At 37.2% G+C, this 72,089-nt stretch overlaps 1 protein-coding gene across 1 annotated transcript; it reads left to right on the forward strand.

Annotated features, from left to right (window-relative positions):
* Positions 1-13,458: 13,458 nt before the first annotated feature.
* APOB (apolipoprotein B) lies at positions 13,459-49,000 on the forward strand. The gene is given in 30 exon segments (XM_036380478.2): positions 13,459-13,516; positions 14,860-14,898; positions 17,485-17,600; positions 18,453-18,598; positions 19,611-19,764; positions 19,950-20,105; positions 21,070-21,194; positions 21,382-21,467; positions 22,215-22,434; positions 23,224-23,451; positions 23,622-23,739; positions 23,966-24,112; positions 25,573-25,784; positions 26,116-26,353; positions 26,892-27,068; positions 27,362-27,553; positions 28,314-28,481; positions 29,695-29,906; positions 30,430-30,612; positions 30,821-30,942; positions 31,511-31,721; positions 32,967-33,142; positions 33,272-33,459; positions 33,722-33,867; positions 35,545-35,921; positions 36,811-44,391; positions 44,842-44,956; positions 45,788-45,971; positions 47,036-48,646; positions 48,648-49,000. Coding segments are annotated over 30 exon segments (13,896 nt in total). The 3' UTR covers positions 48,858-49,000.
* The last annotated feature ends 23,089 nt before the right edge of the window (positions 49,001-72,089 follow it).

Raw genomic sequence — 72,089 nt, forward strand, 5'->3', positions numbered from 1 at the left:
GTAAGAACTCTGTAGTTTTAGTCTAAGAAGCAGAGAATGTGTATTTTCATCATTCTCTTAATTATTTCTGCTTAGCTAAGTTCTGCAGCATTTCTGAAGAAAAAAAATAAAATTGGAAATGACTATCAAAATCCTTAGGATCATAGTACTGCTTCCTGTCACAAGCAACTGTGTTTTCTTCTGCTGGTCATAAATGTATTAAGCTAGGCTCTAAAAATGTTTAGGTTTGGTTCCCTAAATGCCACTTTCTGCAAAGGCTCATAAACTAATGCATAATTTCCAGTCTTCGGCCTTGATGTACCATTGTCTGCTTTATTTTGTGCCTGTAACGCCATCCTTAAGCTTATATGGCTCCTCTCTCTTTCTGTCAATTTACAGGGGATCAGTAGTCACCCTCTTAGACTTTTCTAGGATAGACGTGTCAGGCTGCTTTCTCTCTTCTTAGAGAAAGACTTTTTGCTTCCATATTGATTTGCATGGTCCTTCCATCCCCATCTAGTTTGAATTCATGTTTGCTGAATATAAAGAACAAGAAGTACTTACAGTGTTCTGCATGAAATCCCAGAAGTGTCAGGGAAAATATACAGTAATTATGATTATATTGTAGTGCATAATAATACCACCAGTACAATACTTTCAGTTCCTCCTATCTGCTCCTAAATGAATGACCTTTCCCTTTTTACTACAGAAACTGATTCCTAATATTTGAATTCTTAAGTTAATTTAGTTCCTTCCTAGGCCACTTTCTGATCTCTTCCATGTTGTCTATAGCCTACATCCACAGAGAGATGTGATAGGATTCAGTCTTAGTTTTAGGTTTGCTCTTTGTGCTGGGTTGCTCTCCATCTCTGATGGCAATGTCATTGTGAAGTATCTCTCTTTATCACGAGAAAGCATCACAGCAGTTCTGGCACTCTATGTGCCCCAAGCTTTGATAGAGAGTTGAGTCTAATGCCAATTTAATTTTCAGACCAAGCTTAACAGTAGCTTTCTGTCAACTACTTTCTTCCTATCCTTCCTATCCTTCCTTTGATGGTTTTTTTTTCTTGCAGCATTTATACATTCCCTCTGGAGTTTTGACACAACTCCCTCAACCTTCCAAGACAGAAATTTTTGCCTCTCCTTTTCTTAGTCATTTTTAACTTTCTATTATATATTTCTATATTTAAATATTTATATTCTGTTGAAATATTTTAACAGTATTTTCTGACATTTCTGATATGATTTATTCAGTTAGGCTGGGAGTTCTTCATTTCAAGTTTTATCCTGTTTGATATGGAAATTCTGGAGTAGTATTGCTCTAAAGAAATTACATTCTACTTCCATGTGCTGCAGATCAGCCTCTTGATTTTTTTTCCCTAACAATAGTCTCTTTTCATAAATGCTCGTTGTTGGCTGACATTGTTGGCTCTGATTCCTAGAAATTCATAATCTACCTGTTTTCCTTCCCTTTTCAAGTCTTTATTCTCATTTGAAATTAAAATTCTCTGCAATTGCACTAGAAGAATCACTGGAAATAACACTTTCTTGACTGTTTTCCCTAAACTAAACTAAATAGACCTGCTTTAGTATGAAACCAGCAGAATCATTGCTTTCCACTTACCTAAAAATTAATAGAAAGTTTTCCAGATTTCCTCAATTTGTATCTCATATCCTTACTTTTGTCTAGCATTGCATATTTTTGTTCACTGCCTATACTTTGATAACAAAATATGATGATTTGATGCCTTATTGACTAATTGTAGGTAAGCTGCTTCCCAGGTTTTTAGATCCAGCCTCTCCCAGATTTGAGAGGAATTCCAGCATTTCTTCTCCCTGCTTTACTTTGGTCCTTGGGTCATGGCATTCCATTGCAATTCTCTGTATATTATCTTCATGTCTCCTTGGACTCTCCCACGCTACACCTACACTGGGAAAATAAACAAAACAATGGCAATTGACCCTTACTTTTTCTCACAGCTAAATACAGAATCAATAGCAGGGTTTAGTGCCCAGGCACTATTTCAGACTCCTCTCCTGTCAGGAATCATTCCCAGTACACATTTTGCATGTGAGCATCTCATGTCAATGAGAGGATTTAAATTGATGGACATGGATTGTGCTATGACTCTTTGACCCAGAAAATTATCCTTGGCCCATTTTATGTGTGAGCTCATTTTTTAAGTACAAACAAACCCAGCTGTCCTCATCACCCTTTTCCCCTGTTACTAGTTTAATTTCTTGGTTTTGCCAGACACTTTCTGTTTATGTCTTTCATATTCTCCACTACAGCAAATCTGTTTGTCAAAGCAGTCTTTCTGTAGCAAGGGGTGTCTGAATTTCTCTTCATGCAAGTTACTATCTGCATTTCTGGGCATCTTTAGGTGTGTGAATATTTGAGCATCATATTCAGTCTCCTAAATTCTGTGTTCCATCCCCACTTGAACACCATCTTTCTACTCCTCAGACATTTTTCCTCTTATATTCTCCTTTTTCAAATATGTAGCTTCATCCAAGTAGTCATCCAGAGATAATACACCTCCTAGCTTTCTGGACCCACTCTCTCCTAACCATCATATACTTCTCTCTATGGACCCAAACTTTAAAGAAATAGGAGGAAAATCCCATCTAAAGTAACCTGTTTGTAGACTATTTGACTGCTGACCATTTGGTGTTTCAATCTAATCCTACTTCTGTGCTTTGGCTGAGTTGGATGTCCATCAGCAGTGATTAAAGGCTGAAAATTTCCAGCATCAGTTGACCTAAGAGCTGGTAAGCCCATGTGTAAATTCACCTCAGAATATTTTCCCAAAGTGTAAAGTCATGGGAAAATTTAAAGCACTTTCCCAACATAAATCTCAGGTAACTGAAATTCAACATTAGGCTTGATATTAATCCCATGAAACTGAATAATAAAAATGCTAACTAGAAATTTTAAGCACAACTTCCCTTTCAAAGACTTGGAGGTGTCTTACATTCTCATATTTACCTCCTTTAAACTCTACTATCCATCAACAAGTAACTTCATTCTACCCTCCACGTTCTCCCTCAATTCTACACTTTTGAGTGCATCAGGAATTATTCCACTTAAGTACAGAAAAGCAAATGTCTACCTATGTAAGCCTGTTAAGTGAAAACTCTATGTGAGGATGCAGCTGAATCTTTTAAATTTATTTTCCAGCCCCATTAGAATCAGGTCTTATGAATTACTATTTAGACTGAAAGATGGATTTTTATAGACTATAAAGTAGACTTACAGAAACAGCTACACTCTTTCCTCAGCAATGTAAGGTGATTCTGAGAGGTATGCTGGAAACTATAAGAAGGAGCTATAGAATTACCTTGCTCTGAAGGGAAATTCCTAGTTCATGTGCTTAAGCCTGACAGTTTGGACCATTTCAAAACTGTTATCTGTGATGTAGGTGTGTGCAGGTAATAGAAATATTTACATTTGTGTTATACTCTGAGGAGATCTAAATGTTTAATCAGATGAGTAACTAATGCTATCTGAGCTTCCTTGTGGTTCCTCAACAATGGCAGCTATTTTATAAACAAGTGGTTCTTAAACTTCTGATGTGGCAGCTAGAAACCAGACAAGATCCTCTAGGATATGAATTTATTCAAGGTGTTCAAGTTTGAAAATACATAAATTACATCCTTTCTGTATTCTTGCATTGTTGTATCCACCTGCTTCAGTATCTTTAGGTCGTATTCAGATCACCAGCTCAGTCAAGAGAAGTCTTCTTTTATGTCTTTGTAAAACACTACTTCACAGTCCAACCAGAAAAGGACTTCCAGGAGGTAAGCAAAACCAGGAGGTACATTGATAAATATATTTCAACCTGAGATCTCAAAAGCTACCTGTGGGTGATACTTATTCTTTGGTTTTGCTTAGTTAGATTAGGTTTTACATTCAGATATATTGCCAACTTTCTAGTTCACTGAATGCAAGATTGAAGGATTGTGTACCTGGTATACTTTCATCCATGCTGGATTGTCTTGTTTGAGCTTCAGCTGCTAGCTGAGATGGCTGCAAATCTTCTCTAAAATCAATATATTGTTTCCAGCCATCATACAAGTGTCCTTGATAGTCAAGGAGCTAAAAATACATTTGGCTGGCCCTGTGTCAGGAATGGATTTCACACACAGGCACCTTCCAAATGTCTTCAGTACTGCAAGAAGAGTAGACCCTCAGTGCTTCTAATTGATTTGTGTACCTTTATCTTAGTTCTTCTTATCTTCTCTTCAAAGCACACAATTAGAGCCTCTTCAGTCTCCCTAAGATAAGAGATGGTGTGGCTCTGACCTGTGTTTCTCTGATCCTTCTTAGCTTCCACTACATGATCATTGAACTGGAACCACTGGAATTGAATAATAGCTCTGTTTGCTTTCTATTATTTTTATTGTTGCTGCTGAGAACATATCATTGCTTGCATTACTACAGTACTGATATAATATTTTAACACTGTTCCCCATTCTCTTGCTTCATTATGTAACTTTTCTTTTTGTACACCTCTACACATTGACCACAATCCTGAAGTCCTCACAACTGTATGCATGTTCTCTGCCCATCAAATCCTTACTGTCATGGTGGAATTCATCTTACCTGAATTTAACATCTGAATATTGGGGGCCTGAAGTCCACTCTACACTAGGAAACAAGGCACAAATGTTGCATCACGAGCTTTGGAAATGGGCAGAGGGATGTTTCAGGAAGCCCCACAGTAAAGCACTCTGAGGTTATACATGGTTTAATGCCACAAATGTGAGCACTTTAAGGAGCTGAAGTGGTGTATGATAAGAATCTGCTAGGTTGTCCTAGGAGAGGAATTCTGGAGAGGATAATGGATTACAAGGGCTTAGTGAACAAGGAAATGAGGAGATTTCAGCAGTGTAGCACTAAAGCAAGACTTAGCAAAATTCTGGCTATTAGGAAGAAGTAAAGATAACAATGAGATAGTGTGTGGTATGGGTAATGTGCTGAAACAGAAAATAGGAAGAAATGAAAGAGCAACATTAGAAAATAAAATTCTTTAGGTGCAATTGTGGCAAAGAAAAATTAAACAGAGGTACTGGATACAAGGGGAAAAAAGGTAAAAGGTCAAGAAATAGAGCAAAATGTGGGGCAGTCAACAGAGAAATAGCTGCTGAGAACATCAGATGACAACAAAGAGGCAACTTCAGAATAGAGCCCAGTCCTCCTGTCAGATAAACAAAACTCCATCATGGTCAACCAATTCATTCATACAGATAAAGTGACCCTTAGTGTTACATGTCTCTTCCTTTTTCATTAAAATGTGCCATAATTGACATGCCGATATGTTGGAAGTATATGCCAAAAAGTCTAAATAAGAAATCCTCACTCTTGCTGACCAAATAAATAGTTAGATATTTTATTTACCTTGACTAAGCATGTTTGCAAAGAACTTAAAAAAAAATTAACTTCTGAAAGTTTTCTTTCTGTTACTAAATAACATCTGAACTGAATACTATTTGAACAACAGGATGTTCCCAATTTTTTTTTTTTTCTGAGCTCCAGCTGCTATTGAAAGATAAACCTTAACCTATCTTCACAGTTTATACCTTATCTTAGTGTTAAATGAGGTTTGGTTTCAATTGAGTGATCAGCATAATGAATCACTACACTGTTGATAGCAGAGGTAATTGGACAGTCATGCACTAACATGAGACAAAATGCTCCATCTTCACTGAAATCTTTGAATAAAGAAATTTTCGCTTAAGTGGCAACTGTCTGCAACTCACTATTATCCTGAGAGGAATGTTTTCCACAGATGTCAAGGACTGATTTTTAAACCTGCAGACCCCAAGACAGAAGCTCTGTACAGAATCCTGTTACGATGTCAGTCTAGCCCCTGGGACATCATCCAATGGGTAGGCAGGGCCAGCAAAGGGTAGCATGCTTATTTCCAGAACCATTCTTTCTGACTGTGTGGTGGAGTTAAAAAAAAACAGATTTTACTGAGAAAAATGTAGTGATATTGGAAATAATTTTTATCCAAATCTTTAGATTTGGAACCCCCTTGTTTTAGTCAGAAGTCTGTATTAATCAATGTATGGAAGTGTGTATCTGTAGACAAGTAAGGAAATAACCATTCCACATGTAAGATATTTACAGTAGAACTCCTATTCGCTGTGTGAAATAATAGAGACAAGTTACTATACTGAATAAATACATCTCTCTCATGATGATTTATTCCATCAAGGTTATAATTCATCAAAACTGAACTTCCTTTGCAAACGTATAACTCTTACTATTATGACTTTTAGGAGACACATTTCCTTCTTCAGGAATACAATAACAACAAAAAAAGTCTTATCCTAGTTAGAAGACTGATAATTTTTTTTGAAGTCCAAACTGATAATAATAGAATCATAAAAACACAGAATCAAGGAAAATAAATAAAATAAAATAAAGCAAAATAAAATAAAATAAAAAGAATAAAAAATTCACGAAGTACAGCAAATGCTTTACTTACAAAAATACATTAAAATACATTGTAAAAGTTTAGATTTTACAGCATATTTTAGATGTCTTGTTCCTGTGATAGGGAAATACATAGTATTTTTATGCACCAAAATATTGTCCATATATTGTCCCATACAAGTAAGGATACAATTATTTCATGCAATAATATTATCTTAGTATTAAAATATATTAAAATCTATTTAAAATATTGTTTTCATTTCTGTCAGTTTTATGTTAATCTAGGGTGGTATATTGAGTTTAGAAAGGAACTCAGAGGGTAAAAAATCCTTTCTTTTCAGATGCCTTCTGAAAATGAAGAATTTTGGATAACATCAGTAGTTTGTGCTGTTTAACCTGTAAAATACTCAGGTGTATGGGTAAGCTGAAGATATTTCAATGATGCAATCCATGTTTAGAAATAAAAGGCAGGGATTTTTTTCAAATATCTGTGACTTTTTGGCCTGTCCTAGAATTTAAAATCACAACCACTACAATAATGTATCTAATTTTGAAAGGATTTTTACCCAGGGAAGGGAGCTGAACCCACTGTTTATTAAGGCTACATTTTCAAAGGTGACCAGAGAGTAAAAAACCTTTGATGTCAGCACCAATCAGATGTAGAACATGTCCCCCTTCTTTCTAACTTTTCAGAGCCTCCAGCCCAACAGGTGCAGTTCATCATCCAGGAATGAGAATTAAAACCTGGTCAATACAGAGATTAAAGTTCAGTCCCCACCTGACAGCCATATCTGCCGTCGTCACCCTTGTGGCTTCACGTGTTTTGTTTTCATTTCTGGTATCATGCAAAAGCACTGACTCATTTTTTTTCTTCCTTGTATTTCTTCTGCACCTTAGTAAAGGAAAAAATTATGTATAGATACCTCTTTCTCCTCCTCAGATGAGACACTGGGTGTCACACCTATTTCCTTAGCTGTCATATGTGAGTTCAGTCCACAGAGACTTCCTTGTGGCCTTTGAGCACCTGGTGTGTCACAGGGGCATCTTCTGCATTAATTATCTAACATTAGGGACAGCTGATATTGAGGGCTTCCTATGCTCTGTAAGGCAAGTTATAGTCTGTGGTTTTATTCCCTATCACTAATATGAAGATGGATTTTTTTTTTGTCCTCTCCAAGGAGAACAATGTCCTAAAAAGACTCAGGAATGATCTAGTAAAATTCGGTATAATGTTGTGTAGAAAGCTGTGTTGCACAATATCAATCAGCTGAAACTGATGGATCAAATTGATGGATCAGCTCAGAGAGACTGAAAGTGACCTGTCAGAGTCTTTGGCTTTGAATGATTACTGAACAGCACTCAAAAGGAGAAAGAAAAATGAACTGCTCAGAGTGGTGGAAAAAATGAGCTCCCAAAACAACTGGAAAATATTTAAACATTACTCCTCAGTGTATTTGTGAGCAGTAGAAGCCAGCAAAAAGAAAAACAGCAAGGCACAATTACCATGAATGATAATTCTCACATTCAAAGCTTCCATTTAATTGAAGTGCAGAAGGCTATTTTGCTATAGTGTGATTCTTTGAGGAACATGGTATTCTGTAGAAAATTGACATGTGACAGATAAATATTTGAAAAGAAATAACAATAATAATTTTGTAAAAAACCCCAAACTTAAATAAACTGTTTCTGTTTTGATGAATTCAGCTTGCAAGTCTGGAAAAAAAATTGAGACTCTGAGAAGTGCCTAGATGCAGAGATGAGGAAAAGCATCATAGAAAGCACAGTGGTGGTGTGAATTAATTTTGGGAAAGCAGTTGGAGTTTTGCAGGCAGGGATGGCATCCTGTGTACATGAAAGCCTGTGGACACAGCATGAGCTCCAGCAGTATGAAAATGATGGAGACCTGAAACCATGGGAGAGATGAAGCAAAAAGGTGCACAGAGTTGCAAGTTGGAGCTCTCAAGAACCATGGCTCACTGAACCACTTATGTCATGAGTACAATGTTTTGGCAGGGCAGGCATTACTGAAACATTGCAACCTGAACAGAAAGGATGACAAAATGCCACTGGTTCAATTGAAGTTACTAGAACAGCAGCATGTAATTTTACTACAGGAAATCCCCAGATTGTCATTCTGAGAGTAAATGGGTTATTTCTTAGCCTTACCTTTTTTGCAGATGCACTGAACATCTGTACCAGAAACAGTATTATTAATACTAAAAGGACAATACATGATCAGTCTTCCAGTGGTGAGCTAAAAAGCAAGCATTTGAATACAAAGTATGGACAAATAAGAAAGAAACAGGGAAAAAATACTGGTTTAGAAATACATCAAGCACTTCATAATGTCACCTTGTTGATGAGAGAGACTAAAGATGTTTGCTACATCTTTGTAGGAATGTCTTGGGAAAATGAAAAACTGAATTTAGAGATCCAACCTACCACAGTTTTGAAAAGCAAATTCCTTTGCCTAATGACAAAACAAAATGAAGGAACTGAGGTTTAATACTTTGAAAGGAGAGTAGGAATAAAAGGTTCAAAGGATTCAGTACATTTTCTTGTTAGTGCTAAAAGAAGTCAGACCCTTTGCCCAAGAATATACTCAAAAGAACTAAATAAATATGTAAAAAGGAAACATTTTCCACTACCTACAAGGAGAGAAATTCTGGAGGAGATGACTTATGCCAAATATTTTTCAACTCTTGATGCCTCAGCAGGCTTCTGGCAGCATTTCTTAGACAAACAGAGGGTATGTTTGTGCACCTCCAACACCTCCTTTGGGACACACAGTTTCCCCCAATTGCCACTGGGTTATAGTTAGCACCAGAGGTGTTTCACCAGAAAATACAACCATTTTTCTCTGATGAGGGACATGCCAAGACCTGAACAGATGACACTGTGAACTGGGAAACACAGTAGAAGGCTAAGACCAATGTTTCCCAAATAACAGAAGTGCTGGGCCTTGACCTAAATGAGATAAAAATAAATGTGAATACCACATAGTGGGTATATTTCTTAGAAGAGAAAAGAAGAAAGAAGGAAGAAAATGGACAGACAAGAAGGAAGGAGAGAAAAAGAAAAAGAGAAAAGAGAGGGATAGAAGGAAAGACAAAATGATTCTTTGGAATATAAATAGGAAGGAATATAAGGAATATAAGTAGCTTAGTACTAACCATAACTGCTCCTATAAACTGTCTGTTTTGTTTTCTTGCAAAAGCCATTGAATGAAAATGAGATACAAAACTTAATAAAGTATTTCAATGAGTTAATTAAAGAAGTCTTATCCTAAGACTATGCAAAAATCTCTCATAAAAGTATTGTCAAAACATCTGAGCAGTCTCCGAGAGACAAAGAAACTCTCAGTATCACCAAGCAGACAAAAAGACTACATTCTATAATATATCATGCCAAATATAATATATGCACATACATAATAGATACAATTGTTTTATATATATATATATATACACACACACACTATAGAATATATAATTAAAGGTTAATAGAATTTCTCTAATTATATCAGCATTAAGAAAATATTGTTACATTGCCAAAATAGGCATGAGTAAAGTAGCTCGTCTCTAGAAGACAGAAGTGTAGGATGGAGTGAATTCAGATGAGTGATTTGATGCAGATTTCTCCATGCAGTTGTGGAAAAACTTGAGTCTGAAGACAGGTTTCATAAAATAAATTGTTCTTTTAAGAAACAAATCTAGATTCTGAATGTCAGAAGAACTACAACTAAGAGTTTTCAAAAAATAAAGTGTAATGCACAACATGGTTTAGAAACAAAATTTAAACCCAAATCAGTTTAATCAGCTTGTTTAAAGTTTGAATGTTGAAATTTTTTTTGTTCAATTCTATACATTTAACAATTCCATAATTGCCAAGGCTTTCACAGCATGTAAGAGATTTTGTATATCCATAATATACACCCACAAATTATCTCTCTGTATAAAATTATTTCAGAAGTATTTCAGCAGTATCAGAAGTATTGTCCTACTTCCTACATTTCCTATGACCAATTGTTTCAGTCCATAGGCAGAATGTCTGAAGAATGCACAAACAATGGGCTTTGTGACCCAGAAGTATTGTAAAGTATAGGAGAGAAATAAAACCCATGGGAAACAACTAGTGATGCCCAGTACAATTTCTCCCCACACACTGACCAATGCCCAGCCCATCCCTGAGCAGTGATTGGCAGGTCCCAGCCAACTCCCCCCAGTTTATGCACCAGACATGACATTCCTTGGTATGGAATATCCCTTTGGCCAGTTTGGGACAGCTGTCCTGGCCACACTCCCTCACAGGCTCCTGTGCATCTCCTCACTGGCAGAGCATGGGAAACTGAAAAGATCTTGACTTTGGGTAAACACTACTTGTGAACAAGCAAAACTTCAGTGAGTTGTTAACATTACTCTCATGCTAAATCCAAATTACAGCACTGCACCAGCTACTAAAAATAAGAAAATTAATTCTATCCCAGCCAAAACCAGGACACTAGGTAATACAGCAGAATAAAACTGTCACAGCAGATGGGTATATGTTACCTACATGCTTATGGGCTGAGTCATAACGTTTGTAACCTTTTTATAGCCATGCAACATGATACTAATACAGTCAGGTTCAACTTCAGCGTGAATAACCACTTGAAGGCAGTAAGGAGACACAGACACAGGCAAAATAGGGAAATATCTAACTCTGAATGGTGGGCACTCCAGAGCTCTGTTTATTTCCAGTGCTACAGTGAACAAGTAAATACATTTTAGGAAATAGTCAAAGCTGTTATGTTTGCATGCAAAAATTAATCAAATGCTATGAACAAAATGCTATCTTTGTGCAGTCTCTTTGGTACAACCTTACTATAAGAAAAAGTAATTTTTATAGATCACAGCACATATTGGGGCAGCTGTGGACACAAAAGTAAACAAAACACATAACTTTTTTAAGTAAAAAAATAAAAATCTGTATTGATTTTTATTGAAATCTGTGTCTGTGATTAGTATAAGCCAAGGACAGAAACCAGAATGGTAAAATCAAAGAAATGCTTTCTTTCTGGTATCTCCAATACCAATGAATCCACAAAAGGAACTTTTGCAGGAAATGTCTATGAAATGGCATACTTTTGTTAATGTCATCAGACAAAATCCTGATTACAAGAAAGATGCCTCCCTTGTTGGAAAATACAGGCCATCATACATCAATAGTTACCATTTGGCTGAGCTGATGTTAGGAGTTACATGATCTCAGTGCACCCTGGGAAATGTAATCCTTAAGTCCAAGAGAGAAAGGGTATGAAGAAATATGAGACTTTAAAGATAACTGCCATGATGTATGGTAAAATTGTAACATTGCAGGGTTATAGAAATTACTGCTTAGCTAAGCCAAAATTTGATTTTTGATTCAACAAGCTAAGGAAAAATATTTAAGTATGTGAATGTCAAAACATTTCCATTTGATCAGATATATGAAAAATTAAATTTACTGAACAAAATGTTCTTAAATATTTCCATAGTCAATTTTTTACTGCAGTTAGCTTTGATAAATATGAATAGAAAAAGAATTCAAACTACTAGAATTTCTCATGACATAAACCTTGCCTTTTTTGCCAAATACACATAACCCTAAAAAGGGGGATTTGTTTGCATTTAATCAAGTTTATTTTCTTCATCGGTTTATCTTCTTCATTAAGAAGAAAAAATTTAGAAGATAAAATTTATCATTTAGTTTTCATATTTTTGCTGTTATTAGCAAAAAAAATTGAACCTAAAAATAAGGAAACAAAAGAATTATGCAGAGATTACTTTCAAAATAGGCATGACCTGTTTTACCTGAATATTGTAAGTCAAAGTAAAATATTTTTAAAGGCATATGACAAATTCTGTTCCAATGGAAAAAAAAAAAACACTTTCAATCTCCTGCCAGTAATTGCACAATATTCTGATTTTGTCAAATACTTATATTCTTGTCCTTATCAACATCTGTACTAAAGCACGATGCAATGATAATTTCTTCCATCTCCAATTTATGCATTGTAATCACTTATGTAGATGTGGTACCTTTATTTGAATACATTGTTAGAGTCTCTAGCTGGGGGATTTGGCTCTTAAAACTCTGCTTAAGGGAAAGACCAGTGAACTGGAAGTGACTTATCTCCAGCTCAGTCTTGTTCCTTCAGATACGCCTGGGGGCAGCGTGCCAGTGTTTGAGGGACCGTGTCCTACTGTGGTCCCTCCATTTGCCATCTCAGCAGAGGTAGGGCATGGGGACCCCCTTTTGTGGCAGCAAAGACACAGGAGTTCTTGATGTGTTACAAACAGCGCATGCACCTGAGAACCATCACATAGGAATTAGAACATCTCCCCTCAAAAGGTGTCAGGACCAGAAGCACAACTCTAGTGCACCTACACCAATGCACACAGCGTGGGTACGGAACAGGAGGAGCTGGAAGCCATTGCGCAGCAGGGATTCTGTGAGGTAGTGGCCATCATGGGAACATGGTGGGATGACTTGAATTATTGGACTGCCATAGTGGAGGGCTCTAAACTCTTCAGAAGGTGCAGGCAAGGAAGAGGATAACCCTGTATTTTAGGAGTGTTGGGATTCATCATGAAATCAGAGTTCACAAAATGAGGGTTTTTGATTCTCAGAGGAGGAAGGATGGGGAGCTAGCAGGAGTGCTCACTGAGCCATTGTCAATCATTTATGAACAGTCCTGGCTAACTGGAGAATCCCGAGTTTACTGGAGGTTAGCTCAATATCTTAGAGGTTTTTTCCAACCTAAATGTTTCTGTGACTATCAGCAACCAAAGCAGGGCATGGTGTGGAGCGCAGTGAGGATCTGGGACTCTCACCTTTGGACCTTTGGCAATTTGCTCTGAGCTTTCTAAACTGTTTGACTCAGCTGCTTGCTACAGACTATATAAATGAAGGTCCAAGTCAGAAGGATCACTCTCCCTGAGGCAGCAGGGAAGACTTGAAGAGGGAAGAAAAAAGAGATAAAGAAAGAGCAGCAAGAGGGACCAGGGCTCACCATGGGCCCTGTGCAGCTCTTGCTGCTCTCCCTGCTGCTCAGCAGTGGTGTTCTCACACGTAAGTATTCTCTTTTATGTCAGTGCTCTCTACTGCTTTATTTATGAGCCCAATAAAACAACAATATTGAAAAAAAAATTCAAAAGGACCAAGGCTTTTAGAATTAGAAAGGTTCAGTGTGGCAGGTATAATTTCTTCCCTTCATGGGAATGGGCAGTCATAGGAGGATCCCATTGTAGGAAAGTCATTCATGTTGCCTGATGGCTTTTGATTTAATGTATTTTGCAACTTGTGAGGCATTGACTGTTTTTCTGTAGCATTGTCTTTTGAAACTCTCATGGAGCTACTATAGCTTGGAGATACCATGCAGACTTGGCCCACCTGTTGCTAACCTATTTTGCAGCAAATGTGAAGAGAGAGAGCAGTAAAGCAAATTGTATTTGGCAGGCAATTTAAATGCAATTTTGTATTGAAGGGACACAGTCATCAGAGAAAGAAGTAGGCCAGTAGAGGGGTTTTTTCCTAAGATCATAAAAGATAACTGAGATGAATATGATGCAATGGATTGGGAGCTATCCTTGCTTCCCAAGAAGTGGCTTTTTAGAATACAGCTCTGTAGTGTTGCCTAGGGCTTCAAGGAGCTTAAGGAGAAAAGTGAGTCTAGAAGTAATTATGCAGGTCTGGTTTTATACAAAGATCTAATTCATCATATGGACATCTTTATTGTTTATCTAATGTTCTGTTCCTGACTGATGTTACACAAATGTATTGCTATACAATAAGCCTTGTTTCAAATTGCTGTTAATGATATCATTAATTTTATTTAAATAGCAATAGTAGTGTTTCTGATGCTATTGTTACTGTGACTAATGTTACAGTCTATTTCTATAGAGTGGTCTACTTAGAATTTCCAGAATGAAAACGTGGAAAGTGTGCAGAGAACATTGTGAAAAGTGCTGGCCTTCATGCGTGATATCCCAAAGAATGACATAGCATCCAATAAATGCAAAAAATTTAGTAGATTATGTTTAATTTAATTTAATTTTATTTTATTTTTTTAATAGAGTCATATGGAACATATCTAAGACTGATTGGAACAAATAATTCTTAACTTGAATAAGCTTCCAACCAGCATTCTTTTCCTTCAAGGAATAAACTCTCAATATCCAGAAAAGATTTCTTGGCAGAGAATTTTTGTATTAACCTTCAAAGTTGTCCTATTTTAAACATACAAAAACCAGAGTACAGCCATTCATCCATTTTGCAGTATTTTTGTGTGGTCAAATAGAGCAAAATTTAAAAGTAAAATGTGTTACATGGTACATTTCATCTGTCTTGATTTACAAACTTTTTTGGAAACAGCTTTTCCAGTTTTTAATACTGTTTTTTTGGGTTTTTTACAGAAGAAGAATCACCTGAAAGTGCAAATCCAGGATGTTCAAGTGAGTGATTTTTTGTATTTCCTTTTGTTATCTTATTTCACTGTTTTAACTGAAAACATCTTTCAAAGCCTGAGTTTTCCTAATCTTTTCTTCTGAAATAACTTAAATGAAAGAGATGGTAATGTATTCTTAAGTCCTTCTTGCCATTCATTTTAAGTGTTCAATTATCCATTAGGCTTGGTTCAAATAATTTTAAAACTTTCCTAAGATTGGACAAGCTGAGTTTAAGTTTCTGAACTTTCTTAAAGAACCTATTTTTTGATGGGTTTGTGGGTTTGTTGTTTGGTTGGGGTTTTTTTATTTATTTCTTAATTGTCGGATGCAAATTCCTTAATCTAGAAATCCCTGGTTACCAAATGTGAAGCTTTAACAGTGAGGTTAAGTACACTACACCTCTGTGTGGACCAAATCTCACATTTTATTTACCCTTCACAGCTGCTGCTAAGCCCACATAATTGCACTTAGATTTCTAACTAAATACCTGTAGAATAAATCATCAACTCTGTCAGCAAGGACAGCAATTTCTTTAAACAAGCCAAGAGTCAGGAAATGCTGACTTCATGCACTATCTTTGTCATGAACTCTGACTGGTGCTGACTGCTCTGTTAGATACATAATGTTCCACCACAGGGTCAAAGTACTGAATGAGTTAGTTTGTTCTTAGTCTTCAGGGCTTTTTTTTCCCCCTTTGTTGCGTGCTTTAGCACCACCTCCAGGCGATTTGGTTTACTTCAGTAGGCTGAACCACCTCAAAGACTGCTGGGCTTCATTGCCAATTTCTTGTTTATTTTTTGATACAATTAGTTATTTGTTATGTGTATGTCTAAGCTTATAATTTCTCTATTCCTTTTTCATTGGTTTCTGTTTAAAATCAGGATATGAACCAATAATTTTCACTCTAGCAATATAGATACTGGCATTGCAAATTTTTCTGAATGCAGTTAGAGACTAGGATAGCCAAAAGTGACAGGATTAGTGATGAATCTTTTAATAGCAGCTAATTATAGGGTTAAATAGATAATTTAATTTAGTTCTCAAATGTTTTTAAGATGCTGATTACTGTATGACAGTTAGTTATTATTGCAATAATTCTGTTTAGCAATTACATGAAAATAATCACAGCTAAAGTATGTAAAGCTTATAAAAGTGATAGTGCAGTGAGGAAATGAGATTTATAGTACTAATTTGCTCCCTGTGTATGAAATTGTGTGACATAAAGGGCAATGTTAACATTGCCATTGGCTTCTGATGTGACAAAGATTTGATAAAAGAAGATTAAGCTACATTCCTGCTGGGAGAGGCAGGCAGAGTCATACAGACTTGATGGTGGGTGATTGGGTTTACACCAGCATTGCCTATTTGCTTTTTCTATAAAGGTAAATCAGGACTGCATATAGTCAGGCAGTCACAAATAACGACAGAGGAGCGATTTAGGAAATTACCTTTCATTCAGGATCACAACAGAATCAGTTCCAGTGAGTTGCTCAGTCTAAACGAAGGGAACAGTAATTTTTGCTTCAGATTGATCTAGACTGCTCCAACACAGACAGTTCAAGTGCCTGATCATCATCTTTAGTTTGAAACAATGCCTGCAGTTTAGTGGGAGTGATTTGTGATCGAGGATATTGTTTGGGTTATGTTACTCATTTCAGACACCAAAGTAATATCTTATATTTCTGTATTTGACATAGAGAGTATTTTTTTTTTTATTTCTATTAGGACTTTCATTCGTGCTTGCAGGGTTTGAAATTACAGAGGGTTGGGTTTGAGGGCAACAGGGAGAGGTTAAATACAGGTGAAATTCATTCTTTTTAGGAAGCCTATTAGGTTTTTGATAGAAAGAGAATTGTCTCTGGAAATACTCCCTCCTGCAATAGTTCTGGTCATAATTTAGTGCTTTTCCCTTGTTCTGGATGTTCTCCAATTAAGTAAAGCTTATGTCCATTAAAAATAATCTACCCTAGTAAAATTTTCTGATCTAATAAGTGAATTAGAGTAAATCATATGTCAGAGAGTCTGAAGCAGAAAGATTGTCCATAAATTCAGGTGAAATTATATTGAAGAATGGTAGTTTTGGTGTGTTATCTATTTCTATGGTTTTTGCTTTCAGTCTGTCATGTGACTGGTAAAGCAAAGTATTTGCATTATGATGGAAAAATCTGAGCTGAAGATCTTTTTATTACCAATTTGAAAATTACAATTTGATTGGCTCAATTTAGAAACTATAGGGTAGTTTTAAAACAGTTTCACACTTCAAGTTTTCTCCTGTTTTTCTCATTTGCTTTTTGGGCATGATTTGAAGGACAGGTGGGGTCACAGTGTCAGATCCCATCCGAACAGTGGACCCCAAAACTTATGCTGCTCCCTGAAGTTTTGTCCTATACTTCATAAACTATCCAACTGACATGAAGGCATCACTTCTCTGTCTGAAAGATATTCTGTATAAGGAAATAGTGGGAGCATGGCTCTTCAGGCTTCCTTTTTCTGGCATTTATTGCAGTTACACAACGCTAAGCATGCACTGTAACGAGTTCATATGCATATCCTACTTAGGTCATAAAACCACTCTCATTTTCCCAATTGCAGAGGATGCAACCAGATTTAAACCCCTCAGAAAATATGTTTACTCATATGAAGCAGAGACATCAAGTGGGATCACAGGAACAGCAGATTCTCGAAGTGGTTCAAAGATCACTTGCAAGGTAGGCAAAGAGGAGTAAATACACACAGTTGGGGACTGTGTCCTTAACAGCATGGGAGCTGGCTGCTGGGGAGCATCCTTCAATGATTTTACAAACAAGATCATGTTTTTGGAGGGCACATATTGAGAATCATGAAGACTAACCCCCCCCCTGTTCTATACAGAGGCACTGAGGATGGCAGAAGTCCTTCACACCTCTGTGCCCATGCATTTCAATCCCTGGCTGTACTTTTACATGAGAAAGGGGAAAGACCTGGTACTTCATTTTTCCTTAGCTCCCAGGCTTGGTCTACCAATGTCCATCAAACATTCTAGAAGTTGAATTAAAATAACTCATTGATGCCATGAAGATCCCATGAAAGCCTGCTGATGGTAACTCAAGACAATATCAGGCCTGTAGGAGTAAAGGCTCCCATAGGCCATTTAACTACCCAACGTCACCTTATCTTGCCCAAAACTTTCTCAACATAATGTTGGTTTTGAGGGGTTTTTTCCTGAAATGGAGTAACTGTGAAAAAAATTTTTATTTAGCACATGCTGTTCTGATAAAGTCTAAACACATTGATCAGTGTAATGACTCAAGTTTTCATACAGTTCTAATACTCAAAATTCTCAGAAAATAAGTTGCTCGTTTAGTATGATCCGTGCTAGTAGCCAAGCAAATACTTGCCCTCTTATCTTCTCCATGGAATTAGCTTAAGCCATTTAGAGCACTTTGGAGTCTTTCCCAACAGCTGGTAGCAGGGTGATCCTGACACTTTACAAATCCCAAGGAATTTCCAAAGCAGTAGCAGAGTGGTCCTGGAAATGTGATAATGCTAAAAAGAATAACATATAATATTTGTGTTTTCAGGTTGAGCTGGAGGTACCCCAGCTATGCCGCTTCATCCTGAGGACGATGCATTGCTCCCTGAGGGAGACATTTGGTGTTGACACTGAGGGAAGGGCTATTCTGAAAAAGTCCAAGAACTCTGAGGACTTTGCAAGTGCCATGTCAAAGTAAGCAATGTCAATTATCATCAAGACTTGGGACCTTAACATGGAACAGGCTGCAGTGTAACAGTCGACCCTGATTATGTTATACTAGGCATGGAACACATTTCATGATCACATGGTAGATTTGTAAGCTGGTTCCACAGCAAAACTATGCCTGATACACTTAAGAGTTTACATAGTTCTCAATTGCAAGTAGGGAAGGGAATTTTACATACAATGCTTTCACCTGGAATAGTTTCTTCATTTCTGTCATCTACATCAGGAAGTTCTTGGGTAGTGCCTCAAAAGATTATTGCATGTGTAATTATTATTACTTCTTGTAAGCACATTCTCAAAAGGCTGCACTCAGCTGGTTTAAGATAATTTTCCTTTGCTAACAGACTGTGCAATAGAAAGGCATTTGAGACTGAAGTCCAGATTTCCAGTCCCAATCTGTGTAGCTAATCTTTTCCCTACCTATTTGTTTTTGTAAGTAATTTCTTCTACTCCCTCCACTCAGCTAGTCTCTAGTGCTTGTCAGTGCATATTTTAGTCATGCACCTTCATGCTTCTTTCAGTGCCTCAGTAGTCATCTTGTCTCACTAGCTATAGATCTCAAACCAACTAGAGACAGTGTAAAAATATGTTCTACAGAAAACAGTTAAAGTTTTCTTTAAAGACTCAGACTAGTAGTGAATCCTTCCCATCATTTTGTAGTTTATTGCAGTAGTTAATGATTATCCCATTCTAAAAATTTATCTCTTCTCTGCATTTATGCAACTCCAACTTTCAGCCATTGCTCTTGGTATTTGCTTGCCCTTACATGACGTAATCTGGCGAAATCAAAATGTCCTTGGTTAGAGTTTTTTTGCTTTAATAGTAGTACTTTCTGTTAGTAACAGCAGTGAATAGTAAATAATGATAGACCAAGATAAACATGATGCTTTATCTCTAGCCCAGTAGGTTATTGATAACATGTTCTTCACTGTGTGGCTTTAATATGATTTCATACTAATGTTGTTTTTCTGGGGGGCAGGAATGAGCTAAAATTCAGCATTCAGGATGGAACAAAAGTCAAGCTGTATCCAGAGAAGGATGAGCCTCTGAATGTACTGAATCTCAAGAGAGGTATCATCTCAGCTCTCCTTGTGCCAACAGAAACGGTGGAAAACATAAAAACAATTCCAATGGTAGGTCTTTTGAAAGCATTCACTTTATTGTGTTAACCAATGGAAAAAAGATCACCTAGACAGAGTTATTCCTGAGCATCATTTTCAAAAGGCCTGGACATTCAGATCAGAAAGGGTGCCTTTCAGGTAGATCAGAAAATGTCTGACAGCACGAGCAAAGGCATTGACATCTTTCTTCTTTCCAGGATACTGTGTACGGAAAGTGTGACAGTGAAGTTGAATTCAAATCCAGAAAAGGGAATGTTGCAGAAGATATTTCAATTACGAGGTACCTGAAAGGCTGTGACAGCTTCAGTCCCATCAGAGATCATGTCAGCCCCATTGCCATTGTAAAAGGACTAGTAAGTATGCCATTAAAAATTATATAATGTAACATTTTTCACACCAGCACTTAAAATGATAAATAACCACTACCATGACTACTTTTATATTTATTTTTGAAAACGTAGTTTTATTGCACCCTTCCATTAGATCAGACTGCTGTATGGTTGTCAATAGAAAAAAACAGATGCAGAGCAAGAGTGTAATTACCTTCTTTGATGTTCTCTATTTTAAAGGAGAGCTTTTCATATATGGAGTTAGTCCTATTGATTATTCAATAATCTATCAGAGCATAGCCAAATTGGGTCAAAATTTTCAAAATTTCAATTTTATTTAAAACATGTAGACCTCTAAAACTCTTAAAGTATGTGTAAGGTCCAGGAGGTTAGGGCTCTAGCTGCCCTGAAGTAAGTGGTTTGACAAAATGTTCAGTCTGCCTCTTAATCCACGATGATCAGATGCAGTTGCTTGCATGAATATGGTCAGATTTTTTTCTGATATGAAGGCATCTGTGCTTTTGGGTGTTTTAACTAAAAAAAAAAAAAAGGTTTCATATAATGTGGAAAACACATTTTATAACTTCTGCCACTTCTACAGCTTTTTGTAGAAATCTTTAAAGTTTGTGTCATGAGACTGAACATCGCAGTTGTTACAAGGGGACTGAACTATTCCAAAAATTACAAATTGGTTTTATGAAGGAGCCTTTATTGTAGGCAGCAGGGGATCAGTCATGAAGTAACTACTAACCCAGCACCTCAATAAGGCCTGAGGGAACATTTCAGTGGGACTTTTGCCTGAGAAGAGACTTAAGTCCAAAGATTGTTACTGGCACAATTTTGTCTTTGTGTAAGAATGATTCCAGTTATGCACCGCAATTTCCAATATTTAACTGTTAATCTTACAGTAAAACTGTGTCAACCTTTAAAACTATGATTGCTTCCCATTCTACTCAGTAAGCTGACTGTCAAACTATTTATTTTACAGAACACCCCGTTATCTGCCCTTCTGAAGAGCACTCAGTTCTGTCATTACAATATTGATGCAAAGAAAAGGCACATAAGAGATGTTGTCTGCAGTGAAAAACACCTGTTTCTGCCTTCCTCATCCAAGTAGGTTGCTCACTATTTATCATTGGCCTATATTTATAAACATCCATTTTAAATGGTGATGTATCACATTCTGCCCTGACTTCATCCCTAAATGGACATTTTGTTTTTAAGAAGGCAGGAGGCCTGTCAAGACCTTGTAAAAGCACTTGGACTTAACTAAAGCACTAAATTTGTCATTCTTTCCTAGAAATCGCTATGGTGTCATGACAGAGGTCAACCAGACTCTGAAGCTTGAAGATACCCCAAAGATCACTAACAAAAATTTTGATGGAGGTATAGCTGCAGTTCTCAATATTATAAATACAGAGACAAATAAAAATACAGGGAAATATTTTTGTGATTTTTTTTTTATAGTGAATTAATTAAAGATGAGGGGACCAAATAAACTCATACTTTTAAATTAAATTTTACCAACTTAGTAGGGAAAAGTTTGAGTATAAAATGAGAAAACCCAAGAAGTTTAAAAACACCCCCAATTTTAAATAATCTTTTGTTTTCATTTTAATTTTTAAATTATTCTTTAAAAATTAAAAATATATCATTTGCTTGAAAAGTAATTTTAATCTTATTGGAAATGAGTTTAATGAACCCTTTTCAGCTACCCATGATTTCTTAAGCATCTTTTCGCTTCAGTGCCAAATGTAAACAATCCATTATTACTACATATTTTGTTCTGAAACATACTTTTCTGACCTGCAGCTGTTAATCCCACTCATAAAATACTTCTTATATTTATTAAAATTTTAAAAAGAAAATTATGCTAATATGAGAGGTGTTAAGGAATAATCTTCATTAAAATACAAAAGAATGTACACAAATATTCAACTTTTGGGACAATTATATTAAATTCCACACCATTATTTTTGTAAACTGTTCAGCTGTAAAACTTCAACAGTTATTAAATAAGGTACATATTTTGTATTAATGAATGTATGACACTGAACGTATGACAAAAGATAAAAATTAACATAGCTCCCTGACAAAGACATAAAGAATGCATTTTTTTTTTTCAATTTCTAGATGCACTGGAAGAGAAGGGACTTGCACTGGAAAGTACAGATGCCAAACTGTCCAGGCAGGGTGATGCTGTTCTGAAAATCCTGCAGGAAATGCAGAAACTTGCAGCCTCCCAGGAGAACCAGCAGAGAGCAAGACTCTTTTACAGATTTGTTTCTGGGCTGAGGAGTTTGCATAACAGCACTCTTGGCTCTCTTGTACCAAAGATGATGGAAACCTCAAGGTGTGTTTCAGCAGTTCACAGTGCAAAAACACTATACATCCATGCCACGGCAAAACCATGCTATAGTTGATGATTTGCTGTAAATGGTTTTAAATTAGAGATGTATTGGATGTAATGAGTGTCTTTCAGAAAGATAAGTGTTATAAGAACTATACAGAGAGAGGGAAATAAGGAAGGGAGCCTCAAGCCAACTGTGTGTGCCTGACACAGTCCTTTGGATGTGTTTTTATAGCCAAATATCTTTCATGCAGCTTTGCTCAAAGACAATGGCTGTAATTCCAAACCCCCAAGTGTAATTTATAGCAAAGATCACATAGTTTTGAGTGCGACACTTTTGGAAGAGTGCTACTGTTTGGTCTGACCCTGCCCTCCACTCCACACCCTTACTCTTTTGTCCTAGCTGGACTTGAGCCAGTTTACATATCCTTTATGCCCTCCATCTGTAAAGGAACTAGAGCCTCAGTCTGGGTCAATATATTAGTTGATAATACTTAAAGTTGTGGAAAAGTCTGTTGTGAAGGAAAAAAAAAAAAGATATGTCCATGTAATGATCATATCATTAATACTTACTTGTTCTAATTTAATTGGGTTATTAGTATAACTTGTAAAACTAAGAAACTTCTTTTTTGGTAAGAATTGACATAATTTGCTTCCTGACACACATAAGCTTACATCTTTTGTATTAAAACACCTTAATAAATCTGCCATATGTTTGTTTCAAACAGTCAACATGCAGCAAGAACTGCAAACAGGGAATTAATTAACAAAAGTGATCTCTTCTCCTTTCAGCTCTATCACTGTCCAGGCCCTGGCCCAGTGTGGGACTCCAGAGTGCTACAGTGCAATCCTTCAAATCCTGAGAACTGGAAATGTGAATCCACTTGTGGCAGACCTGGTCACATACACCCTGGGACTGTTGCCTTCTCCAACTCCACAAAGAATACGGGAAATTCTTAACATGGCCCAGTATCAGCCAAGTAGAGCTTCATTCTATGGCTTGAGTCATTCTGTTACTAAGTAAGTAAGGATAGCATGCAATTGTACAAAATTACACTGCTTTGAGTAAACCCAAAGAGTATTCACTTTTGGAGGATATTTTTATTTTCATGGATTTGCTCTTTAGGAATAAAATATAGACATTTCCCAACTTCCTCTTCTGTTTATGATGTGTTTATCTATTTCTTTAGGTTCTACAATGAGAAGAAGATTGTGACAGAAGAAATAGCAGATGTTGCAGACTTCATGGTATCACTGCTTGGCACTGATTGTTCTGGGGAAGATGAACTCACATACCTCACACTTCGGGTATTTTTATTTCCTTCTTTCCTTATGCAGGCTATTATTATAATACTAATATTATATTGTATGATATGATATGATATGATATTATGTGATATTATATGATATTCTATTATATTTATTATATGATATGATATGATATGACATGATATGATATGATATTTATTATCACATTACTTCTCTTGGTGGAGAGGAAGTTTTTATCATCTTTCTGTATTTTCATCACTGCCAGGCTATTGGAAACATGGGTGCAGTAATGGAGAAAGCTAAACCCAGTGTGAAATCTTCTCTGAAGACATGTATCAGAAATGAAGCTGCATCACTTTCAGTTCAGAAAGCAGCCATCCAGGCATTCAGGAAAATGACAATTACTGAAGAGGTAAATTGGTGCAAGAACCAGGATAAACTGTTCTCAGTTCACCTTGACTGTTCACAGGAGTTATTGAATATGCAAAGCTATTCCCATTTTTTCAATTCTGCTATCTCCCTTTTAGCTGGCTCCAGCTTTTCAGAACCCCTTTAGTAAGTTTCCATACACATAGCTGGGAAACCTCCTGATGTAGTGGGTGCTGCTCTTTTGAGATGCAGTTTCTTTGTCTAGTTAGTCTCAGTTTAAATGGGAAGATCAAATCTGTTCCTTTTAGTGTCTTAAGTGTCTTCTGCTTATTTAAAAGTGGTGTTAACTAAGTAATTACCCCAGACTTAAATGTATTAAACTAAGAAAAAAGTCATGTCCCTATTTTATACTTGCATTTTGTTGTCATTGGTAACAGTACTGGGTAGATGTGTGTTTACAATGCAGTGACATTACAGCATCCCTTACAAAACAGGTATCATTATAGAGAGCATTTCTGCTCAGTATGGTGAGATAGTTTCAATATTGAAAAATTTCTTCTCTAAAAGATATGCTCTCATTTCCAGATAAGGCTTAAAAAGTCTGGGAGACTGGGAACACCTGAAACTCATATCCTCAGATTCAGTTTAATACATTTAAATTTTTTAATTATTACTTAATTTTAAATTATGTTTTTTATTTTTCCTGCAGCAGTAGATTTTGAGCATCTTCTTTTCCTAAATTGAATGATCTTTTTTCCAAATTTTGATAATTTGTCTGCACACATGATTCCCAATGATCAAAAATCAGAATTCTTAAGTAAAAGTGTAACCTGTATGTACAAGATAAAAAATAAAAGATAAAAAAAAGCAAACAAAAAAAGATAAGGGGAAAAAAGAGGGGAAAAGTGTATTAAAAATATAAGAAAATAAAGGATAAGAGAGACTATTTACAAGATCATTTAGTGACAGGACAAGGGGGAATGGGTTCAAATTAAAAGAGAGTAGTTTTAGATTAGACATTAGAAATAAATTCTTTACTGTGGGGGTGGTGAGGCTCTGGCTCAGAGAAGCTGTGGATGCTCCATCTCTGGAAGTGTCCAAGGCCAGGTTAGAGAGGGCTTTGAGCAGCCTGGTCCAGTGAAAGGTGTCCCTGCTCATGGCAGAGGAACTGGAACTAGATGTTTTTAAAGGTCCCTTCCAATACAAATGATTTTGTGATCCTCTGATTCTATGAAAATCACTTTCAATAAAGCCATAATTTCTACGATGTTTTCTAGCAAAAGAAAGTTTAACAAAATAACTTCAAGGAAACTGTTGTGATGGGCTGTAGAAAGAAGGTACAAAAATAGGTATGCAGTCACTAAATACTTGGACTCGGTGGTCCTTACAGGTCCCTTCCAATCAAGAATATTTTGTTATTATTTCACCCCATATATTCCCAAAAGAGTTTAGCAATATCATCCATGAGCCAGTTCATCAATGCAAACCTTTCTCTATTTGTAGGACCGTTCAGCCCTTCTCAAAGCATTCCAAGAACTGGATGCACCCACAGACAAACGTCTAGCATCCTATCTCTTAGTGATGAAAAATCCCTCTCCAAGTGATCTTGCAAAGATTTTGAGAGTCCTCACAAAGGAGAAGAGTGAGCAGGTGAAAAGCTTTGTTGCCTCACACATTGCCAACATCCTGGACTCTGAAGAACTGGGCATCGAAGAGTAAGTGAAATTTATGTCTATATTGGTCTCATTGGAAGAAAAAAGTTTTGCCATAGCTGCAGTAGTAGTTATCTAGCAGTGGAGTTTTTGACTGGTTTTTCTGTTTATTTGAACAAGCACATCAGCTGAGTAAACTGGCTTTGTCAGGACAGTGCCAGATTATAGTCTTTTCCTTAAGTCTTATGTTTACTGTTAAATATGCGCAGAGACCTATCCATTAGAAATCAGCACAGCTGTATGAATGTATGCAAAGGCATAAAAAAAACCTTAAGACTAAATGAGTGTATGGAATATATACTAATCATATTTTAATTGCTATCCTCTTCCCTAGTCTAAAAAGCCAAGTTGAAGAGGCTCTGAAAGGAAATCAGCTCCCAACAGCCAAAGATTTCAGAAAATTCTCACAAAATTATCAGATTTCAAAAAGAGTTTCTGTACCTGGAATTGACCCCATCTCTGCCAAAGTAGAAGGAAACATGATATTTGATCCAAACAGCTATATTCCTAAAGAGACCATGCTGAAAACCACCCTGCAAGCCTATGGATTCAAACCAAGTGATGTCTTTGAGGTACAACAATTATCAAAAACATTTGCTAGTATTCAGCTGCTTTCTTTCTCATTTCTGTTTTCTTATAACAACTTTCTGTGAATAATGTATTTTTTTACAAGCCTTGGGAGAAATCACTGTGACTTCAAGGGGACTTTGATTTGGTCTCATTGGGCTTTAGAGCAAGTCATTCATTATGTGATGTCACTTGCCACTGACTGGATGGACGACCCTGTTGAAGTTATTAAAGGGCTCAGGGCAAAATGAACCCATCCATAACACATTGACTTTGTGCTAATGAATCATCACTGGCACACTGAAGTACTCATAGCAGATTTTAAGTGAGATACAACCTATGCATATATTTTTTGTTGAACCTCACCATAGAGATAAAATGAATTATAAGACATAGTGTTGCATATCTTCTGTTAAGAGTCATGGGCTTCTAGGATACACTTTAAATGCATTTTTTGCTCCCCAGAAAGTCTCTTTGTTGTAAAGCTCCAAAGAAAAGGAGGCAACTGTCTCAGTTATGCATTGTCCTTTCTGTTCATTTCAGCTTGGCTTGGATGGAAAGGGATTTGAACCAACACTGGAAGCATTGTTTGGAGAGAATGGATTTTTCCCAGACACTGCAACCAAGGCCTTGTACTGGGTTGATGGCAAAGTGCCAGAGAAGGTTTCCAAGGCACTTTTTGACTATTTTGGTTACTCACAGGATGGCAAGCAGGATCAGGTATAGCTTGAAAACATTCTCTGTGCATCACAGCATTCCTATTTTTACACAGTAATTACAGCACTTAGTGCTTTACTCTATATGTTCCTTCTACTCTATTGTGAGATAAACAGAAATCCTTAAGGTTATTTAACAACATGTTTTCTTAATTGTATTTGGAGGGATCTTTGTGTGGGGAGAAATCTATAAGTGCATGTGCAGAATAGCTGACATTCATGAAGTACTTGTTCTAGATATATGATCTTACATACTTCATATAAGTCTGTTTTATTGCTTTCTGACTGAATTTTCAGGATATTGTGAAAGGAATAATACTTAACCTTGAAAAACTGATAAAAGAATTGGGCAGCAAAGAAGCTCCAGAAGGAAGAGCATATCTAAGGATCCTGGGAGAAGAACTTGGGTACATGAAACTCAATGATTTTAAACTGCTGGGAAGCTTGATTTTAAAGAGTGTTAAAACTCTTCAGACTGTTCCTGAAATGGTATGTTTCTGATGCACCAATGTGCATTATCAACTTTTTTTTTAAAACAGATTTTTTTTAAGATTTAGATTGTATTTAACTATTATGCAAAAATATTTGATACCAGCATGAAAATATAATTATTTAAAATAAAATACCCAGGCTGATGTTGAAGGACTGAGAAATCTATGAAGACTCCCCAATAACCAAGTGGTGTCCTCCTGGAGGGTTGGTGAGGGGAAGAAAAAAGGGAAAGTTCAGATCATATTGTATTATTGAGATATCTACTGGAACAATTCCCAAAACTTTGGTACTGGCTACTAAGTTACATGACTAAATTTTAAATTATGTAAATATGTGTTAATATTAAAAATGTCATCCTTGTCAAGTTAAAAAGAAAAGATGTAGTACATTTTGGGAATATTTGGTAATATACTTCTTTCATTGAAGTAAAATAATGCTTTGCCATTGTCTTTGGGGAAACCAGAATATTACATGGTATCTAAACCAATTTGCCTTTGTATGTGTATGTTAAGGTAGACAACCTGTGTGTGTCAAGGCTGGTAAAAAATCTGCTATTCATTTAAAGTTCAGCTTTTTCTGACAGTTTTTAGTATATTTTTTGAAGCAGTGAATCTGTGGAAATTAGATTCTTACTCCATATGAAATTAACTTTTGGATTATAGAGTTGCAATCATTCCCTGATCAGTTTGAAAAGTACAAAATGTGCATATTCCAAAGTGCGGATTTGTTACTGTTCATTTCCTTGTTTGATTCCCAGATTGCACAAGCCATCTCAAAAGGTGTTGACAGGGATCTATTTGTCCACTACATATTCATGGACAATGAGTTTGAGCTTCCAACTGGAGCAGGTTTGCAACTGAAGTTTGCCCTGTCTGGAATAGCAACACCTGGGGCAAGAGTAGCTGCAAAGCTTCATCAAAAAAGCGTAAGTTCCAATAGCTGTCTATATTTTTTCTCTCTCCAATAGCTGTCTATATTTTTCTATAATCTACATTTTAATTTATGGATTAAACTGTAACACTAGAAGCATTTTAAAGATTGCAAAATGTTCTCAATATTAAAAAACCCTAACTCATTAGAGGTCTTTGGTTAATTTGTGGCTGACATTTAAATTAGATTAAGAGTAATGCATATAATAAATTACAAATGAGACATAATAAAATGTATGGATTAAAAGTATTTCAATCACTCTTTCAAAAATAACACTTTTTGATCTGTTTCTTTCTCTCCCCCTGCACTCAAAATACAACAGTAGAAAAGCTACACTATGTGAATTTGCTGTTCAAGCCTAAAAGTAAACAAAACATTTTGTTGGGGCCAATTGAAAGAGAAAAAATTTGATTAGCAGTTAAAAGAAATATTGAAAATTGACTCAAGTAAAATATTTTTTCACCTGAGAGGAAACATCTTAAAATTGTAGCAAGGAAAAAGCATATGACACAAAATTAATTATCCACTTAAATTAAAAGAAAATAATTTTTTCTATTCCTTTTTACAGTTCCAATAACTACCTTGCTCTAATCTAGTCAATATTTTCTATAATTTCTTATTAGTGTCAGTTAATCTAAACTTTTCATTTTCTACCATATACAAGATCTAAATCAAAATAAGAAATAAATTCTCAAATTTAGTACTTGTTGCCCTTCAGCTAGCTTTGGAATCTTTTCCAGGATTTTGCATTCTGTCCTTTCTTTCTTAATGCCAAAGCAAAAGCTTGAGAATAAGCCAGTGTGTATTTGGAGAAATTCAAATCTTGGATCCATTTCTTTTTTATCATTTTGTTTGTTTGCTCATTGTCTTGAGCTATTTTTTCTTACAATGGAGAACTGGCTCATGTCTTCAGATTTATAAATACATGCAAGTAGCTCCATGTATAAAATCTTTCTGAAGCATGAGTATTTTTACATTAAAATAGGTAGGGATTCTTGATGTTATCATCTTGCTGGTTTTTTATACCACAGTTACCACTTATATATTCCATTTGATTATGTGATTTGGGAATCAGATTTTTTTGAATAGCAAAATAATTCTGTAAAACTTTCCTCTGTTACTAACAGGAGTGGTATGGGGTTTTTTTTGTATAACTAGCAAGAAGTGTATTGGGCCAATAAATATGCCTTTTTTTTATTATTAAATAGATGCAAGCAGATCTCATTGCTAAACCTTCAGTAGCAGTTGAGTTTGTGACACACCTGGGAATAAATATGCCTGAATTTGCTGGAAGTGGTGTGGAGATGAATTCTAATATTTTCCATGAGTCTGGAATAGAGGCACATGTTAGTGTAAAAGCTGGACAATTGAAATTCAGCATTCCTGCTCCGAAGGGTCCAGTAAAACTCCTCAGTATCAGGTAATGAGAACTGAATGAGATCTTTCAAGGCTATGTTCTTCCTTCTGTTCTTGGTTTTTATTGTGGTGGAATTGAAAATCTAGGGCAGGCATGGAGAAGTTTTCAGTTCAGAAAAATCCCAGACATTGTAAAACTGCAATAACTTCTTTTGTAAGACAAGCAAATATGCCAGATAAGTGGTGACTTAGAGTCATGGCTTACAGATTATTTGTCACTATTTTTAAAATTTTATACAAGACTCTTACTATTTCCATTATTTTGTTTTCTTTCACATAAAATTATTATAATAGCAATACATATTTTAAAATTGAATTTAAATGGACTACTTACATTAATTTTAGAGAGAGCAAATGGCTCAATACACTAAATTATAATTATCAATAATAATACCTACATCATGTAAATCCAGATGTTATTTCACTTAGCTCCTACATCAATAAGGGAATTTTATTCAGAAGTAACTGTGTTAATAGGACATCTGAGCACCTGTCCTGGGAATAAATTACTGACTTTTCTGTTCCAGCAATACACTGCATTTGGTGTCTCCAGCCAAAACTGAAGAGATTCCAACTCTGATAGAGAACCAAGAAACCTCAACTTCTTGTAAGCCTTTCATTCCTGGTCTAAATTTCTGCACCAAAGTATTGTACCCTAATTCCACTGACACAGAGGCAGTTCCTTATTTTCCCTTGACTGGAGAATCCAGGTAAGCCATGTCAACTTAGACATGTTTATTTTGTGCTAACTACCTTCCCGCTTAGTCTCCAATAGTCTCTCACATCAAGCTTTGCTTTAAAAAATCTTTCAAAACTTACTGGCAGCAGCAGCTCAGAAAGAGAGCTGTTGAGAACTGTATGATTTCTTCTGTTTGTGGTCATGGACAAAAAAGTTACATTTGTTTACTTCTTCTGTAGATTTGAGGTTGAATTAGTGTCCACAGGCGAAGTAAAGGAATACTCTGCAAGTGCAAACTATGAGCTGCAGAGAGAGGGAAATGACCAGATAGACACCTTAAAGTTTGCTGTCCAGGCAGAAGGTAAGTGTCAAAATAAACCCTGTGTGGTTTTTCTAGGTTTTGAACTGTCATTTTATAGAAAAGACATTTTTATTAATAAATCTTAATAGTATTCTTAACAGTGTAAGATAGAATACTATTTTCACATCCAAGCAGGCCCACAATTTAACTAGATTTCCTTTCATGCAATTTCAGTGCAAGATTTTCATGATGAGAGGCTGATTTTGTATTTTGAATGATTTTAATAAAAGCATGATGTTGGTGAATGGAAGCAAGGAAGAGGAGATATTGAGGGGGTCTATATAAGCATGAGAAAAATATGTTTCTTATGAAATATGGAATGAAAGCTTACAAAACATCTGTAGGGTCATTTAAATAATAAAAGTATTGATGGGTCAGTGGGTCAGTCCATCATGTGTTTAGAAGATGAGAAGAAAAAAGATGGCCCAGTTGCAAATCAGACTCATTAAAAGTTGTGTTAGATCTTTAGTGGGATATAATTGTCAGCTGATTCTTTTTATTCTCCTTTTAAGAAAAGTCCAAACAGGTTCCATAGTTGTGAATAAACAAAGTACATTATATTTTCTAGGTATAAACCAGCATGAGGCCACATTGACCTTCAGGTACAACAGAGGCAAAAAAATTTTGACCAGTGATGTCCAGATTCCAGATGTTGGTGTTGACTTTGGTACAAACTTCAGAATTACTGATGAATCCATTTCTGGGAAGAAAGCATACACCTTTGTCTTAGATGTCACCAACAAGAAGATTACAGAAGTTACTCTTACTGGCCAGATAAGGTAACTCAGGAAAACATTTAGAATTTAACAGCTCCCTTTGAAAAGGTTTCACTGGGTGTAAAAATTGGGCAAAATTTTATCTTGTTTTGGAGAAATTTCTTAAATACCAACACAGATAAACTTGCCATTGAAACCCCATTATAGAAAAATTTTAAACTATTTTATTTTTAATGTATCAAATGCATACATGTTACACATTGATTGATCTTTCCTACTATATGTATATATATAGATAATTTGTATTACAAGTTCCTTGAGGTAGTTCTTCCATGTTTGCACACACATGACTACAAGAATGCATTGTACTACTGTTATTGCAGGTGTGATAATCCAAGGATATAAACAAGGCAAGGTTTGTTCAGAGAGGTATTATCTTTTACTGGATATGCTTGGCTCTAAAAAAAGTTATTACATCTCCCCATGAAGAAATCTAATGGCACTCAGTAAAAAACAAAACCAAAAATAACTGAGAGCTTCCTGTAAAAATTCCCACGCTTCTTGATGAGAATATTTCCGGGAACATCTACAGGGGAGCTAACAAAAATGTTCAGCCTGCCAGGGTTTCTAAAATTGTCTGCCTCAGAAGCACATAGTGAAATGGGCTGATCACATTCTTTAATAAACCTCAGTCTTCCATGGAATTCTGTGATCTTGATGGTGCCCCAGGGAGTCTTTGTCTTTGCTGTTCATGTAGAATTGCCTCTGATATCAGTGGGAGCTTTGGACAGATGTCAGAGACCTCAATTCCCTTTCATTTGCACTAACATAACATTAGAAGTTTGCTTGAGTCAACAAAGTTACAGAAATATAAAATAAATGTGAATAAAGGAAAATGAAGCCCACTGGCATAATATATTTTGCCAAGTGTTTTGTTTCTATGTGATTCATGGCCACAGTCTGTATCCTGAGCAGAGAATTCAGTTTGAGTAAGGCATTTAGAATTTGGTTCAGTTACAACTTTACCAGGACAGGTACATATTTCCATCCTTTTCACTCCTTTGAAATTAACACAGACTCAAATCTGTGTGTATCTGCACAGCAGCATTATAATAGTCTACTACAGGTTTTCCAAAGTAACTAGCATAAGCTGAAAATATTCATTGAATTAGAACATTGTTTACAAGTTTGATTCAATCTAATTTTTTTGTAACACCTATTATGCCTTTGCTATAGATTTAAATGCTGAAATTGCTCCTGAAAAAATACAATTAAATATTTTATTCACATGTGTTTTTTCTTTCACAGATATGCTGGAGTGGAAGAGACAATGTTAAGAGGCATCATTTCTTTTCCTCGCCTGGAAACAGAACTTGGAAGTGAAGCATTGGTCAATTATTCACCAAACAAAGCATATCTTCAGATCAGCTCAGCTGCAAAAATTCATGGAAACTCAATTTCAAAAAGAGTTCTTCTCAGATATGGTAGGAGCAAAAACATGATCCACATACACAACCTGTACATTTAAGCATCTTTTTATTTTAGTTCATAGTATTTCTAAAAATAAGAATATTACTAATTTTACCATTTTCTTTTTAAAATTTGAATTTTAGATGCTGAGAAAGTTGAGCTAGAGTGGAATTCAGGTGCCAGTGCTGCTGTGAAAAAACTGTCTTCTGCCTTCCCACTTGACTTTTCAGACTACCCAAAAACTCTAGAGAAGCGTACCAACGAACTTCTGGATCGGAAAGTGGCTCATACAGATATGACACTGCGACATATCGTGTCACAATTTATCGTGGTATGGTTTTCAACCTGCAGTGGATATCCAGTACATAGCCCTGAGGAATTCTTGCCTCCCCCATGAAAGCCAAAATAAGAACTTCTTGTAAAATCACTCATCAAATTGAATAAGCTGTGTATTTCCAGCTTTGATAAGAATGAGTCACTTTAGCAGATACCTAGACCCCAGTATTTGGGTAGTTCAAATAACTTTCAGATACCTTTGCTGAGAAGTCCTAAAACTTTTTATTTACTTTACAAAACTTTTCTCCTCATTGCAGGCAACAAACACCTGGCTGCAAAAGACATCAAAAGATGTCCCTTATGCCCAGACTCTGCAAGACAAACTAAGTGCACTGCAGGAACTGAACATTCAGAAACTTAACCTGCCTGTTATCACCATTCCTGAAGAACTTTTCCTGAAAAGGTAAGGAATAAAATTAGGATAGTGAAAAAGGAAACTGAAAATAGATATTTGTTCACACTTTAGTGTTACTTTATTTTGCTTTGGTTTTATAAAACAGCATTGAATTGCTGTAAACATTAGCATAAATTTGGAATGATAACAAAGAACTTTACAGTCAGAGAAATGAAATTATACAGAGGAATTGATGTACTTATTTAATACAGATTTGACTTCATGCCGTATGTGAATAGATCCCAAAGTATTGTATTATATTATAAGGCATACTGAATAAAAATACAGCATTCAACAGTCTTTAAGCCACAGAACTACTGAAGCCATGTTTCTCATAGATTTGTATCCTACATCCCTGCTGACACTTTGGCCATCACCCTCATAGCTCTACATTTTCCTGTGCAGTCCTGTTGGACAGTTCTTCCCATTACCCTACACATAGTGGTTAACCTCCACCAGTAGAGCAACCTGACCTCCTCCCATGCCTGACATGCTCACAGGGAAGTTGTACTCATATGGACTGGATGCGTGCACTAGTTTGGTCCCATCTCTTCTACCGTCTAGAGTTTCACAGGAGTTGTATGAATGCCATTACCCTTCTGTTAAATTTCACAGAAATGAAATGCTGAAATAAATGCAAAGGACAACAGAGGCTAGTGTAAGATTGGATTCGAAAAACAAATGGAGAAGAGTCTTCAATTTTGTATCTCTTAGATCTGTTTTTCCATGTATTATCTTTTATTGTGCTAGTATGGTATGGTGTGTTAATGCTACACATCTCTATTGCTGCCATTGTGCTCCTGAGCTAAGTATTAGTAAGGAAGAAACTGGTTTTTTCTCCTAGGTTTTTATCATCTGTGCTAATAATAATATAATAATGGGGGTTTTTTACTGCTCTTTTATGTAGCTTTTTAAAGGAACAAATTTCCTTTTGTAAATTTGTAATCTTTTTGTAAAGGAACAAAATTTCAAAGGCATTTGCTTAATTTTCATCTTAGGATGTAGTTCTAAGTGTAAAAATTCAAGATTTTGCAATATGAAAGACCAGTTATGAAAACAAGAAAAGTATCTTTGCCAGCCTATTGTTCATTCAGAAATTAAGGCCAAGTTTCTTTCTGTTTTGCCTTTTCCTAATTACACGTTTTCAGCCAATGATCCATTTTTCAGTCCTAGTTCCTGGTCGCATGCTTAGATTTTATTTCCTTTTATTCAGAATAAAAAAATGCTGAATATTTAGATGAAACTTTTGAAATGCTTATAATGGGAAAGATAGATAAATTCTTAACGCTAATATGATTTCATGCATTTCTCTAAGAATACATCACTTTTTAAAAAAACGTAATTGCCTTTTTCTGGTACTCAGCATCCCACAAGTGTGCCAGTGATTTTGGAGGATTTTTTTAAATTTTACCTACAAGTCCCTTTGTTTATGAAATAAGAGGAAAAAACATTGAAACAATTCCCTGGTATCAAAAATACTTTTGATAAATACTGATGAATGAGTGCTTGAAAATGTTGACATTAAAGCTTGATAGTTACATTTCTCTCTAAAACTAAAATCAGGACATTGATATAAGCATGTAAGTAAGCTCAGTATCTTGGGCAGAGGAGGAAATCATGAAAACTCCTGTATATGCTTTATGAACTTAGTTTCTAACAGCCTATCTTTCTATCTTTATTTTCCAGTGAAGGCCGAATCAGATACAACTTCAATAAAAACAGTTTTGTAATTGATATTCCACTGCCATTTGCGGGAAAATCATCTGCTGAGATATGGATGCCGAAGACTGTTAAAACACCTCCTCTGATAGTGGAGTCCATGGGAATAAGTGTGCCATCTCAGGAATACAGAATCCCAACATTTACTGTTCCAAAATCCTATCCTTTCCGTGTGCCTTTGCTGGGCAAGTTGGAGGTCTCTGCTAATGTGTACAGCAACTATTATAACTGGACAGCCGCGTACACCGTGACTAACAGCACCACAGAGAGAGCAACCAGCGTTAAAGCTACCTATAACACAAATGCTGATTCAGTTTTGGAGCTGCTTTCCTACAGTGTGAAAGGTAAGGATGTTTGCTAGACAGCAATGTTTGCAAACCTACTTTAATTATTTTGTATCCCTTATATCAGGTACAGTACATTCATTCCTATTTAAAGACAGGTGTTGCATGATCTCGAATCATTTTCCCTTTGATTTTAAAGACATTGGGTGTGTCTGTTTATTCAGGCACTGAAGGTGAGGAAGTCAGTTTAATTCAGTTAAGACTTTTACAGTCCATATTTTCCTGGATGTTCCTTACTGAGGAAAATGTCCTTCAAAACTGAAGGCATGATTCTACAAGCACTTGTGCAGCTGGTAAATCAACTGTTTTCAAAATCAGGTGTGCAAGTGTGTGTGTAGGTATGCCCACAATTTATTTCTCAGTCTATTAATATGTGTATATATGTATATAAAATTGTCTTATCTTTTCTTATGTCCATATATTGTCATAAGATGGTATTTTTAAGTTTGTTCCCCTAAAATTGCAGTTTGGGTTCTTAAAAAGCAAAAGGACAACCTGACTTCATTTTCTTCTAAACTCCTCACCATAACTGAGGCATGATAAAGAAAACACTAAAATCTAGGAATGTTAGATATGGACTATTCTTGAGTCCATCTTCTTAATTTAAATAATGACATAATTTTATGCTATTTCACATTACTATATTTAGTAGTGTAGTGTAGAAACTTAATTTATTTTTAGTTCAAAACTTTAGCTTCAAATATCAAAGTAGTAGCCATTTTTACTGAAATAGTCAGTATTTACCAAAGCACTTAGGCCTTTAAAACAAAATGTCATCACAGAAATTGCAATTCAAGCAGTAGCATAGAAGTTCAGTGGCATCAGACAAGTGCTCAAAGATGAAAAGGTATAGACACACTTACCTTTTGTCTCTTTTTTCCTATTAAAGGTTCTGGAGAAGCATCATATAACAGAAACGGATTCATCTGTACATACGAAAATCACCTGAAGCACAGAGTCTTAACATCAGTTTTTAAGCTGTCTGGCAGAAAGAACTATGAACCTGTTCCAGTTGCAAACTACACCTTATCACTTACAGCATCAAGTACTCTGGGTCCTCAGCTTTCATTTTCCAGTGAAATTGTTTCTGAAAAGATCAATAACATGAATACCAATAATGTCAATATGGAAGGGCAGCTGGAAGTGGCTTCAGTGTATGCAAAAAGTGTTTACACTCTGTCTACCACATACAATGAAAAGAGACGGATTTTAGAAGGAAAATCAAATCTGAAGTTGGAGTCTTCTTACCTTCAGGCTACCAATCAGATATCTGGCAGATACAGTGATGGTTCATTTTCCATTACTTCAGTTTCTGATGTACAAAATGAGCTATTAAAGAACACAGCTACACTGAAGTTTGAAAACAGCCAGCTGAAAATGTCATCTGAAACCAATGGGAGGTATCAACATACTGCTGGTATCAATAAGCTTGAAATAATTTTGTCAAAGAAGATGGCAGCACTTCGATCCGAATACCAAGCCACTTACAAGCAAATCCAGTATTTTGCTGTGTTTGCAGGTTCTCTCAATTCCCAGGACCTTGTTTTCAACACTGATATCTCCCTGACTGATCAGAAGAATCGAGCTGCACATAAGTCATCACTCAATGTCAATCGGTATGGTCTAGCCAGCAGTGCAACCACCAACATGCAGTTTAGTCCCTTGGCAATTCAGAGTGAAATGAATGCCAAGCTCGACACTGCTGGAGGCTCCATGTCACTGTCCTCTTCCGGGCGCTATGGGAAAAACAATGCAAAATTCAATGTAGGTGGAAGAGTGAGCCTAACAGAAATAACGCTGGGAAGTGAATATCAGAGTACGGTTCTGGGTATGGACAACAAACATGTTTTAAATTTCAGAGTTAATAGAGAAGGACTCAAGTTTTCAAATAATTTGCAGGGATCATTCAAAGAGATTAAGTTGGAGTACACAAATGATTTGAATATTCCAGGCTTATCCTTAACATTTGTTTCAAAATTAGACAACAGCTACGGCTTTGACAAGTTTCACAAACATGTTTTTGACCTTCAACTGGAGCCTAGCTCACTAACAGCTAAACTGAGCAATAATCTTAAATACACTAAAACAGAAGTTTCCAACAAAGCAGAACTTCTTCTCGAGCCTCTGAATATGAACTTGGTTGGCAATGTCAGAGGAGCCCATGGAACAGATGAAATAAGGCACACCTACACCCTTACATGTGCTGGTCTAACTGCAGACTTGAAAACAGACACCGTGGCAAATGTTCAAGGTGCAGCAGTGAGTCACAGAATTCATCTGGATGTGGCAGGACTTTCTTCCTCAGTTACCATGAACACAAACTGTGATTCCAAACCTCTCCGTTTCAGCAATGCTGTGCGTTCCACTATGGCCCCATTTGTCATCACAGCTGATGTACACACCAATGCTAATGGAAAGCTGCTTGCTGTGGGTGAACACACAGGAGATTTGTACAGCAAATTGCTGTTTAAAGCAGAGCCTCTTGCTTTCACTTTCTCCCATGATTACAGAGGCTCTACCAGCCATAACCTGAAGTCTAGAGGAAGGTACACTACCCTGCTTGACAACAAAGTTCAGATGCTCTTTACTCCATCAGAGCAGTCAAGTTCTTGGAAATTGAAAAGTCAGCTAAACAATAATGTATATTCACAAGATTTCAGCACTTACAATAATGCAGAAAAAATCGGTGTGGAACTTAATGGAAGAGCTTTAGCAGATCTCTCTGTAATGGACAGATCACTCATACTGCCATTAACATCTGAAGAAGTTAATTTAATTGATCTATTGGGTCTCAGGAACAGCATATCAGAGCCTCAAGAATTCAGCATCTCTGGCTTTGTGAAGTATGACAAAAATAAAGATATGCATGTTATTAGCCTACCCTTCTTGGAAAATTTGCCAGTTTACTTTGAAAAACTCAGAGGTACCATTCTATCCATACTGCAGCCCATACAACGTTATCTGAAGAGCGTAGATATAGAACAACACATGAAAAGATACAAGGCAACTTTGAACAAACTGCCACAGGACATTAATGATTACATGGACAAATTAGATATCAAAGGCAAAGTTAGCAGCATGAAAAATAATTTTGTTGCTTTCACAAAGGACTACAGAGTAACATCTGATGATCTCCAAATTATGCTGGAAAAAGCCATGGACAATCTTCAAGAAATACTGTCTCAGCTACAGATCTATCTGATAAAAGTTGAGGAATACATCAAAGACTGTTATGAGCAGTACGACATTAAAGCACTTATTGCACAGCTTCTTGATCAAATAGTTGAAACAATGACAGCTCTAGAAAACAAATATCAGGTAAGAACAACTGTAATCAACATCATTGAAAAATTGCGGGTTTTTTTCCAACAATATGATCTTAACGAAATCGGAAACAGCACTTTGGCTTGGATTAAAAATCTCGATGATGAGTACGGAATTACAGCTAAAATACAGGAAAAACTAGAATCACTCAAGATTCAGATTCAGAATATTGATCTCAGAAGCATTGCGGAAAATTTGAAACGACAGATTGAAGCGTTTGATGCTAAAGAATGTTTAGAAAAATTTAAGCGATCATTGCCAATCAAAAAAATTAATGAAATTCTTGAACAAATCAAAGACTTTATTCTAAATTGGATAGAGGAATATGAATTATCTGAGAAGATCAGCGCTTTTCGTGGTCGTATGCACAAATTGATTATAAAATATGAAATTGATAAGCAGATATATTTTTTAATTGACAGAATGATAGAACTTCTTAAAACGTACAGAATAAAAGAAACTGTCCAGAAACTGACCATCTACCTGCAAAATGCTGATGTGAAGTCATGCTTTGAGAAAGTTGTTGCTTTTGTTGATGATGCTGTCAAGAAAGTGCAAAACTTTGATTATGAAAAGATGATAAAGCAAGTCAACAAGTTCCTTGACATGGTTATTAAAAAGCTCAAGGCTTTTGATTATGACCAATTTGTAGATGACACAAATAACAGAATTCGAGAAGTGACTCAGAAAATAAATGAGGAACTCAGAAATCTAGAACTTCCACAGAAAGCAGAAGCCCTGAAACAGTATATAAGAGATTTTAGAACTGTGATTTCAAAATACATGGAACAGGTAAAGGACACGAAGCTTGCTGCAGTAATTAACTGGTTTAGGGAGCTCATAGACTCAACAACATTTGCTAATCTCAAAGCCAAGGTAAATGAACATCTGGAAGACCTGCGAGAGAGGATTTCTGAAATGGATATTTCTCAGGAACTCCAGTGGTGTCTTCAGAAGATAAGCCAATTCTACAATTCTTTTGTCATATACATCTCTGACCAATGGAACACAGCTTCCAAAAAAATCACTGCGTTGGCTGAAGGGTATGATCTAAAAAATTGGGCTGAAAATGTAAAACAGTTTGTTGAAACTGGATTTAAAGTCCCTGAAATCAGGGCAGTTATAGTCACTATACCTGCCTTTGAGGTTAGTCTCCGAAGTCTTCGGGAAGCAACATTTCGAACACCAGAATTCATTGTCCCACTGAGTGATCTCCGTATCCCCTCCTATGAAATCAATATTAAGAGACTAAAGGACATGAAAATCCCAATGAAATTTACTACCCCAGAATTTAAAATTCTAAATACCTTTCCAATTCCTTCCTTCACAATTGACCTGATTGAAATTAAGCTTCTGATTGTGAGAACAATAGACAAATTCATGTCTGCAGAATTTCAGTTCCCATCTATCGATGTCTATTTGAAAGATCTGAAGATGAAAGATATGCCTTTTTCTGATATTTCTTTCCCAGAAATACAAATGCCTCAGGTTCAAATACCAGAATTATTGATTCCAAAGCTAAATCTAAATGAGCTCCAGATTCCTAACATGAAGATACCAGAGTTCCAGCTCCCACATATCCCACATACTGTGACTGTCCCTACATTTGGCAAGTTGTCTGGTGCTTTCAGAGTCACCTCTCCATTCTTCACACTGTCTACACAAGCTGAGCTTCGTAATACCACAACATCTGCAAACAGTCCAGAATTTGTTACCTCCATTTCAGCTCAAACAACATCCAAATTAGACTTCCTAGTTTTTAGCGTTACTGCAGATTCACGTCTGCTGGCCCCTGACATGAAACAGCTGAACCTTAAAAATGCCATGAAAGTCAACCATAGGTTCCTTAAAGTTGATCACACCAATGAAGTGGTATTTTTAGGGACCTCAGTAGTAGGTGAAGCTGAAACTAGAGCAAACCTAAATACAAAGAAAAATTCAGTAGAACTACAGAATAACTTAATGGTCAAGCTGCAAAGAAAAATTTGGATGCAGAGTGGATTGGCATATTCTCACAGACTGAATATTCCACAAGCTGATTTCTCTAGCCAGGCTGATCTGATCAATAACATGACAACAGAGGTAGAAGCAGGATACATATCATTTACCTCTGCTGGTAGAGGAAACTGGAAATGGGCTTCACCTAATTTCTCCAATGAAGGCACTCATGATTCACTTGCCACTTTCAAGATTGAGGGCCCCAGTATTACATTTTCTGCCAACAACAGAATAAATGATAAGTACCTGAAAGTCAACCAAGCCATGAAATATGAATGTCATTCCTTAATGTTTGCAGTGCTTCAGATTCGGTCTGAAATGGAGTCACAGCGTGTGGGACGTAGCCTTCTGAATGTGCAAGGCACAGGAGATCTTCTAGGAATGAAAGTAGAATTAACAGGCTCTCACAATGCTCGGCTCCATGGACGGATTACTGGAACTGTAAATAATGAACTTTCCTTCTTGGCAAACCCTGCCGAAATTCGTCTTTCTACAAACAATGATGGAAATGTGAAAATCAGCTTCCCAATGAAACTAACTGGCAAAATTGACTTCCTGAATAACTATGGGTTCGCCCTCAGTTCTTCTGTTCAGCAGGTCAACTGGCAAGCTACTGGCAGATTCAATCAGTACAGATATTCCCATAATATGTCTGCTGGCAGCAATGATGACAGAATTGAAGCTCATATTGAAATGAATGGAGATGCCAACCTGGACTTCCTAAACATTCCTCTAAGCATTCCTCAGATTCAGATTCCCTACACTGGAATCAAAACTCCTCAGCTGAAAGATTATTCACTGTGGGAACAGCTAGGCCTGAAGGAATTACTGAAGACAACAAGACAATCCTTTGATTTAAATTTGAATGCTCAGTATGAGAAAAACAAAGACATGCATGCAATCCCACTTCCTCTAGCAAAAGTGCATGAAGTACTTAATAAGAACATCCTTTTATTCAACAAGCATTTTGAGAAAGGGAGAAATGCAGCTTTAGATTTTCTTACAAAGTCATATAATGAAGCCAAAACAAAACTGGACAAATACAAAATACAAACATCACTGAACAAAATACCACGGACCCTCACAATTCCAGGATACACCATTCCAGTTGTGAATATTGAAGTTTCTCCTTTCACTGCTGAGATGCCAGCCTTTGGTTTCACGCTTCCAAAAGAAATAAGCACAAGAGGATTCACAGTCCCAATAATTGGCTTTTCAGTTCCATCTTACACACTAGTTGTACCTTCTTTTGAGCTTCCGGTCCTTCATATCCCCCAGGATCTACGCACTCTAAAGCTTCCTAGATTCAGAATCAACAGCTCAGCAAACAACATCTTAGTTCCTGCCATGGGCAACATTACTTATGACTTCTCATTTAAATCCAGTGTAATCACTTTAACTGCAAATGCTGGGCTGTTCAATCAGTCAGATATTGTTGGACATCTCGGTGTCTCATCCTCTTCTGTCATTGAGGCTCTGCAATTTAAGCTGGATGGTTCAACTAGTTTGACAAGAAAAAGGGGGTTGAAGCTGGCCACAGCATTGTCCTTGAGTAACAACAAATATCTAGGAGGAAACCATGATAGCACTATCACTCTCTTAAAGAGGATGATGGAGACTACCGTGGCAACAAATATAGAAGTTGACACACCAGTTTTAAAAATGAATTTCAGCCAAGAACTTTCTGGAAATACAAAATCTAAACCCACTCTTTCCTCAGGGATAAAATTAATGTATGATTTTAATACTCCCAAATATGGTACCAGTGCTAAGGGAGAAATTGCTCACAAATTTGCTTTAGAGAGCCTGACATATTACATATCAGTAGAATCTTCTACAACTGGGGGTATTGACGGAGTATTTTACACTGGAAATGCATTTTCTGGGAGGTTAGACCATGAGGTAAATACCTATTTAAATGCTAATGGAGCTCGGTCATCCCTCAGATTCGAGGCCCACTCTAAAGCAGATGGACTCTGGATGATTGAAATCAAAGAATTACTTGCAGTTGAAGCCTCTACCCATCGTATTTATGCAGTCTGGGAGCACAATGGGAAGAATTATGCACGATGTACATCTCGTTTCACAACAACGGGAACTCAGAGATGCAAAGCCACCTTAGAGCTGGCTCCTTGGGATGTATCAGCAGATCTCCAGATTCAAGCCATTCAGCCAAATCCCTACCTGGGCATGGCATCAGTTAATGAGGCTGTTGTAGTGAAAATCAGTCCTGCAAACCAGAAAGCTGGATGGAAGGGTGAAGGCCAAATTCACTCATTATCTCTCAGTCATGATATGCAGTTATCAAATGAAAACTCAAAAGCAAAATTTGATATTTCTGGTTCTTTGGAAGGATACATGGACTTCCTCAAAGTCATCAAGTGTCCCATTTCTGAGAAGAGCTTATGGGATATTTTGAAGCTGGACGTCACTACCAGTGCTGACAGGAAACAGTACTTGAATGGCTCAGCATCACTCGTGTACACCAAGAGTGAGGATGGTTACTTTTTCCCCATTCCTGTGAATAAGCTGACCGATGGCTTCACTGTCACTATTCCTGGGTTACACCTAGAGGCTCCAAGCCCTGTCCTCAGCACTCCAGAGTTCAACCTTCCTTTCACCACTCTCCAGGTCCCAGCATACACTGTTGACTTGCGCAACATAAAAATTCCACAGACACTAAGCACAATGCCATTTGATGTCCATTTACCCACACTGCCAAAGCTGAGATTCCCCAAAGTGGATGTAGGAGCAAATTATATTACATTAGAAGAATATAAAATGCCATTTTTTGAGGTGACAATACCTGAATACCAAATAACTATGTCTCAATTCACTTTACCAAAGAGTGTTTCATTTGGCAGTTTCTCTGTAGATCTAGATGAAGTAGCTAATAAAATTGCAGATTTTGAAATGCCTACCATTACCATTCCTGAACAGAAAATTGAGATCCCCCCTCTGAAAGTATCCTTGCCTGCTGGAATTTACATCCCTTCATTTGGTGCCTTGACTGGATCTTTCAAAGTTGTTTCCCCTTTGTACAACGTCACATGGAGAACAGACTTGACAAATAAGAAGGATTCTTTTGAACATTCCATTGACTCTACCTGCAGCTCAACACTGCAATTCCTGGAATATGACCTGAATGGTAAGACATTAAAATTCTATATGCCATGATTTTGAGGGAAAAAATTGTTGTATTCTAGGATTTTCCAGATCTTTTTTCCCCAGAGTGTTGCATATGAAGGTGTTTCTGCCTGTTTAGCATTGATGTTAGATGACATTTCTTTTATCAGGAGTGGCATTTTTTCATAAATTAGTATCAGAGTCTCAGTCAGTCACCCTGAAGGCTAATGACTATATATATATAGCGTGTGTATCAGTCATATCCATGTTGAGATATAATGTGAATTTTAAAATGCTCCAGTTAAACAAATGTTTTCATGTCTTTTTATTTGGGACATTATGGGCATTCAGTATCTTGAAGCATAATTGGACATATCAGTGAAATACCCCAAAACTGGCCATCTAACATGCAACTTGATATGTCTTTTGTATTTTTTGTTGGTAATATACGCATTTGAAATCTTTTTCACAGTTGTTTCAAACTACGAATATAAAGAAGGTGTGTTTGTTATGAAGACAACTGGCAGCTTTTCACATCGTGACATGAGTGCAAACTACCAGGAAAATCTAACTATTTCAGGATTTCGGTAAAGATTTGCTCTAATAATGTAATTTATAATACACATAATTGCAAATGATATGTTGTTGCTTTGATCTCTAATACCCCAGGGTGCTTTGCAGTAATTAATAAGAACCTGTATGTATATCTACCTTGCCATTATGGGCTGTGTCCTTTTCCCTCTCAAGGTAACTTGAAAGCTGTTCCCTCTCAGGGTTTCTAGAACAGCTTTTCTCACCACCTCAGTGGTCAGAAAACCACTGAGACATAAACGCAGTATTTTATAATCAGAGCAGTTCTAGATCTAACCATCAACATAGCTGGGTTTCTTCCCAGTGGATCCCTCTGTCACCACAAGCCAGTACAGAGTAATTTTTATTCACAAGTGCCCACACCAGGAATTAGACTTGTCTCTCTTTCTGCCTGTTTCAATCTGCAAGTGTTGTGTTGATACATCCAAGGGACAGAATCAGTGAAGGCAAGTACAAATGCAGATAAACAGTAGTGCCTATACTTGTGTTGGTGGAAAAATTGCTGTCAGTTTGTAGAAATCTGTAGAAAGCTGATAATGGTACAGCTACAGCCTTTGTTTACCTGCCCTAATTTAATGAAAATTCACAACAGAGCTCAATATAGTTTTATCTAAAACAGGAAAATTGGAGTGACATGAAGTTTTGAATATGTCAGGATAAATTTTAAGAAATGTGGATAATAAACCTGATATTTTATTTTCATCATAAAAGCATTGTTTACTAACATATATATATATGAAATTATAAGTGGTATGATGTTCAGACATACATCATTTGGCTTGTGCTTTCTGCATTGCTTCATAGCTGTGTATTTACTGTGGTTGCAGAGGCATGGAGGACACTTTATCACTAGACATCATCAGCCCAACTTTCACAGATGTTCATGTACGTTACCAAGAGAATGAATGGAAATCATCAGGCTCAATATCCTCACCCTCAGCTGGGACCCTTGCTTATGTCATGGAAAGGGACAATGAAACTTTAGTTGCCAGAATGTACTACCAAACTCAGGTAAGCTTGATATGAGCAATAAAAAGCAAAAATGTATGATGTGGTCAGAGGAAAAGTTCTCTTTTAAATTTTGTGTGTGTTTATGCTGAGATATAAATTAACCACCAAATAAAAACTATAGTATCAGTAATTAAAGGTTTCATTCCCTACACTGGCCTTTCTAGTACTAAAAATAATATCTGTGTAAAGAGGTGTTTTCAAGCCCTTCACAGAGTTATTTTTTTCCATCTCCTGTGGTTAAGAAGGCACATCCACTGAAAGTGAAGAATGTACAAAGTCAGTTTTAGATAAGCTACCCATCAGGTTTAATAGATAGCCATCAGGCTACTTGGAATTACTACATAAGTGACCATTATAGGAATAAGGTGACTAGAAGAGGTCAGACCATCTGTGAAGTGTCTTTTTTAATGTGTTAATATTAATTTTTTAATCTGTTACAATACATGTTTTTATTATTGGCATACTACAATAATTTCCAAATTAAATATTACGTTCCAAACTTATATACTAAATTAGGGATCAGAAGCAACTCATAATTCACTATTTATTATAAAAATGGAAAAACTATACAGGTAAATATATTCTCATTTGAGGATTTATTAATTTCTCTGAATAACTGTCTAAATTGTCTCATTTATTTAAATGATTACAAAATTAAATCCTCTAATATTTTCATATTTAAAAAATCCTTTTTGAATTCACTTTAATTGATTTCAGGAATGAGTAGAAGGCTCATTTTCCCAAGTAATTCACCTGCCTTATGAGGCATGATTGGCATTTAATACAAAGGCAGGAAAAATCTTATTTGCAGTCAGATATTAAAGACCAGACTAAGTTATGTTCTAGTCTTGTGCTTTGAAGGAGCTTGAAATAGCTTGGTACAAGATAATTTCTTCCAAAATAAACTTTCAAGATGAGAGCAAACAGACAGCAAACAGACAGTGAACAAAAAATTGGAGAGTGCTTATCTTAATAAATGGTAAAATTAAAGATGCAATAATGAGAATGTTAAAATACTCTCATAAATAATATTGGAGTTTTCTTACCCTGTTTTGTATTTTCAGTCTGCTCCCCAGAATGACATTGACATAATAAAAGGTGAGATATCCCTTAAAGAACCTGACCAGATTCAAATGAAATTCAACTGGAATGAGGATGCTGCCAAAGACTTGCTGTTGGGTCTGAAAGCAAGAGTGCCTAAAATGACAAATGCAGTCTATAGATATGTTAATCGGTACCATAAGGAGCATACGGGACTGGAAATTAGTGCTGCCACCTTAAAGATGAAGAATATAATGCAGAATAATGCTGAAAAAGCATACACTTTTGCTGCAAATCAAATAGATGAAATAGATGCTCAGCTTCGCACAGCTGCCAATGAGGCCTCTGACAAATATCAGGAGCTGAAGTTCAAAGCTAAACGGCTTTATCGAAGAGCAGCAGATCAGGCTGAACACTTTGACTATCAAAGAATAAAAGCAGAAGTTTTGAATGTTTTAATTGACATAATAGAACAGTACCACCAGAAAATAAAACACGTAATTGACTCAGCCACTGAATTCCTGAAAACCACAAAATTTCAGGTCCCTGGGTTGTCTGAAAAGTACAGTGGTGCAGAAATATACCTCATGACTACAGAGAAGGTAGCAAAAACTGCTGATGTATGCCTTTCAAAACTTCAGGAGTACTTTGATGCCTTGATTGCAGCTATCAATGAGCTGGAAGTCAGACTTCCTGCTTCTGAAACAATTCTTAGAGGCCGTAATGTACTTGATCAAATTAAAGAAATGCTGAAAGATTTGCAGAACAAAATCAGGCAGACATTTGCTACTCTTCAGGAAGCTGACTTTGCAGGAAGGCTGAAGCAACTGAAACAAGCAGTGCAACAAGTTTTTCAGAAGGTAGAAGAAATGGTTAGAAGCTTGCAATCCAAAACTTTTGAAGATATCAAAGTCGAAACACAACAGCTGTACAAAGATGCAATGGCTTCAGAATTTGCCCAGAAGCTGAGATCCTTGACAAAAGATGTTAAAAAATACATTTCTCAGTTCAAAGACTTTAGCCAGAAGACATTCCAGGACCTTTCAAAAAAGCTGCACCAGCTGCTCCTCTATGTAAAGTCATTGCGGGAGGAATATTTTGATCCAACTACACTTGGATTGTCAGTGAAATACAATGAGGTGGAAGAAAAAGTACTGGGATGGCTGAAGAATATCATAGATCTTCTCGTAGATTGGCACAACCAGCATATTGGAGATCTTGCTGGCATTGCTACACGCCTGACAGACCAAGTAAGAGAATTGGTGGAAATCTACAGTCAGGAATATTATGACCTTATAACTGATTTTGAAGGAAAAGGAAAACAGAAGATCATGGAACTCTCATCTGCTGCTCAAGAAAAAATCCGATCTTGGTCTGCAGCTGCTAAGAGGAAAATTGATGAACATAACAAGCAACTCAAAGAAAAACTCCGGGAGATCTATGGGCAGCTTAGTCAGTCCCAAGAAAAGCTAATCAGTGAAGCCAAAAGGTTAATTGATTTAACTATAGAGAATTACTCTGCTTTCCTGCAATATCTCTCAGAGCTTCTTCACCGGCTTGAGCAAATAACAGCTGAGAGCATAAAGCCGTATGTAGCTGTTCATCAAGGAGAGCTTAGAATACAGGTGCCCATGTGACTGGCAGGCCATTTACCAAATGCCCCAAAAAAGCAGACAGGCACTCAGGAATAAAGTGGAAATGACACACATACTGATTCAGCAAGGCATTGAGAAAGGCTCCAAGAAATGGAACGAAATGCAACACTTCACTAATAAACAACTTGACATTGAGCAAGTGAGTCCTCAGGAGATTATGGAAAATATCCAGCAGAACATGAACACCTGAATGGGCATGTAGAAGAGGAGAAGTAGCAAGTTTCTACCAAAATGTATTTAAATATAACCGCAATCAGTATACTGGAGCTTCAGGTATATATGTTTGAATCTGAATTTGTAAATGAAAACTTGATAATCTACACTAGGTTATTTTAATAAGCTTAATAAGCCAATAAATGAGTTCTTTATTACATTTTTGTGTCATTCATTACAACTACTTTTACTTGGAGCATAAGGCTTAATCCAACAATTTTCAAGGTCAATGGGAAGTCTTTTCTGTAATTTCACAATATGTTGGATCAAGTTAATAATGTGCAATGCATATTGTAAATAGTCACAAAAGCTATGGAATACATAGAATAAACAGGTTTTAAGATAAAGGTCACATTCATAAGCCAGTTGAAGGAAGACTTGGAAACACATCTATTTCCCAGCATAGAGATACCTTCATAGATAAGTAAGGAAAAGAGCATGTGTAAAACCATGAATTAAAAAAATTATAAATTCTGAAAATGGCATCAAAAATTGAAAATTAACATACAAGTATGAATATATGTAGAAATCTGACTCCTGGAAATTTTCAGATAACAATACAAAGGTTTTTTTAATAAGAATTAATTTATGCATGTGTCAGTTTTCAGACAACTACACCAAGAATTTTATATGAGTTTTCTTTCTACTGGCTAATTTATATTTCAGAAATACAGGGTTTTCTCACCTGTTTCCCCATGATATTTCTGGTTTCACTTTAAATTGTCTGTTTTACTTATGAGTTTACTCAAGTGTCAAAGTTTCATGGACATCACTGTGTATGATAGAAGTCAAAAAGTTTTCCCCTCTTAGGCAGAAGCTTAGGCCATTTAAATGAACTGTCAGCTTAAAAGATGAATTTAAGATGTTGAAGAAGTTCCTCACAAAATAAGACTGTTTTTAAGTGGAAAATATGTTGAGCTGCAGTGGTGTACTATACAGACAGTCCTAGAGAAATGCATGCTCGGGCTGAAATAATGTTGCCTCTTTGAGAATAAACTTTTTGACAAAGAACACTAGAAATTTTGTGCACATGTCTGTTTTGATACAATCAATTCACTCTGTAATATGGTTCTTGCTTGTTCATTAATGGGAAAAACAGAGCTCTTTTCCTTCCATAGTGTGATGGAGTACATACATGAAGCAATGGAGCACCCAGACTTTGATATCCCTATTGATAGATAATATTATTATCTGAGTAAATTCACCAGTAATGATTTTTATCAGATAATGATTCTTATCAGGTACTTATCAGATTCTTACCTTTAACACAGGAGTCAGAATCTCACAAGCATGGTATTATACACACATCTATCTAGCTGCCAGCAAGTGGTTATCTCTTAGAAAGTAAGGTAAATCAATTTTCTCTTCAGAGCTTTCAGACATCACAATTACAGCAAAAATTCTCAGAATAGGAGATAGAATAGTCCCCTGTGAACTACAAAATATGTTTTGATTCTGAATAGAACTAATCTGCATATGTTGCCCTGCCCAGTGGAACCAAAGGTATAAAAATCCCTGTTTACATGTTCTACTGAGCTCCCAGTAAAAAAGATGTTGGCTGCAGAGCCCTTTCACCTTCATTCACAAGGAAATCAAAGCCTATGGGTCACCTGATCTTTATTGGATGTCAGACTGCACAACTCATTTCCCTGAATTTTTCCCTGAATTTTAACACAAATGTTTAAACACAACCAGATTTCTCAGCCACTGACTGATTATTGCTTCCCTTCATCAAGACAAACAACCCTGTGAAACAAAGGACAATAGAATAAATTATAATAGTTATGGGAGAAGAGCAATTTAAAGTTTTGTTTTCCTTTGTTTTTCCCCTCATGTCTATTTATTTCTGTCCATCATCCATTGTTCTTGGAAGGATTTTAAATGCTAAAAAATTATTTACTTATAAGGAATGGGTTAACTGAATAATAAATATGCCAAATAGTATAAATACTGGCTCCTATTGGCAAAAGTGAAGCTTCCCAAGAGCAAACACAATAGTTTGCACACTAAACTGTGGTTAGAGGTTAGAGGAGATTTCCAAGTCTCATAGCAGCATTGCTGCCAACTGGATTAAATCTCTCAATCCTGTAATCGATGTGCCATCTTGCAGTCATCCCACAGTTGGTCTGGGAGGGCCTAGAGCAGCAGAACACTGCTCTCAAAATTGATCTTACTGGAACTTATCTGATTTGTAAATCTCCAAACCAGAAAGGTAATCTCAAGCACCCCTTTGAAACTCGAGCAATATTTTGACACAGGAAGAAGTTGCTTATGCTTGTGTGTGTGCATCACATGTGACACAAGCACTACAACAAGGTGACTCTTTAATTTCCAATCCTTTTCCTGTTGTTTGGTTGTTCTGCCGTTTTCTTTCAGAATCTCAAAAATTTTAGCCTTATTTCCCATGTAGTAAGCTACAGAAATATAGAAAAAAACACAATTATTCAAATTGTGTTGCAACTTATGAAATGTTTGCAATATAATAATTTGTAATATTATTAGTTCTATTTTGGCTTCTTTTCAGTCTAGTTTATATAACAGGAAATATTCTATTTCATTAAATCAAATTGTGTGGGAGATAACAGGGAAAGAGCAACTATTTGGAGCTCAGTGACACTACTTCTTTCTTTTCTTTTTCTCTGTAGTCTTCATCATCTGAATTCTCATAAATGCCAGAGGAGTTTTTCTTTATAATTTACAGCAGGTATCAGACATAGAGCAGAACTGGTTGTAAAAGTTTAATTACGTGAAACATTTTAACAAGAAATTGAGAGAACAATATGCCCTGCTCTAACTAAGTGATTGTAGAAATAACATTGACAAGAAACGTGTGTGTTCCTAAATGAAAAACGTTTGCAGACGTAGGACAGCAAAAATGTTCCAGAATTTAGATTATGCAACCAACTAGAGCTGATTTTTTTATTAAGTGATTTAAAAGTACGTGCATAGTTTGCTGCATATCCGGAGATTCTACACACTTATCCACATCCACACAAACTATCTTCCACCTCTGGCTCTAAATTGTGCTATTGATACTTTTAGAGCAACTGCAGTTATGGCCTACTGATACCTTTCAAAATTTATATTAAAATATTTAGTTGTTCAGTAAGTGACACCAAAATTTGTACTACTCTTCTGCTGGCAGATTTATTGCCCAGGTGGGAAACCAGAATTTATTAAAGGCCATGCGGACATACAGAATTGCTCGTATTCCATTTCTACACAGCCAAATCCTGGCCCAAATGAAATCAATAGCAAAATGTCTGTTGGCCTCAGCCGAAGTAGGCTTTGGCCAGTTAGATGTATAACTTGAGAAGCACTCTGGGATCCTGTAGGACAAAGCTATATTATTATCTAATAAAATCTACACAAAAATATCGTTGAAAAAACATGCAGACAAGAAAATGAATCACTAACAAATTTGAGTCAGATCAGAATGAAGCTTGCCTGTACAACATTAACCAGAGCTTCTTTACAATTTTTTACCCAGTGTTACTTAGTATCACAGAGAAAGTCTGTCAGGGCCAAAAATTCTAGGTTCTGGTCCCAGGCCTTAGACATGGAAATATACACATACATCTCATCACCCTTTCCCTCGTTTCATTATCCATTCAAGGCGTTAAGGGAATCTGGGACAGAATAAAAACTTGTGTTGATGTTTGCAAGACCCAACTGGGCAAATTACTGAGCAACACAATCTGATTTAAAGCTTGCCTCTGTTTAGAGAAGTAGGTTGTAGAGACCTCCCAAAGTCCCCTACAACTTGAGTTACTTTGTGATTCTCTTGTGTCTAAATTGATATGGCTTTAGGTTGCCATCTCTAACACTTTGCCGACCCTTCAGTAAATGGTTTACAAGCAATTTGCTGCATCATTATTGTAATATGTCATTATACATAGACAGAAAATTTCATGGTACCCCTGCATGTAAACACAACCTCATTCTGATTGCAACCATGAGGCATCCTAAAATTCCCTGAAGCTTTCTAGCAATTGAAGCCTTCTCAGTTGGTTCTGCATCTTTCCTCTTGTATGCTTTTCATGTGAATACCTCTGTCATACCAAATCATAGAGGTTTTCCCAATATGCAGGAATTGATGTTATGACTATAACCATTCATATTCTGACAGCATGATTGTGGTAGCTGTTAGAAGAATAAGATGCAAATCTTCTCAGAGTGGCTGAAGAAGGGTCCTCTGCTAAGCTGAGTCTTGTCAGAGTGAGAGGATCGAGTACATGAGTAGCAGATCCACCACAAACTTGGGGAGGTAACAGAGGTCAAATGTCTATACCATGCATCTGTTGTGAAGAATCTGCCAGGTATTTGCTGTAAGCAGAGACCCACCACAAGTTATACCCTCATATTGATGTCCCAGCAAATGAATTCAAGGGGACATGTTTAAAACAATCTTGAATTTATGGATAAATCTATTAATCTATACTGCCTTTGGGACTCAAGGAGCAAGTTCTAGTCTCTGAACAAGTGATACAAACTAGCTCAAACATTATATAGCATATAGGAAATAAGTCTTGGAACAGCTCTCTGTTCAAGTGTCCAAGTTTCCTCTAAGAGTGAGCCAAAAGCCATATGCAGCATAGGTGCCTGGGGGACCTGAGACTTGGTCTGAAGCAAGGAGTGAACCAAATGCGCAGCAGAGAGAGCATGAAGAACTAAAATATTCACTGCATCTACCAGACAAATGGCATAGTTAGATACTTAGAAGAGGCCACTTGGATGAGTAAAGATGGTGTTAATTAAGGCCGTGCATGGGGAAAAGTATCAGACCGACAACTTTTTAAGTGCTGCCTGCCATTTCTATTACGCTACTGAAAGAGGCTGGTGACTCCTGGGTTTCTAGGCAACATAGTTATTCTTACAGGGATAATATTCTGCTCTGCTTTCTGTGCAGCTTTGACTAAGGATGGAAAGGAAACACTTAGGCTCCATACTTTTCTTTCCCCATGTTTTCCCTGCTTCCACTACCTCTGCCACAGTTAAGATGTATTCCAATGTTGGTGCCAATTAGCGGGAAATTGTTAACATAATTGCTAACTTGTTATTTTGCTCTAGTATTTTTAATGACTACAGAACTTTATTTTTAAAAAAAATGATACTGCTTTTATTCAGAACTGTTTTCTGTAGAAAGTATTTTATGGACGTCCTTGTATTCAGCTCTGCCAAAAGCAGTGGCAATTGCAGTTCTTTTGGTTGGTTTCATCTGTGGAAGGTTTTTGCACTGGAACCCTCAGAAATCTCTTTATCTGCTAACATGCTGTTTTGTCATCAGTCTCATAAGCAGCCCCACACTATGCCAAGCAGTCACTCTGAAAGGTTATTTGTTTCTTTGCTTCTAATACCTGTAACACTCTTAAGTTTTAAATCAGTGGCTCTCCTGGCTGGAAGTGAAGATCCAAAGCCAGTTACAAAGTGCCATTAGACCCCTACACTAAAGCCACGAGATCAAACTTCTGCATTTAGCCAGAAACTCCCTATTTCCCAGGTATATGCACACTCCTTTTCACTTCACAATCCCATTGAGACTGCATCATATTATTCTGCTAAAAAGGAAGAAAAATTGAAAGGTGGTATCACTGTCTCCAAAGTTCAGCATAGGTATTAATTTAATTTATTTCAAGATTACTACCTTTGAAAGTTCTCAAAGAGAAGCTGGATAAAAAAAAAGCTCTGACTCCTTTGTTGCATGACACTTTGCACAGACATTTCCCATTTTTAGCAGGCTGTTTGTCTCTCCATAATGCTCTTTCTCTGTTGTTACTATATTTGTTTATTTAATAAGCCTTTGTTTTTCTCTGTGGAAATGACTGGCTTATAACTATTTGCAAACAATATGGACAGTTGTGCAAAAGCATTTTATTTTAAAGCTGAAGAACAGAAAACCAGCCAAATCTGAAGGAACACACATCTCTCACACATAGCCCATATTCCAGCAGTACAAACCCACAACGTCTCTCTCTCAGACACATCTGTCTATATGTGCAAACGTCCATGCAAACACACACACACGTACTATGTACATTACCGTCAAGTTAAAAGCCTAAAGTTAATCCTTAATCCTTAGGTCATCCCCATCATTTCAGCACATCGAGCCATCCAAGCCTTCCCATCAGCAGTGAGCTGATGTAGCTCTTCCCACTCAGGACCTATTAATCCAGCAGTTTCACCAGTGGTGTTCCACCAGGTTCATCTTCCAAAACTTCAATTTTTGTTTAAACACTGAATCAGAAAGTTATAGTTTTTGGGTCCTGCAGGGAGGTAGCTTTCCTTTTTTTTTGCAGTCCATTTCAGCTGAAACATGCTGATGAAAACATTGCACAATTTTGTAAAGTGATACAGCTGATCTTATTCAACAATGGCCAGTTCCTCTTCCAAAACACTGAGCTTAAATTTTCCAATACTTTTAGAAACACACATTTTTTAAAGAAAAAATTTGTTGATATTTTGCTAGCCCATGGTAGCAAATGACCTGGTAACTTCTTTGTGGCCATGTGTATGTGTGTCGTCTGCACTCTGTATTGTCCCTCTTCAGGTTTTCACTGAACATCACTATCTTTTTGCTTTTTACAAATCTTCTTGATGTATACCCCATCTGACTTCCCTTGAAATGTGTTACCCATTGAAGAGACAGGTTCAAGTTTTAATAACTCACTTTCTGTATTTGGGTTCAGTTTCTAGGCCAGTTTTTTATCCACTGCATCGTTCATCCACCTCATTTTCTCATATATTAGTTTCCCATGAGTAAAATAGGAATTCTACTTCTCTGCTTTTTCAATGGAATTGTCAGAATGAAACTAACTCATGACTTGGAGATAATCTGATAAGTCTCATATTGCTGAAGACCGTGAAGATAGACACACTGTAATGGCAACAAGAAATCAAGATACAGATATTGACTTCTCTCTCTCATCATTGTGTTTATTGTTTTAGAAACCTGGAGTTGATTTCATGTGCTAAATCACTCAGAAACACTCTAGTCCACCCCAAAACCATCATACATACCAGGCATCAAACATATAACACTCTCATACAGATAAATGATCCGAGGAATGGACTCAACGGCTGCTAGCAGTTAATTTATATCGTGGTTTCACCATAAACTTTTAACTTTGGAAATAATCTGCTGCCCATTTCAGTTTTTTGGCTGCCACATAATGCACCTTTGTGAAGTCACTTTTCTGTCTAATAGAGATATTTCTTTTTACGGGTGAACATTTGTTTAAAAATAACAAATAGTAATCTCATTTACCGTGCACAAAGAGTGTGCTACTTAACTGTATGTAACCAAGTCCCATTTCATCTGGTTTAATGTTTAGGAAGGCATGAAAACTAGTTGATATTACAGGGAGAAGATGATTTATTTAATTACATTCCTTTTTTTTTCCGCATTAAAAAAACAAATAATTGAAACAAAAAAAAAGTGCTTAAAGTAGAGAAGCATAGCCTGCAAAGATTGATACTGAAAAGTCAGCATATATTAGAAAGTCTGATGCTAAGCTCAGCTGCTTCTTTACCCCCACTTCTGTTCTGAGTCTGGTTTGCAGCCAGTCTGTGTTTCTGAAGTTGAGTACTCCCATAGTGATTACTGATATCCACCATAATGTAGTTAGCAGATAGCCCATTTGTTCCGCTCTGGATAAGGTTGCAAGAGAACATTTTAAGCCCACTTTGTTCCTTTGGGGAGGATAAAATTTAGGATATATATAGATATAATATGTAATGTGCAATGTCTAATATATGCATTTACATGTTATATCTACCTGTCTGTACTCTGCTTGTGACAAGAAGTTGAACAGGAGTCAGCAGTATGGTCTTTTGCTCAGGAAGGCCAACCACATACTGGGAAGCTGTAGCTTGGAGGTCTGTGAGGAGATCCTTCTCCTCTCTTTGGCATTTGTGAGCCCACATCTGGATTACTGTGTCTGGTTTGGGGATCCCCAGTGAAAGAGAACCATGGACATACCAGAGTGAGTTCAGCAGTGGCCAGCAACCTACTCAGGGGGCTGGAGTGCACAGCATGCAAACAAGCGGTAGATGGATGAGTTTGCTGAGCCTTAAGAGGAAAAGACTGAGGAGAGACATTATTTCTGTTTTCCATGACCTGTTGCATGGTTATAGAGAAGACAGAGTCAAGCTCTTCTCAGAGCAGAAAGACAAAAAGCAATAAATAAAAGCCATATGAAGGTTAAAAATATTGCCCTGGGAATAATCAAACATTAGCATAGATCCAGGAGAGGTTGTGGAATGTTCTTCTTTGGACATGTTCAGAACTCAGATGGGAACATTCACAAACTTCATCTGACTTCAAAATTCAACATAACTTCCAAGTTAATCCTACATTGTGTAGGGTATTGGATCAAATGATCACAACAGGTACTTTGAATTATTCTGTTTATGTTAAGACCTAAACCCCTTTTTGGGGTTGGGCTCCCAGAACCACTGAAAGGCTGAAAATTCACACCCATTGAGTAACAGAGATTTTTCAAAGAAAAGCTTAACCATGAATGTACTACACAGGAATATCTTCCAGTGGAACTCACATTTGACCATGCAGCACAAATGTGTATCAAACATGGCTGCAGCAATTCTTGTGCTCCCAAAGCTATTCAGTGAAATGTAAGTGAACTGTTTCCCACTAACATTTCAAGACACAGAAAATTGCTCTACACAATATTTAGTAGTCATAGAGTCCCTGCTTTGCTGCTGTTGTTTATCTTCAACATATGTAAAATTGTTTTGGCGGAAAGATGGGCCAGTAAATGCGATCTTTTGTTTTGATGTAATGCATTCCTCTTACTCATTAGATGCCTTTTGAGATTAATCTAAGAATGTTGTTCTTTCAGTCAACCAGATAACACTTCCTTTTTCTTTTGGGGAAGGGAGGGATGGGATGCCTACAAATTTTTTTTGCTAGAGCAACTCTGACACTTTATGCATTTGAGCCTTTGTTCTTAAAATAAACACATAAACTTGGCTTAAAGTAAGAAGTAGTAGAATTTGTTTGTTATTAGAATGCACTTGTGATTAGAAGAACCATTAACCAGCAGCTGTTCTTATGCTCTGTGTGAGACGACCACACTTTCCCTACATATTTTGAAGGGCAAGAATGGCATGTGCTATGATGCTAAGGATCTCACAAATGTCAAGGATGCCTTTTAAATTACATTTATTGCTCTGTGCTTCTCCAGCCAAAGAAGCACTGTAGGAAAACAAGGAGACCCTGATAAAGACAAAAAGCTTATATCCAATTATTTTTACCTCTGAGTTGCCTTTTGCTATCAGGTTGTCAAGTATAATTTTCTTGAGATGATTTCCACTCAGAGAAATAATACACAAAAAAGACCATTCATGCAGACATGCATATCTTCCTAAGACTGTCTGTAGCACTGCTATGTGTACACCAGAGGTTGTGAACCTTTTCCAGCAGGCTGTAATTTCTTCAGTCTCTTCCATTTAAAGTTTTTTATGCCTTTTTCATGTCTGTTCACATACAGCCCCAGAAGTGTCTGGTAGGAAGCCATGGTGGATTTCTCCATATTTTGCCCTTCATTAGCAAGTGGGCTTTAAGATCATTGAGGGTACCTTTAAGATCACTGAGTCCAACCATCAATCTGACACTGCCAAGTCCACCACTAAACATGTCCCTAAGTGCCACATCTAAATGTCTTTTAAATACCTCCAGGGATGGTGACTCAGCCACTTCCCTGGGCAGTCTGTTCCAGGGCCTGACAACCATGAAGAAATTTTTTTCCAAATAGCCAAACTAAATGTCCTCTGATGCAACTTGAGGCTGTTTCCTCTTGCACACTGCCTGTTATTTGGGAGAACAGAGTTCCTGGCTACAACCTCCTTTTAGGGACTTGCAGAGAGCAATAAGGTCTCCCCTGAGCCTTCTTTTCTCCAGGTAAAACACCCCCAGCTCCCACAGCAGCTCCTTATAGGACTTGTGCTTCAGCTCCTGCACCTTTAGGATCTCCATGTTTCAAAATATCCAATCTTCCTGCACCTCTTTGCCTTTCAGGCAGAGGCATAGTCCCAGCTGGTCCCATCATTGTGGTGCTACCAGCAGGTGATAGTTCCTCATAGCCATGCACCACCTTGCATCTCTGTACCCCACCATAGTCCTCCTGGCAGCTGGAAGCTCTATTCACAATAAACCTACCTGGAACAACTGAACAGACATCAAACTAATGTCTTTAAACTAATTATCTATAAAGCTAATTTGCCTCTAAAGGTAGGAATGATTGCATATAGGGAAAATATCATAGATTTTAGGGTGCAAAACTCTTGCACAACAACAGTCAGGGAAGGACAGATTCAGGAAAAACAGAGGAAAACACAGATTCACGAAAAGCAGTGCAGCCCATGAAAGCCAAATAGTGGCTCTAGGACAGGGTCATTATCCAAAAGGTCACTCATGATTAAGGGCATCCTGTGCTGAGGACTGTGACAGCAACAGCACCAGTGAGAGCTCTGGCCTTATGCTCTATAAATACATGAATTCAAGGCGTGGGGAAAGAATCTTAAACAGATCTTTTCCCCATATTCAGTACATGTACGCACCTCACATCGTGGCTTGACCTTCACTGGTCCTGAAACACTTGAAGTACATTACTTTTGGCAGCTCTACAGTGGGGTCAGCAGCCTCCAGCAAGAGCCAGTAACAAAGAGCTCAGGTGCAATAACATCTTAAATCACCACAGCTGCTTGTTTGGTGTGCGTGAGTCACAGGTCCAAGTGGATGAGTATAAAAACCTAAAGGTTAAATCTATATTAGTAAACTAAATAGTGTCAGGGCCATTGAGCCATCTGGAACAATCTGACGCATCCATAATATTAAACTCTCTTAACCTCCAGCACAGGACAGCTGCCTGCATGTTGCCTGCTGGCAATGGTCCCTGGCCTGAACTAACTCACAAGCCATACCTAGGAATTTTTTGGGAGTTTGTTAGTTGATCTAGGCCAAAACCACAGCAAGGACTGTTCTAACAATTGAATAGTGTGGATGAGTAAATCCCAGTGCATGTGTCCATGCTTTGACAGTGCTTAATTTACCAGAATATGTGTACCCATAGTTTTCTGAATGTGTCACTAATCCATCTGCTGTCTCTAAGTATTTTGGTCTTTGAATATATATATTTGAAACATATGCAGCCTGACAGTACCTCTTTACTCTACACACTCTTAATTGGTGTGTTGGCATACAGCACCCAAAATTCCCTCCATAAATATACATTTTTTTATGACTGCAAATGAATACATCTCTATTTGGAATAAAACCCTCCATGTTTGGTCAAGCCAAGCATAGGTTCAGAACTGGCACAGCCTGGGCTGCACATCTGGAATGTGTGATGGCGTTAAGAGATCCTAAATACCAGAAGAGCAACAAGTTGGACTTCTGAACACAGCACTTATATTTATTAACACAGCACTGGCTTTGATGTTCTCTGGTTGTCAAGCCTCTGCAGACACCCCTGTGGTGTGAAGAGTCTTGGTGCTTTTTAACCCATCAAATTTTGGTAAAATTCACCAAGGTCTCTAGTTCTGGTCCCAAAAATATGTGCCAAATATGTGCTTTTTTTACAACACTACTTCTGGAATTGCCTGAAGATTTTTCCATTTACTATCAAGGGCACCACTGGTTTGAGCACACTTCCTTTTCTACCCCTCCCTGTCCTATGCTATGGACAAAGGCATGGGAAAGTATAACTTAGGGATAGTAAGTGCAGAAACCTGAAAATCTCCAAAACAAGCCCAGAACATAACTCTACTCCTTTAAATCATTGGCTTCTCTTTGCTTTAATCTGCTTTCCTTCCAAATAAAACATTATTTTTTGGAACACTACCATGCAACATGCTTTGTTATCATTCAGTTAGTCCATTCTTATTACCAATCCTTGAGCAGATTTCAGTTCTTTAGATATGAAAAAAAACACCTTTCACAGAAAAGCCATGAGCCATAGATTGCTCCCTACCTCTTTGCAAGGATTCGGGAGCAGGAAGCTTCTACCTTTAATTTTTTTTTCTCCCAGTTGTTTTGACAATGATTACTTTTAATGTGGTGTCAATAAATCCATTCAAATCGGAGTAATGTTGGCTTGAATAAACAAGAAAAATTTCAAAAATAACCTTTCTCCTGTATATGTTCCAATAAACGGAGTCATGTTATACTCAATAGTAATTACGAGGTGACCCTATAAATTATTGTACAGTGATTCATGTTATTCTATAGACTTTAGGTCATACACTTCATTTCAAGCTGAAAGTGCTGCAAAGGATATATTAGGCTCTTGAGGAAACAGGGAAAGAATATAGTGTACACTTCATATTGGTATCACGGGAGACCTGGCTGTGAGAAAGCACTTTCCAGCAAAATATACTGAAATTACTGCAATGAACCTGAGCTGAAGAAGCAACTGCATGTTTCCTTACTGACTTGAGAGAGGGAGGACTTCAGCTTGTCAGTAGAAGCAGTGATTGGAATTAAATCTCTGTAAATTCTTTGTCTGCTCAGCACTAGACAGAAGATTAAACATAATAACATTAGCATGGTTTTGTTTCAGAAAATGATTGTGGTGATGTGACACTGTAGAATAATTGACATACTTCATCCTCTCATAAAATTTTCTTCAGTCTACCTGAAAACACTTTCTGTAGGAGGCAAATAGACCTAAATTTCAGAGGTGGGAAACAAGCATGAGAACTAAAAGTGAACTAAGTGTCCCACAATCACTTAGAATCTTGGAGTTTGACTGAGGCACATATTCCATTCTTCTGATTTTCTCAGCCATTTTTTCTGTACCTATCCTGTGTCTCCTAGAGGAATAAGTGCACACCTGTCAGGTTTGCAGAAGCTAAACAACTTCTTTCTGTTCAACTGACAAAACCCCAAACTTTGAGAATCAATCTAAGCTGGCAGAAGGAGAAAGGAAGTCACCACTGAACTAGGAAATCTAGTTTGCCTATCTCAGTTCCTTTGATTTTGGAGTCTACTGTATTTTGCCTTTGACTTTCATTATCAGAGGGAAGTGTCTTGTTCCAGGAAAACCCTTCTCTATTACCAAAGATGAACAGGTGGCTCCAAGACCAATTTTCTCTCTACAAACACTGAACACAACCAACCTTCCCTTTGTCTCCCAAATTTACAGCATTGAAAAGAAGACTTTTTTCCACATCAAATGCGACTGGCTGATCCCATCTGTGGGCCGTCCAGACATTGCTGGGAGTAATTGGCTGCAAATCAGGTCAAAGACTCCAACAGACCACTCCAGTTTACCCCATCTGGTGTCTTCCTGGTTTTCTCACACCTCTAATCATATCACCAGCATTCTGGTGTTGAATATACAGCAGGGAAGTGTCTGCCTCTAGGATGGTGCTTGAAGCGGGCTGTCCCAGACAGGGCAGTTTGTCCAGCCTAATTCTTGCTTCTCACCCCACAGTGTGCAGAGCTCAGAAGAAGTGAGCTGTGTGACCTTCCCTTGGCAGTGTCAGATTGATGGTTTGAAGGGCAAAGAAGTTCAGGAAGACTGGGTATTCTGAGACAGGGAGACCCTAAAGGTGCAGGAGCTGGTGCAGGCTCTGAAACACAAGTCTTACAAGGAGCTGCTGAGGGAGCTGGGGGTGTTTTACCTGGAGTAAAGAAGGCTCAGGGGAGACCTTATTGCTCTCTGCAAGTCCCTAAAAGGAGGTTGTAGCCAGGAAGGGATCACTCTGTTCTCCCAAATAACAGGCAATGGGCAAGAGGAAACGGCCTCAAGTTGCATCAGAAGACATTTAGTTTGGCTATTTAGAAAAGATTTCTTCATGGAAATGGTTGTCAGGCCCTGGAACAGACTGCCCAGGGAAGTGGCTGAGTCACCATCCCTGGAGGTATTTAAAAGACATTTAGATGTGGCACTTAGGGACATGTTTAGTGGTGGACTTGGCAGTGTCAGATTGATGGTTGGACTCAATGATCTTAAAGGTCTTTTCCAACCTCAATGATTCTATGATTCATCGCTTCCAGGCAGATTTACTTTTTCCTCTTCAGAAGGTCAATCAGTTCAAGGCAGGTGTGAGAACTGCTGCACAAAACAGCCAAAGGGTTATATAGTGCACCTTTCAGTGTGTGGTCCCACCAAATATTTTTGCATGGACTTACAAGTTGGCCCTAAAATGGTTTCCAAAACAAGGTAAGGGAATGCATTGGAAACTACTGCTGCCATCATTCAAAGAACAAACAGCATCAAAACATTAAAACTGCGGAGTAAAATGTACCATATGTTCCTCCTGTAACGACAGCCAGCCTTACCTCTGGGGCTTTATTAGCCTGACAGATCCAGACAGCACACGGAATGCTTCAGCTGAAATGCACTGGTCAGTCAGACGATGGCACTACAGACCCAGGTCCACCAGCTGCACTCATTAAAACTTCTGCTTGGCCGTTCATTATTCTGGTTTCATTCTCCATCCCAGTTTTCCCCTGGTTACCTGGTTGGAAACTGTACCCCCTGATAATTCATATGCTGGCGCAGACAGCCCATGGCAAACGTTGCTAAGAGAGGGACTGCCACCTGTTAAGAATCCATGGTTTGGGGACGCACTGAAGTGTGCTCCTTTCCCACACTAGTATTTTAAAAGGTTATAGATCATGTGTGCATAATAGGCAGAACATTAGGTCACTTGTCTCACTTACAACAATAATCCGTTTTGATATGGGTCAGGTTGACACAAAGGGTCCACCCATACCAGATCTATTGATGAAACTGATCCCTTTCCCCCAAACTAATGAAATTTTCAACTAATGGGTACTTAAGTTAATAAAGTGTGCCACACATCTGCTAGAAGCCATTTGTAAAATAAAGCACTGGAGTTCAATTTTGAGAACATTGACATAATGTTTGAGTGGCATCCCACAGGGACCCAGCATGGCACCAAATTAAGGAGAGTAACACAATAAACGTGTGAGAAATAACGTTAGTATATAAACAGTAAGTAGGAGCTTCTCTTTCTTTAAAGGAAGCGTAATACTGCTGGGGTTCATACCATCACTAATGAATTGAACGGGACAAATCCTCATCTCCCCTCACAGCCAATGAGCACTTGGACAATGACTTCAATGGCACCAGGATTTAACCTGGGGAATTATTTTGACGGAAATTGGCAACAAGCTGGTTCTTATGGCTGAAAAGTATCTTTTTGCTGATCTTGTGCGTGGCTCAAACTCTCCACTCCATTTTGTGTTGTTTGGTTTTGGTGTTTTTTTTTTTTTGTTTGTTTGTTTGGTTTTTTGGGGTTTTTTTTTTTTTGTGAAGGAAATTGGAGGGAAAAGGCATTTCAGCAGAGCCTGAGAGATTTATTTTTTAGTTCTTGAAGTTACCTCGCTTGATACAATCCAAGCTAAATGTTTCTTAGCTGCATCAAAGCTCTCTTTTTCTGCAGCCCTCCACATAAAACATAGGAATCATTCTAGACTATCAGCTGAATTTTAACAGTCCTCTTTCCTATCCCACACTACAAAACAAGAGGCAGCAAGGAATATCAGTGACTGACTGATCATCATGAGTGGCATTGCCCTTTTTAAAAAAGGTACTGTTCAAACATTGCATTGTTATAGTTGGCCAACATTTTTGCATGAAAAACATTTTTGATTTTACGATTGCATTGAAAAATTTTTAAAAACCAGGTTTTGACAGTACCACTCACAATCAATTTCCTTTTTAAGAAATTAAAACAACATCTGAAATAACTCAGAAAATATTTTTGTAACAAAAAAAACTTATCTTACTTTTTGTAGTACTTCTGTCCTATTTTGAAGAGGAAAAATTGCTACATTAATAAAGCTAAAATTTCAATTCAAAAACTGAGAAGGATTTACAGCTCTGTTTACTAGTTACTCTTTTTCTCAGAGTTTATATGGGAGAGAGATATGCTGATCTTATAAAGAAGACCTTTAAATCTCATTGTTAGCATATTCCTAAAGCAGTTTTCAGTTAAATGGGCAGTTGCCAAGTGATGTGAAAAGGTTATACTGAAGAATTAGCAGAGTTTATGCCTTGACTTTGATACACATTTATTGTCCCATGACAGGATGAAACCTAGACATAGACAAGAGCACCAGGCCTGCTTTTGGTTTGCAGATCCCCCATTTCAAAGTGCTTTTAAACTGGGATTGCATTTATAGCAAACATTGGTTAATATTCACTCTGTTTTTCACTAATAGAGCCCCTCTATTTTTAACCTTATTCATTAATAACCCACATAGACTAACATTGTAAATGTGCTGATTTCCCTCTTTTCCCTCAGTTGTCCTCCATTTCAGCTTTTAGTTTTGGCAAACAGGAATAAAATGCTCATCAAGTTCATGGGCTGAAGTTAAAGGTGGCCTTAATCTAAATGTGGTTGGAGCCCCCTTAACCACCCTACACTGGAGCACAGTCATTTTCATCCCTCAACGCATATATACGTTGTTCCAAGAATAATGTTTCTCACAATATTCCTAAGCTTTCAACACTGAGTTCAGTTGTATTTACAGTACATATATGGAAGGATGAGGAGGGAATAGATGAGGATGTGCAGAGGAAGATCCCACTCAAACATCACTGCTGTGAGACTCTTTTTTCCAAGCTGGTTCACTCCAGGATACCTTCATGCAGTAGTGCTGTTTCCCAAAGCAAACCATGTCTGTATTCCTCATCCTACAGCTCACAAATACACGGAAGCCTTCTGAGCAACTACAGTGGGGTTTGAACTGCATCCTGCCTGCTCAATAAAGCATACTCGAGTAGGCTGAGGGGTCTGCTGTGTCTGTGGCAGCTGAGTGGGTGGGTGAGGGGGTGAGTAGGCTGAGTGAAGGTTAACCTCACCCAGGGCCGCATCTACGCTCGCTTGGGTCACTCAGCTGCCGATCTCACCTGTTTTACCCTGCTCTTAAATATCACCCTGTGGGTCTGTCTCTCCAGGAGTGAGCTCTTGTCATTGCCAAGTGCTGGATATGTGTTTTACTGAACCCCTTAGCATCTGAATTTAGCAACTTTGAGTCATCTGGTTCTGTTATGAATATTATGGGCTTTTGGGGAGGGTCGAATCTAGAAGCCCCTACCTTCTACCATTTCTGAATCAGGCCTCCATTGCTTTTAGCTCATTTATACCGTTACAAATGAGAGAAGAAGCAGCCCTACAGGTTACACTTCTGCTCTCTACCAAGGCATGACCTCAGCTGGTGTCTTTGGAGATGAAACTGCTGTAACTAAGGACATGGTGGGACAGTCCTTTACCTATTTGGACTGACCCTGACAACTGAGGCAGTAGAAGGTAATCTTCCATCCCAGGGTGCAGAGTCAGCAGATTAAGTTTTAACAAACTCTTCCTGAAATTGCCAAGTAGAGCTGCTAAAAAAAAAAATAGAAACCTTCTCTATTTCAAATGTTTTCATTTTGAATTATTTATCTTTTCCATTTTCTTGATTCTTCCCCATATTTATAATTCAAAAAGCATTATGGGAACAGCCATACTAACATTTTCTAACATACTAACAGCCAACTAACATTTTTCATTTATCAAATACAGGGATTTTGACACATGATATATTTTAACATAAATTTCCTTATGCTTTCTATAAAAATGTATTTAAGTAGTACTGAGGAGATCACTATTATTTCCTGGTCAAAACTCATGCCAAAAAGTCTACTTGCCTGTGCTATCCTTTGGAGGAAATAAATTGCCATAGTATCTATTATCAACTTTTCCTTTTTAGGGAAACACCTGCATAATTTGCACAGGGAAATCTGGCAGAACTCCACTTCAGCCTCCTCATGTCTCAGTGTTACTCTTACAGCCTGAGGTTAAATTCCAGAACATTTATGTTCTGGAAGCAATTTTTTGTTAACACCTATGGTAGCTCTTAGCATCAAGTTACTTAACATGACAATTAATAGAAATCACTGCAGTGGTGCTCTCTTTTATGTCAATTCCTACCACAAAACCAGAAAGGGAATTAGCCCCATCAAATAAAGAGAAGAAACACCATCTAAGTATTGTTTGGAATGAGGGGAAAAAGGTGTCAGGCTCCATGAATGCTGTTAGAAATTTATTTGTGTGGGTGATTTTATGAGTAATGCTTAGATATTCTGTATGCTGCATATATGTCATGCACATATGCATGTTTTAAAACAGAACTAAAATTCCTCTTTAGTCCTTCTTTTCTCCAAGGTTAGTAAGTTTTTCATATCTGCAACTTTTACTTGGCCCCTATACCCTCACATAGTTTTTCATCTGCAAGATCCTATTTTTCCAAATAAAGAATGTTTGCTATGAGCTTACAAGGAAAAGAACCTTAGGTGCCTCCTAACAGAAAATTATGGTTTCATGCTCAGCTCTCATGTCTATGGACAAATGAAGTATGAGCACTAGACAGAAAAAACATGACATTTTTCACGTGCACTTGAAAATTTGTGCTCTGCACATAGAATCAAGTGGAGTTTCGGAGCTGTAACTGTGCAGTATCAATAGCATGCGCTGCAGACCTCTGGAGTGTTTTCAATTGCCACACTGCCAACACAAGGAGAAACCCCCTCTGCAAATCCATTCCATGTACCTAGCATCTCACCTTTGTGTGAAAAGCTGACTGGAACAACTGATCTTCAAAGTATGTGGTCATGATGTACCACTCACAGATCGAGAGAGGAATCTGGATTAGAGAGCAGGAGAAGGCATGAGAAAATTGGAAATGGGAAATATGATTTGTTCAAGACATCGGTAGCTGGCAATCATAGCCTCAAAAACATCTTGGTACCTTAATATCTTTACAAATTTTCATCTCAGCATCAATATTAAAAGACAGAAACTATGCTGTAAATAAGATTAATTCATACATCTCCTAATTAGACCTGCATATTTCTTTTAAAAAATGACAAATTTCTTGGAGAAGAACAGCAGAGGGACAGACACATTCTGCTGTAGAGGGAACTGGAATCAGATTGTGCAAGCAGCATCAGCAAACTCCATCTGTAATTGTCATCTTCCTGGTGGGCCACACCATCAAGCATCTCCAAGGTCTGTCATGGTCTCTTTGCTCTGTGGCAAGTAAGGATATTCATCAAAAAGCTCCAGGTTCCCAGCTCTCACACATGGGTGGCTCCGCTTGGGAGTGAAAGGATACAACTGTATTGGAAAATAGCCACATTATAAATCCAGCAAAGGAAGGGATTTTGTAATAAACAGGGAACATCAGAGACAAATGAGAAATAAAAAAGTAAAGAGCCCCCTCCAGTGTCACCACATACGTGATTAATGAGACTTAAGGAATTCTCCAATAGACTCTCCAAGCAACTGAGTTCTATTTCAATGGTATGCAGTCAGGTTGAATTTGTATTCAGAAATCCCAGCTGTACTCAATACCCAGGACTATTCCATATATGTGAAAAGAATTACACGCAACTCAGCTAAGAAAAAAAAGAATTGCCATTCAAACACAGGATACTTTTAAGGCCAGGATATTGCAGTGGGCATTTTTACTATCTGACTGTTTCTCCTCTCCTTCTTTAAGTAGAATACAGGAAAACTGGAAAGAGATGAAGTTATCAAAAATTATGATATAACAGTGGTATTCAGACACTCCCCATTTGGATGGTACAAATCAAAATTAAAGTACTTTTTAAGAGAACAAAATACAAATACAGTGTGGTGAAAAATTAAGACAATTGTGTTCTGTCTGCTTGACTTTTGTCTTGATATTTAACTTGCATGCGTAGCTTCTCTTTGAACCTGATCTCACTGTCAGTGGAAAGAAGACACACTTTCCCTGGGTACTTTATTTTTCAGACTGTTGGCTTCAGATCTGAAAAGTCCCCTGTGCATCTTGCACATTGGTCATCTTTCCATGTGTTGGAGGCCACACACTGGGTCTTTGAGATTGTGGCAGTGAGACTGAAGACTAATCGACTTCACATCTGTAAAAGACTTAAGGAGAGAAACCTGAATAAATATTTCAAGGGGTAGATAAAGTAGCATTTATACAATTCTGGTCCATTTCTAATACCCACTGAGATCCCAGGCTGTTTCATTGTGAAGCCAGAAGTGAACGAAAGCTGAGCTCCTTTCCCATTCATAGCTGTTCTCTTTCTATTTAAAACAATATTTTGAAACATTTAAACCATATGGTTTCTTTATAGATAGTTTACATTTTTCTGCAGTCAAAAATGTATCGATAGCTCCTTTTTAACTGACAATATGAAAAGATCATAATATATTAATAGTTAAGAATTAATATGCAAACTAGAAATAATGCCTAGCCTAAAAATCAACAATCTAACATCTTAGGACAATCCAGAAAGGGCTACAGTGGTTGTATGTGGTTTGGATGGAATGTTCTACGAGGAAAAATTATGTTTAGTCTGGCAAAGATTCACTTGAAAAGTGGTTTAATGATAGTATACAAAACACAGACAACTGAAATCTGGACAGAAGACAGAGGTATTAGAGAACCTAATTTCTTCAAATTCTGTAAGATGATTAAAGTAAAAAAAACAACCATATCTTATGCTAAGAGACAACTGCTGGTCTTGTATAGCCCTTTAACCTTTTAAAAACAACCAGGAGAATTGCAGAACAATTAGTAGAATAAATATTTGTTCTTACACAAAGCATATTGAATAGATTTGGAACACAGGATGCAAGTAATTATTAGAATCAAAATAGGCTAATGTTCTCCGATGCTATTTGTAAAGCAATTTGAGTTTCATTATTAGAATGTGTATTTAACATATCATTTTGAATCTCATTACATGCTATTTGGACTAAACTTAATAGGATTATTATTTTTGGCATTCATGGTCATGCAATATCCATAAACAATGTTTCTGAACCCTTTAATACAAGTAACAGACATACAGTGTCAAGAAACGAGCAGGCTTTTCAGCATTTTTAACAGCACACTTATAAAACACTTTCAATTTCTGTATTTCTAGGAATATTTGTGAATGTGTCACTATTAAGGTATTGTCCATCTCTCTGCTTGTCTACTCTGTCTTCTACAAATGGGAATAAACATGGCTTGATTAAAAACCTTATTATATTATTTACTGCCCCGTGTTCATTCTGAAGTGTTTCTTCTAGCACAGTTTTCAGAATTACTTAATGTTTATGAGGTGATAGAGAAAAAAACCTTAGCACTTATCTTGTTCTAAAAGTAAAAGAAAAGGAAACAGTAAAAAATCTTATTTACCAAATATGAGAAGTTAAATTGTCTCTCCCCACATCTAACAAGGTTTCTAATGTGCACTGCAAAGACCCTGTGACTGGCAGTGGCTGCCAACGAGACATTGTCCACAGACATCTTTGAACGCACTTTGAAAAGCCCAAAACCAGAAGAAGTTGAAAGCTGCCCTACCCTTCAGATAAGGAACAGTGCTAGTAGCCACAAAACTTAGTGTTCTTCCTACTGATCCACTGGGCATCATATCCATCACCCATCCATGTGATCAATGTTCATCACATGCTGATGTTGAGGTCACTGAGCCTCAAGAGGAATATTTATGAATGGATATGCAAACAGAATCACAGGATGCTCCTGGATGGAAGGAACCTTTACAGACATTTATTCTAACTCTCCTGCCATGAGCAGGGACACCTTCCACTAGACCAGGTTATTTAAAGTCCTATCTCACTTTACTTTGAATATTTCCAATAATGGAACATCCACAAGTTCTCCGGACAACCTGCTCCAGCATCTCACTACCATCAAATCTAAAAAACCAGCTTCCTTATGTCCAATCTAAACCTACCCTTTTCCAGTTAAAAACCATTTCCCCTTGTCCTGCCACTACAGGTCTTAGTAAACCATCTCCTCCATCTTTCTTGAAAGCCCCCTTTATATAATGGCAGGCCTCAATAAAGTCTCCTCCAAGCCTTCTCCAAAACTTTTGAAGCTTGATTTCTTCATTCCCCACCAGTCTCTGCTTGCCCTCCATGGCCACCTCTTCTGAGAAAGGCTGAAAAATTACTTCTATCACTTGCTTCTGCATCATGGCCTAACTCAGCCAGCTGGGATCTGCCACATTTCACTGGAGATGCCAAAGGAGGTCACAGAACTTGGACAGAATAAACCTTCTGTAACACATCAGCAAGAAATGTTTGGTGGTTTGATCCCTGTGCATTCAGTCAAGATTGCCCTGATTATGTGTGCTGAAGGGAGGGAATGAATCTTCTGATAAGATGTTAGATGGAGCCCTCTTTACAATAGGATGAATTTTTGGTTTATTTATCCATATTATTTAATTCAATGTGGTGTCTGTCGTATGCGTAAGTATCTACCAATGGTTTCTGTGTGGGAGAAGAAAATTTTTTTAAAAAATGGATACATATGCAAATATGATGATTCTAACCATTATTAGGGAGTCTGCAAGAAGTTTGTAAGGGGAATTGAAAACACCTCAGCAAACACTGCTGCCTGACACAGTGTATATCAACTCCATCCAAGTGATTGGCTTCTGAGTTTTTTTCCTTTAATCTTGCCTTGACTGAGTCTTTGTGCTAAATTACAAGCTCTTTGGGAGAGGGACTGTGTAAATGTTTAAGGAACACCTACTGCAAGAGGGTCACAATTATGACTTGGCAGCATGTAAGAAATAATGAATAAAAGAAGAATGAGAATTGGGCTCTTGAAATGGCATTGTTCAACCTTCAACATCCCACAAAGATACAATTGAAAGTAACTAAATAGTAGGCTTAGTCCCACAGGTTCTGAAAGAATTCCTGAAAGAATTTCCAGCCTCTTCAAAACAACAAAGGAAGCTGCCAGTCTGGCATGTAAGGATAGATTGGTGCCTGGTGGAAGTAAATTCCTCGTCTGAGGCAAACATTTCAATTACATAGCAGGAAATCCTATAGCAAAGGAGTTTCTGCCATATTCAGGAAGATTAGAAGGGCTTGACTCTACTCCTGGCACAGCAGAAAATGCTGAGAACATTTCTCTGGCTCCCCAGAGCAAGAAAAATGGTGATTCTGGTTATTCTGCCTCTCATCCTTAAATAGGTGCTGTGATACAAGATTGGGTCCAAGCCTCAATGAAGTGTAGGTGAAACCATTTAAAATTAAACAGGAAGCAGGGGGGACAGATGCCACCTCCTCTAAAACTGCAAAGGAGCCAGCCTGCAATTAAGCAACCAGAAACAGGCCAAGGATGCAAAGTTTAGTGATTTGTTGTTTCCCAATTTGT

The sequence above is a fragment of the Molothrus ater genome, chromosome 3, assembly GCF_012460135.2.
Source record: "Molothrus ater isolate BHLD 08-10-18 breed brown headed cowbird chromosome 3, BPBGC_Mater_1.1, whole genome shotgun sequence".
NCBI classification, from domain to species: domain Eukaryota; kingdom Metazoa; phylum Chordata; class Aves; order Passeriformes; family Icteridae; genus Molothrus; species Molothrus ater.